Source organism: Aulonocara sp. 'chitande type north' Nkhata Bay, linkage group LG20 (genome assembly GCF_057382095.1).
Source record: "Aulonocara sp. 'chitande type north' Nkhata Bay isolate Kocher_YH1m ecotype deep benthic linkage group LG20, A_spYH_male_GT1.1, whole genome shotgun sequence".
NCBI lineage: Eukaryota > Metazoa > Chordata > Actinopteri > Cichliformes > Cichlidae > Aulonocara > Aulonocara sp. 'chitande type north' Nkhata Bay.
The window spans coordinates 15,680,115-15,745,000 of NC_141363.1; the positions used below are offsets into that span (position 1 = coordinate 15,680,115).

General features: G+C 39.5%; 3 protein-coding genes and 1 long non-coding RNA gene across 4 annotated transcripts in view; all 4 read right to left on the minus strand.

Annotated features, from left to right (window-relative positions):
- Window positions 1–3,397, minus strand: part of LOC147305343 (scavenger receptor cysteine-rich type 1 protein M130-like) — an 11,937-nt gene extending 8,540 nt beyond the window's left edge. Inside the window, exons 1-7 of the mRNA XM_086278391.1 lie at window positions 3,067–3,397; window positions 2,768–2,866; window positions 2,352–2,570; window positions 2,070–2,261; window positions 1,798–1,958; window positions 1,461–1,608; window positions 912–1,214 (exon numbers count right to left, since the gene is read on the minus strand). Of these exons, the coding sequence (XP_086134517.1) occupies window positions 912–1,214; window positions 1,461–1,608; window positions 1,798–1,958; window positions 2,070–2,261; window positions 2,352–2,570; window positions 2,768–2,866; window positions 3,067–3,397 (1,453 nt within the window). The remainder of the gene's footprint in view (window positions 1–911; window positions 1,215–1,460; window positions 1,609–1,797; window positions 1,959–2,069; window positions 2,262–2,351; window positions 2,571–2,767; window positions 2,867–3,066) is intronic.
- Window positions 3,398–16,981: 13,584 nt separating this feature from the next.
- LOC147305344 (uncharacterized) lies at window positions 16,982–20,421 on the minus strand. The gene is made up of 3 exons (XR_015126728.1): window positions 20,321–20,421; window positions 20,004–20,103; window positions 16,982–18,265 (listed from the first exon to the last, which is right to left on the minus strand). It is a non-coding gene; the product is annotated as an uncharacterized LOC147305344 (long non-coding RNA).
- Window positions 20,422–26,937: 6,516 nt separating this feature from the next.
- Window positions 26,938–27,552, minus strand: LOC147305345 (uncharacterized). Its single transcript, XM_086278414.1, has one exon. The coding sequence runs from the start codon at window positions 27,550–27,552 to the stop codon at window positions 26,938–26,940; it is 615 nt and encodes a 204-aa protein (XP_086134540.1).
- Window positions 27,553–35,090: 7,538 nt separating this feature from the next.
- Window positions 35,091–51,572, minus strand: LOC147305346 (scavenger receptor cysteine-rich type 1 protein M130-like). The gene is made up of 18 exons (XM_086278424.1): window positions 51,242–51,572; window positions 50,899–50,997; window positions 50,536–50,757; window positions 50,264–50,443; window positions 50,012–50,166; window positions 49,679–49,823; window positions 49,124–49,432; window positions 46,348–46,653; window positions 45,766–46,062; window positions 45,037–45,345; window positions 44,143–44,439; window positions 43,580–43,852; window positions 42,953–43,113; window positions 42,433–42,541; window positions 42,096–42,254; window positions 41,585–41,680; window positions 35,824–35,976; window positions 35,091–35,681 (listed from the first exon to the last, which is right to left on the minus strand). Exons 1-18 carry the CDS (start codon window positions 51,570–51,572, stop codon window positions 35,497–35,499), a joined length of 3,786 nt encoding a protein of 1,261 aa, XP_086134550.1. The 3' UTR covers window positions 35,091–35,496.
- Between the last annotated feature and the right edge of the window lie 13,314 nt (window positions 51,573–64,886).

The following is a 64,886-nucleotide window of genomic DNA, read 5'->3' on the forward strand; positions in this document are numbered from 1 at the left end:
AGACGCCCACGCCTTGGAGAAACCCGATCCACGGACCAGACCCGGGACGTAGTTTCTTTCAGTGTCTGTCTACCAAATCCAAACTGGGAGGTGATTCCACAGAAAACGAGCCTGAAATCTGAGTGCTCTGCCTTCTATTCCACTTTTAGGAACCACAAGCCTGTAGTCTGAGAGGGAAGTGCTCAACTGCCAATGTAGTTCTTTAAGATGATTATTGAAGACCTTGTATGTGAAGAGATGGATTTAAATTTGATCTAGGGTTCCAATCAAGAGAAGCCAAGATACGACAAATCTACTCTCTCTTGTACTCTCGCTGCAGCATTCTGGATCAAGTAAAGATTTAACTGGAGGCCAATTTAATATTTATAAGATTAAAATATACTCAGTTTTATCTGTCTTTATAAGCAAAAAATGGGCATTGGCTTTAAGACTTTCTTTACGAAGCATGTGACTTTCCAAAAATAATTTTGTAAATTACATTTGAGTAAAAAGTCAAGGCAGCATGTTAAAGAAAAAATGGTAATATGGCATGATCAATGAAAGTTGTAGTGTCTTATTTCACTTTTCTGATCAAAACAGATTAACAAAAATCCGTTTCTTAGTTTGCAAGTATTAAACTGTAGGTATAGAAGGACTCTTGAGCCTGAATGAGGTCAAGAATAAGCTGAGGGGAAAAAACACATTTTCTTTTCTTCTGCCTCACATCGATGAATGAAAATGGCTTTTTCCTGGTTCTAAGATTTTGTCGTATATTAGTAATTTAGTATTTCCCGTTTTGATCAAACTTCACCAATATAATCAGTGTTAAGCAATTAAAAAGCCAAAGATACAAAAATTCTTCCTTTAAGAAAGGAAACCGTTTTTCCGGCTGATGTCACTGAAGGGCAGAGAAATTATAACATTACACTCACCCTCACAGGTGATTCCAGCTGCTTCCCAATCCGAAAATTGGTTGTTTGAGTTTTCTGTTAAACACTCAGATATCTTTGATATCTTCTTATTTCTCGGACACGTTATTGACAGGAAGCTACCAGAACCCTGACTGAATTTTTCAGTTTTGCCTTTTTCCCCACATTGCAGTTGTTTGCAGACAGCTGCTGATTGAGCCTCTGTCCATTCTTTTGCAGGAACTTTCTTCCACTGGCCCTCATGCTTTATCTCCAATCTCCCAGCACACCTTCCAGGACCATCTGCCAGGTTCACCTCCACACTGTCTGTACCACGACAATAAGAGATTTATCAGCCACGAAACACAAAAAGAATAAATACATTAAATTAAACTCTTACTGAACACATTTTGGAAAAATAAAATCAGAATTTAACAATGTCACAATTTCACTGAATGAAGTAACTCATTTTCTCTCTCGACAGAGAATTTATTGCAGGATTTAAAATCCCATTATAAAAGTAGACAAAGGCCATCAGCAGCCACTCTGTACATTTCCACTGCTGTATCTCACCTGAACACACCACATAAGGTTGTTTTGAACACTGGATGTTCTTGCCATGCTGAGACTGACAGTGCCACAGTGAGGACTCATTGCCTTTGCAGCTCACACGGTCCATTATCCCTCTTGAATTTTGACGTTCGACTTTAGTATAAATCAGCTAGAACAGAGCATTTATGAGTTTATGTTATTTCATTGATAATCATTATTAATTAAGTATTAATGGTGCACGTTAGTACACTTATCACAATAAAGTCCATAGCACTGCTGTATGGACAGTTTCTGATACACTCAGTATCCATGTATCAGAACACCAGGTAACTTATGGTGACTAAACTTGAAAACTCACTTCCCCACATCCAAGCTCCTTGCAGACCAATTCAGCTTCCTTTTTAGTCCAGGTGGAGGCACACACAGGATTAACTGAACCTTTCACTTCAATATTAACTGTACCATAGCACTTGCTCTCTTGCTCTTTACCAGAGTCCTTCAGAACTACTTTAACTTTATCTGAGGGAGAGAGAGAGAGAGAGAGAGAGAGAGAGAGAGAGAGAGCAGTTTCACAGTGTGAAGTGTTTGCTTGGAAGTTGTTTGTGTTGGAATATAGATGTGTTGAATTACCTGTGCATGTCACATTAAGGTTTTTGTTTGTGCGGTTGTTTGGGCTGAGAGAGTTACCGCAGTGCATTTGCTGGCACACATCAAAATCAAAGTTGTCCTGTTGAACAGGTACCCAGTTGTTATTTTCTTCTTTTTCCAGCTGCCCAGAACACACATTTGACTGGTTTCCTTTGAGCTGCAGTCTCGTATAACCTGTTCATAAAAACACTTTCACCATATGTGTGTGTGTGTGTGTGTGTGTGTGTGTGTGTGTGTGTGTGTGTGTGTGTGTGTGTGTGTTACCTTCACATATGACAGAGAAAGTTTTGCATGATGCTGAATCATCATTGCCATTCGCACACTGCCACAGATGATCTGGGTCTCCGTTTTTAAAAGCCGAACAATCAAGCTTCATCTTTGATGCTTTTTTGAATCTTTCCCTATCCCCCCTCTCTGAGGGAGGAATTTCTCTGAGTCCACCACACCCGAGATTTTTACACAGAAGCCTGGCTTCTTTTTCACCTTTTTAAGAGAGGAATAATTTATTGTTTGTTCATCAAAAACATCGCAAAACATAAAAAAATGATAGAACGTATTGCAAATCAAATTGAGAGAGAGCAATATTGAAAATATTTAAACAGCCCTGCCCTTTGAAATATATATATATATATATATATATATATATATATATAAATAATTAACAAAAAGAGAAGACATACCAATGTTGTTGTTACAAAAGTAACCCTGAGTTATGCCATCAACAGAGTACTGGACAGCTCCAGCACATTTGGGTCCATCCAGGCTTAATGTGATATTACCTTGAAGAGCACACTCAATTATCAGCCAAATATAAACACAGATAAAAAAAAAACACAAAAAAACCCCACACAAAACAACCAAACAAACACCACAATTGATTTCCCTTAACAACTTTTAGCTAAGAGTCATTGTCACTGAGCTCACCAAAAATAAATAAATAAATAAATAACAAAAACAGAGAAAAATTTGAAAAACTTACTTGAACACTTAAGTTTTTTCACTGTGACCTTTGAGTAATCGCTGTAGTTCCAACCAGGATGTTTACATTTCCACAGAGCGCTCTCGTGTCCTTTGCACTCCAGTTCATTGAGCCAGATCGGTCTGTCTTCAGAAGGCTTGGGAATATCTATTACTGAGTTCTCCACAGGTTCCCCACAGTGAGTGCTCTTACAAACCACTTTTTCAGTGTTGTTGCTCCAGAGTCTATCCCCAACATAACCCCATATGTTGTTATGGTAGACTTCAAGGTAGCCTTCACATGGGTAGCCTCCTTTGTTTTTTAGAATCAGTTTGTCCTCAGCTAGGAACATACAAGGTTTATACAGCAAATTATTATTATTGTTATTGTTATTATGATTTGTTTCATGGCTGACTTACTTTTGGGAACTGCAAAGGATAAAATGTTAAAATTTTGTAAAGAATTTGAGCTCCTGCCATAACAAAACATTTTGTTTTTGTTTTGTATGCTTTTATGTTTTACTTTATTATTTTAATATATCTAGCAAGATATTTCTAAACATTGTTTTTGTTCATTATTATTATTATTATTATTATTATTATTATTATTATTATTATTATCATCATTATTATTTTGAATCCACTAAGTCTTAATCCAAACAGGTCTGCTTATAAAACTTCTGGGAAGTCGGAATTAAGCCGTCATAGGGAAAGAGGCAGATAACACCCTGGACAGGTCACCAATCTGTTGTAGAGCTAACACATGGAGACACTCGTGTTTACACCCACAGCTGATTTAGATTTACCAATTAACCTACTGCACGGATATCTTTGGACTGTGAGAGGAAGTCAGAGTACCCAGAGATAACCCATGCAGACACAAGCCGGCTGTGCCAGCTCCACGAAGAAAAGGCCCATCATTGATTCGAACCTAGCACTCTGTAAGGTGACAATGCTCATCACTGGACCTCATGCTGCTCTTTAAGTAGTCATTTTTCTCTAAATAAAAAAATAGATCTCCACATACATTTGAAAAGTTAAAGCTTTTTGTTGACTGTGAATTTTTGAAATTCCGAATTTCCCGCAACACCTCATCTTTGCAAAAAAAAAAAAAGCTATAGAAATATAACCATTTCACATAACTTTTTGAATAGAGAGGGGGATTCCCATTGTAAAACATTGTTAGGATTTCAAAAATATTTTAAAGATTCCTTCCTGTAATGGTGACTGATAATGAAACAAGTCCTCTGCAAGGAACAAGTGGCTCTTTAATGATCGCAGCACATAAACCTACATAGTTGGATGTAGTAGGGTGTTACAAGCGCATTCATCAGCTCTCTCAGATGTTTTTCATCTATTTTCTCCACAGCACGTTTTCACAATACTACTCTCTAGTGGTGCAATTTGGTATATCACATTAGAGGACACAACACTTCCTACTTCGACACAAACTTACTTCAATATATTTTGCAAGAAAATAGCATATTTATTTTATTACTTTGGCTTTAAATTGAGTATTAAATCTCAAATCAGTTCAGATCCACACACACACACACACACACACACACACACACACACACACACTGAGCTTTTTTTAAAACAGTATTTCAAAGATGTTAAATACTTCACAGACATTTTTAAGATACTTTCTTAAATCTAACAAATAACAATAATTAATCGTATTCAGAATGAAATAAATTAAATTAACTTGCCTGAGATCATCAGCCCAATGTGAGCAAGGTGGAGAAGCAGGAGGAGGAACCACATCATCACCACAGCTCATGACTTGAGAGTGAGACAGACAAATGATGTTCTCAGCTTTATATTGCCGTGGCTTCGCCCACCAAAAATGGAAATGAGCAACATACGCGCCAAATTTAGACTGCCGAATATTGTCTTAATTTAAAAGAAAACTAACACACAAGTGCACTTATTTCTTATGCAGCACCTTTTTATGCTTTTCTCTTCGTTGAACTCAAACTCACTATGACGCTTTTACACACACTAGAGATTTTATAAAAATTGTGAATTGATCAACTATTGATTCAATGATTAATAACTGACTGTTAATTAATTAATTCCAAAAATGTTGACGCAGGCTCATCTAGAAACAGAGTTCTAACTATTTACACATTACAGATTTATGACATAGACTACTGATTACAGTATAGACTTCACAATCATCATATAATATCTGCCTCAAACAGGGTCATGTTGGGTATTCCACTTCAAATCAGCCAATTTTTTAAGATTTTCTACCCAACCATCTCCCGTTTTGGTCTAAATCTTGAAGATATTACAAGCATAACGAGTACTGTGAAATTTTATTGTTAAAAAATAAAAAAAAAAGCTTGGAGTCTAGCTCTCCTGCAAAAATCAGTATGTAAGCACATACTAATGAAAAAATTAATATTGCAAAAGACAGCGACAATTTCTGAATGAGGTATTTACAGACTGAAGACTGAAGCTAAATTCAGCAAATAATAATTGTTCCAATCAAAATAGAAGAAATTCAAGTCTATAATGGAATCCAAATAGAGCGAAATTCAGGAGTTTCTCAATGATACCTTAATTATAACTAAGACAACAATTACGTTAAACACGTGCATTTCCCCCCAAGATCTAAGCAGCTCTGATCCAAAGTGTGATGATCATTACTGTGAAATTTTTGCTTTATATTTTTTGCATTTTGAAAACTTTGGAAATATGTGAGCATAAATATCACAAAAACTATTTTTAAATGTACTACTCTATTACTATATTACTATTACTGTTTTAACTAGTCATTCTTACCATAAAACTGAATCAGGATAACATATGGTGACAATTTCTAAATAGTTCATTTTGAATGCAAAATAAAGCCTGTTGTATGCTTTTTTTCAACAAGAAATTCTTCATCAGAAGTGACAAAAATCGTGCTGATTGCAAATATGACAAGTTGTATCACAAAATCAAAATACATGAGCAGACTGTCTGAAAACAATACAATTCTGGAGTTCTTAGATTATTCTAACTAAAATTTAAAAATAATAATTTTGTTAAACATCAGCAAAGCATTTCCGAACATTTTCTGTTAAACCCTCTCCAATTTACTTAAACAGTTTTTATTTTTTTAGGTCAGTCAACCGACTTTTAGGCCACTATGGTATTTATCGACTATGGTATTTATCACAGAAGGCCTCAAAATGGTAGGTAGGTAGAATGGTTCTATGTGTATTTGTTTAACAAATGTATTTTCTCAATCATAATTCGAGTGCCATCTTGAAATTCAGGATCTTGAATAGCCAAGAAATTTCTATTTTTTAAATATCAGTCCCAGAGAACACATCCTGACTCATGCTGACTGTAAGAAAGGACGATAGGAGATATTCATGCCCAAATAAAATCAACAGCAATCCATATATAAAATATATATTCACCCTTTGTACTATAACATCTTTATGCAAAAAAGATATACCAGAGCAGAAAATATTGAAATTCGAGTGGTCTTGAATGGAAAAATGTGTACATATTTAACAAAATAATTTTCTGGGTAATGATTATTGATATCTGATATTTTTGTTTTTGTGGCATATGTTGCCATAATTTTTCAATCTACTTTGAAAATTGAATGACAATGACATTTTTTAGTTTTTGCAAGAATTAAAATTGAAAATCTAAAATTCAGAAGTATGAATCAAAAATTTGGGGGAATATTTATGTTGATGTCATGTTTCGGCTGTGTGCAGGCAGGAGAAGGAAACGCAAAACTCACCACACAGGAATTAAACTCATGAAGTTGCTTTATTGCAGATTGTCACAAAAAATATAACAAAACTAAACTGGGACATAGATAACTAACACACAGGGAAACACAGCCATGAGGGAGACTACGACACTGACTTAGGCTACGTTCACACTGCAGGTCTTAATGCTCAATTCCGATTTTTTGATCAAATCCAATTTTTTGGTCTGCTTGTTCACACTACAAATAAAATGCGACAGCAAACGCGCTCTAGTGTGAACCCTCAAAGCGGCCCGCATGCGCAAAAGAAGACGTCACACACAACGCGCTCTGTTTAGACCCAGAGCAAACAATATTGTTTGACTGATGGCCCTTAATATAAAGACTTCGGACTTTACGTTTCCCAATTTTTGCTTTAAGTTATTTTGTTATTTACGTAACAATGTAAATAACATAATAATGATCCTTATTGCTGTTTAAGAGAGGAGCGGTGATTCAAAGGATAGTTGCAGATTTCTGTCAGAATCTGCAGATTATACAGTACAAATAAAATGTTCACGTTTCTCCAACATTATCTTCCCAACAGTTTCACTAACATATACGATGGACGCCCAGGAGTTCGCGATGTCTTCTCGGGCGCTTGCCGTCTGTCTTGTGTCAGTGACGTAAAAGACGGATTTAATGCGACTTGACCGTTCAAACAGCAGTCGCTTTCTAAAACATCGGATATGTATCAGATTCAGTACCACATACGAAAGTGACCCAGATCGGATTTGTGCCGTTCATACTGTCATACCATGATCGGATATGGGTCGCATAGGGTCAAAAAAATCGGATTTGATGCGCTTTCGCCTGCAGTGTGAACGTAGAGAAACACAGGGCTTAAATATACTGAGGGATAACGAGGGAATGAGACACAGAAGCAGATCACAGCTGGGAGTAATCAGGCTGGACGAGACAAGGGAAGCAAAACTAGAAACACTGACATGAGACACTGACTGAACTCTATACATGTAAACTTAACAGCAACTGGGGAGACAGAACATAGGAACCTGAAACGTGGTACAGAAAGGCACAGTAGGCACAACATAGAACACAGAGAAGCCATATTATAAAACCTAAGAAATAAACCTATGATAACCATAACTGAAACCTAGGGAAATAACAAACACAGTACAACAAAGGACTCAAAACATAAACCATAATATAAAAACACATGAACTCAAAAAGCTGAGTCAGAAAGACCCAGAACCGTGACAGATGAAATGTTGGGTCATAACATTTTTATGGAAATCAGGGACAGTTGAGCAGACGGCCCATGTTGATTTCAGACTAAATGACCATGATCCTTTCTGAATACAAGCAAAGACAGATTGCCAAGTTCTGATACTAAAATAATAAAATTAATAGGTAGAAAATATCAAAAAAATATTTTAAAGTTTTAATTTGAACAAATTACCATAAAAATTGTTGCTGTATCATCAGCAACAAAAATTTTTCTTGAATAAAATTCTACCAAATATCAACCTCTTGATCTTTTATATGTCTGAGAACATTATATACTAGAAAACTAATACTGGAAGCAGCACATATAGCAATCATTAGCAGAGCAAACATCAGCTCATATCAGCAAAAAAATAATAATTCTTAGAATGGAAAGATTTAAGTGAGAAGACAGGAAAACAACAAACCAGGTATATTTTATCACACAGCATCTAGAAGTTGAAAAAAAAAAGCATCCTTAAAATAGAGAGAATGGCATTTGCGTAAAAATTACAATGACATGAAGGGGAATTATAAAGGCTGTGCAATAAATGTAAATAAGAATATTTTGCATATATAGCAAGTAAACATTCATTTGGAGTGAATGTTGCAGAGTGTAGAAAGATTATATACAAGATATAATATATAAAATATGCATAAAAACAGAAGAAATTTGCTTTAAAAACACATCCAAGCCACTCTAATGAAATTATCCATCTATTTTACAGTCAGATTTTACATGTGAATGTTGCCTGAACTGTGGTCACAGGTATAAAATGAGTATATGAGAGAAAATGAGTGTATGGCTCTGTGGCTTTGTGGCTGGAGACTTTTCAGAGCTGTGAGTAACTGGAAAAAAATATTCTCAAGTGCCCTTTGGTTAGCTGCGGAAATACATTTACGCCCAACCGCACATTAGGTGAAAGCAAAATAGGTCACTAAAAGACTTCCAAGAGATATCTCATTTTCTAAGAGATACACTCTGTTCAAGGGGTCTCAGCAGGTTGAAAGAAAACACTTTTTTTCATCCTACGTTGATGCACATTAATCAAATCACTTTTAATGCAGTTCAGTTTGATTTTATTAATATAGTAAAGTAAGATTGTTTATATAACACAGACATAACAGTCACAATGCAATATCAATAGAGAACTATGTTAGAAAATAATTAAAAATAACATAGATTAAAAAAAATGTCAGCACAAGTCCTGAATAAACAGAAACGTTTTTAACTGTTTTATAAGAGACTACGAGGAGCCACCTAAACAAAGCCGGGGAGATGAGGTGTTTCAAAGCCTTGGTGCCGCAGACTGAAAAGCTCTGTCACCTACAGTATTCAGTCTTAGATTTTGAGCTTGCGAGGGAAGACAGCAAGCAGCAGTGTTTGTACCAAGAAGTTCAGATAAGTAGTCACGAACTTGTCCGTTTAGTGCTCTGCATGCAAGCGTGAGAATCCAAAATCAACTGGAAGCCAATGTAAAGAAACTAAAATAGGGGTCATGTGAGTTGGAAGCTGTAATTGATGTGGCATTAGTAACCGTAATCATAGAACGAGGGCCGCTGTTCTGACGCTGTTAGTTCAACATGGATATAATCACCTTTACTGCACCACATGCAGTTAGTCTAGTTTCCTTTTTTATGCTTGAATGATTTACAGGTCAGTGTTAACAAAGCAAATAATGAATGCCAAGGTTCACATAAGTTACATATTATAACTCCTAAATCAGTTTTTGTGTTTGTCTGGTTCACTAAGAGACACTAACATAAAGTGAATTAAATAAAATTGTAAAAATAAATTAACTAGTTTTAAAGTAACAAAATGTTTTTCAATTCCTTTTTTTATTGAAAATCTGTTTGATTTCTTCTTGATCTCACTTTGAAGCGTATGACTCACACAGTGGTGTCGTGACCACATTTATCAGTGGACCGATCAGAGTTAAGGCATAACTGACTCAACCATCAGCTCAAGTTAGGAGCAAGTTTAACAGAAATGAAGCCACAAACCTCTGGGTTGTATTTTTGAAACCAGATAGTCTATCTAAACAGGAAACTGTACTCGTACATATGCTTCTGCTTCAGACATATTCTCAGGAAACATAAAAATATCCATTCCGAACTGGGTTTTAAAGTGTTTAAGGGGGAAAAAAGATGATTTTGGAGCTTTCACTTGTTTTGAATATTTACTTAAACAACAGATTCATGAATTTCAGTGCTTTACATCTGTATCAAACTGAATGCAAAATTAAAGGGCATGCTAACCAGCAAACAAGACTGTCTGGATGCACAAACCAACCCTGTTGTCCTCCAACACACGCTGTAGAGACACACACTATTCAATAATGTATCACATATGCCATAACTAACTTTTACACATGAATAGTTTATGCATAAAACACTGGCTTTCTTTCAACATTGTATTTATTACCACAAAATTAAAACAGTCTATCATGACTGGTATATCTCTATCTAAATCTTCTCTCAGTTTATTTGCATAAAGCTGTCAGTAACTAATATAATGCTTGGCTTTACATATTTGAATATTAAGAAAAGATTAAGAAATCACATGAAATGACAATAGTCCTTAAAAAGTGCACTGATGTGTGCAAACCTTAATATAGTCACTTGAGGAAATACATAGACCTCCATTATTTCAACACTTTATTTTCTATTAGATTTAAATTAAAATAAATAAAATTGCAACTATTTACAAATAAACTTACGCACCAAAACATAATCATCTTTTGAAAATAAATTTTCCATTTCACTAGCTGCATCAGGGCTGATTACCGCCAGACCTAATTACTGTAGACTAAGTCGACCCCTGAGCTTAAATAAATTACATTAAATTCAATTAAAAAAAAAACATTTTTGCAGTTGTCTATTTAAATTCCAAACTTAAATTTGATTGAGATACTTTGGCCTGATCTTAAACAAGTTTTTCATACTGAAGCCATGACTGAATAAGTCTGCAAACAAGAATGGAGAAAAATCCTTCGCAGTGATGTGACAGACTCGTCCCAGTTATCATCCAGGGAAGGAAATCCCAGATGAACAGAATCAACGTTTCGGGATTTTTGCTGAAAAGTGTGGAACAACCAGTTATTAGTGTTAGAGGTCAATTCCTTTTTCACAGCGGGTAGGGTAGGTTTGTATAAAAAAAATATTTATCCTTAAGAAATTAAAATCTTTTCAAAACTGAATTTTTTAAATGTAATTAACAGATTAACATGCCCTGTAGCCAAGACAGCAAACAACGGAGTAACACACACACACACACACACACACACACACACACAGCTTTATTTTATTTTATTTATTTAATAATGTTCACACGTGCGATGTGAGCTGATTGAGTTAAACACCACTACAGCTCTGACAGTCTTTAGCCATAAAAAGAAAAAACAATGTTAATATCTTAGCAGACAGCAGATGCCAAAACCAAAATTAAAATATCTTATGTATTTAAGTAAATTCAAATACACAGCTCACATTCATCAACAAATGTAATGTTTTTTTAAGAGATAAAGTTTGCAACAGGTATCTCTCGTAAATGAGACCCTGAGTCTCAGTGGGACTAACTGTGTTACACCCCTCTACAGCCCCTAATCTCTTCAGTGTGTTCAGATATTGCTAATTGCCACACCTAGTCAGGTGTGGATAAAAGCATACCTGAGGCAGGCTTTCAGGGAGGCTCACTAGTCTTTGGCGTTGCTGCTGGCCCTTCAACATTTCCATGTCTACCTAGGGTCCAGTTCGTTACCTATTGAGGTGTTTACTGATCATAACCCTCTTGTACTCTTGGCACACATGTTCAATCACAACTAGCACCTTACGTGCTGGGCCCTCATGCTGCAGGAATACAGTTTAGACATAAAAGACAAGAAAGGGTCTGAAAATGTACTGGCCGATGAGTTAGTTTGACTGTAATCTACTATGCCTTGTATGAGAAATGCGTTTACTATGTTGTTTGTTTTGCCTCTGTATTTATATTATTTTGTTAGCAAAAATGTTCTAATGCCACTGAATATAAATATGCTGCATTAACAGGATGAGCCAGGATGAGTTATTGATAATAACTAATGGTTAAACACAGAGTGGTCTATAAACACATACCTCTACTGCAGCGTAACTAAAAGAGGATTAAGGGTCACCGGATCCAACTTTAACTGTAAGATTTACCAAAACATTGTTTGTATTGATAAATGAGTTAATCTGGCTGGGTTGGTTGTGAGTTTACACCTGATGAAAACGTCGGTTTTTGGCGCTCAAATCATCTTAACATGCTTTGCATTCAAACAAATGCATATGAAAACATTTACTCAGAACCCACATCCAACCCAAAGACAAACCACAAAGACCCCCACCCACCCAGACTTGCATGCAGACAGAGTAACCAATGAGAACCTTGAGAAATGTTTTTAGTTTACATTTGCATGCAGATGTGGCAGATCTCAGGTCACGTAAGTAGTTTGTTCCACAAGATAAGAAAAAAAGAAAAAAAAAACATGATCAATTCGGAGATTGCCGCTGGTGATTTGAGAGACTTGAATCTATGTGCAGACCTAAAAATTTCTGTAACACAAACTCGTAACTACTTTTCTCTGTATTCACAAAACATCACATTTGTCATGAATCGCTGTGCGGCAGGCAGGAGTTGGACCCAAAATGCAGGACTCAGACTCGGGGAGGTAAACTCAAAACACAGCTTTATTTGCTGGCAGGGAAAAAACAGCCAAACTAAACTGGGAACAACAAACTAAGCACTCACAGAGAGATACAGGGAGATCCACACAGCATGAGGGACGACGCGACACCGACTCAGAGAAACACAGGGTTTAAATACACTGGGAAGAAACGGGGTTAATGAGACACAGGAGGAGGGCACAGCTGGGAGAAATCAGGACTGACGAGACAAGCGAAGCAGGACACATTCACATAAGACACGGACCATCAAAGTAAAACAGGAAGTATCATACAGAGACGCAAACTTGACAGTGGAGACAGCAACTAAGAAACACAGAGACATAAACCATAAGGCAGAGGACTCTAAGAACCGAGAGACACAGAGGGGAACTCAAACATGCAGACACAGACTACACAGAACAGAGGGGACACAGAGAAACATGAAGGGCAAGGGATCGAAACTAGAAACCATAGAATAACTCACACAAGTACAATATTACAAACATCACAAGGAACTAAAAACGTTGGGTCAGGGGACCCAGGACCATGACAGTACCCCCCCTTAAGGGCTGGCTCCAGACAGCCCAAACACAGAAAAACAAAACCAAACAGAAAACAACCCAGGGTGGGCAGCGGGGGCCCAGGACGGAGGGCTCGGGACAGAAAACAAAAGAAGAGCACAGCAAACACCGGAGCCCAAGAAAACAGCCCAAACACAGTGCAGTTCAGGGGGCCGACCATGCGGACGGCAACGGCGGCGACGTGGAAACAGTTCAGGGGGCGGACATGAGGCCAACTGGCACCGCACCAAGCACTGACTCTGCCCAGGCAATGCTAACATGGTGCAGTTCTTAGGGGGCTGTTTAAACTGCAGGGGTCCAGAATCAGCTGGGGACTGAGACCCAGCCTCTGGGGAAGCCCTGGAGTGGCAAACTGTGCCAACGGCGGCTAAACCATGAAAAGTGCCCTGAGTAGAAATTAAGGTACCTCCCTGCGTGGAGTGAATGAGCAAAACTGGCGACACAGGAGACTGAGCAGAGAGTGGCTGCTGGCCAGCTAACTGAGCAGAGAGTGGGAGCTGAGCTACTGGAGACACGGGTGAGAGTGGGAGCTGAGCTACTGGAGACACGGGTGAGAGTGGGAGCTGAGCTACTGGAGACACGGGTGAGAGTGGGAGCTGAGCTACTGGAGACACGGGTGAGAGTGGGAGCTGAGCTACTGGAGACACGGGTGAGAGTGGGAGCTGAGCTACTGGAGACACGGGTGAGAGTGGGAGCTGAGCTACTGGAGACACGGGTGAGAGTGGGAGCTGAGCTACTGGAGACACGGGTGAGAGTGGGAGCTGAGCTACTGGAGACACGGGTGAGAGTGGGAGCTGAGCTACTGGAGACACGGGTGAGAGTGGGAGCTGAGCTACTGGAGACACGTGTGAGAGTGGGAGCTGAGCTACTGGAGACACGTGTGAGAGTGGGAGCTGAGCTACTGGAGACACGTGTGAGAGTGGGAGCTGAGCTACTGGAGACACGGGGACCTGAGCTACTAATGGTGAAGTAGATAACTGCACGGGAGACTGAACTGAGGGCGTCTGCACTGGCACAGGGGACTGCACTGATGTCTGTTGTAACGGTGGTGGTGAGAGTGGAGTAGGCGGTGGAGTTGCTGACTTCACAGGAGAATGAACCAGAGGTGAGTGCACAGGAGACTGAGCTAGAGGTAGTAATGATAGTTGGGGGAAAGTGGAACTGGTGATTGAGTGGATGACTGTGCTAAGGGAGGCTGCACTGGGGACACTGGAGACTGCACTGGGGACACTGGAGACTGCACTGGGGACACTGGAGACTGCACTGGGGACACTGGAGACTGCACTGGGGAAAGCAGAGCTGCAGGAGGCTGCACTGGGGACACTGGAGACTGCACTGGGGAAAGCTGAGCTGCAGGGGACTGCACTAGAGACTGCAGTGACGGTTGTGGTGAGAGTGGAGTTGGTGGTTGAGTAGACGACTGAGCTAAAGTCAACTGAGGAGGTAACTGAGTGGCAGACTGAACTGAGGGAGACTGAAGTGATGGTAGGGGTGAAAACGGAGCTTGTGGTGGAGTTAACGACTGTGCTAGCGGGGACACAGGAGACGGAGCTAGCGCTTCTGGCTGGGCAGCTAAGTGAAAAAACACAGCCCCGGAATAAACAGTCCCACAGTCAGGAAACTCCTGATTGTCCCTTCCACTCACCACAGCTAGCAACTCAGAAGTCTCGGGGTCCGGCTGTGGCGGTGGGTGTCGGCGGTGGGAACGCCGTTTCTTTTTTGATGATGGCTCTGACGGGCCGAGCAGCTCCACGTCCGGCCCTTCAGGCAGGTGGGCAGTAGGAGCTGGGGGATGAAGGTGGAGCTCATTTAGGATTAAATCCTGTTCGAGTGGGTGGAGCGCACTGAATAGCCAAGGAAGACCAGAGATTAAACGCTGTAGTCTGGTTTCCACAGCACGGCGAAATTCCTTCCCCTCATGTTCGAGCCACAGATGCAGGAGTCTTTCCACGGAGTAGATTATGTCCAGACGCAGTTCTTCTGGTGGGTTGAGTGCTGCTGGGTCCATGTCTGGTCGCGCCGTACTGTCATGAATCGCTGTGCGGCAGGCAGGAGTTGGACCCAAAATGCAGGACTCACAGACTCGGGGAGGTAAACTCAAAACACAGCTTTATTTGCTGGCAGGGAAAAAACAGCCAAACTAAACTGGGAACAACAAACTAAGCACTCACAGAGAGACACAGGGAGATCCACACAGCATGAGGGACGACGCGACACCGACTCAGAGAAACACAGAGTTTAAATACACTGGGAAGTAACGAGGGGAATGAGACACAGGAGGAGGGCACAGCTGGGAGAAATCAGGACTGACGAGACAAGCGAAGCAGGACACATTCACATAAGACACAGACCATCAAAGTAAAACAGGAAGTATCATACAGAGACGCACACTTGACACAGTGGAGACAGCAACTAAGAAACACAGAGACATAAACCATAAGGCAGAGGACTCTAAGAACCGAGAGACACAGAGGGGAACTCAAACATGCAGACACAGACTACACAGAACAGAGGGGACACAGAGAAACATGAAGGGCAAGGGATCGAAACTAGAAACCATAGAATAACTCACACAAGTACAATATTACAAACATCACAAGGAACTAAAAACGTTGGGTCAGGGGACCCAGGACCATGACAACATTAGAACAAGAAAAAAAAGCACTGTCAAAGAATATCTATATACATGAAATATTACAGTCCTGACGGGAAACATCTGCACCTGGTTTGGGAACAGCACCAAGCAGGACAAACAAGATCTGCAAAGAGTGGTGCGCTCGGCCGAACACATCATTCAATCAGAGCTTCCTGACCTGCTGTCCGTTTACACTAAGCGGTGCAAGACTAACGCCAGGGAGATTATGATGGACCTCTCCCATCCCAACAATGGACTCTTCTCACTGTTGAGGTCTGGGAAGCGCTTCCACTCCCTTAAGCCCAAAATAGAGAGAATGAGGAGGAGCTTCTTCCCCCAAGCTATTCGGGCCCTAAACCAGGTGTAGGACTGAACTCGCCCACACACATCACATCACTGTAGGACTGGACGCTTTCACACGCATCTCCACACGCACTCTAGTTTTTCCTTTTGCACACTTGTTATGATTTATAATTAATTTTTATTAATAATTTCTTATGCAAACTGTTATTTGCACATCTTACTGTAAATTTCTGAGTTAAATCTGTAAATATTACTGTCAGTTCTGGTCGGGCATTGCACAGCAATAAGCATTTCACCTCATGTTATTCTGTGTTTGGTTGTGTGTGTGACAAATAAAATTTGAATTTGTGTAAACTGTGGCTCTACTGTTTACACATTTGTCTAACAAACAAGTTGCCACATTATTAACACTTTCTGTTGTAGCTAGTTATTAATATTATATAACCATTATCACTGTTTATAACTTGCACACTACCTCAATATTAATTAAGCAGTAATAAATTGCTTTTAACATATTATCCCCATATGTTCATTCTTTGTGTTAATTAGTTCACACTCTAGCATCTTTTCACATTTATTTAAGATTTCACAAAACAAGTATTTCAGATTATTTTTTTTTTTTAAATAAATAACTTTCATCATCAAAAATACACAAGGATATAACAAATACAAAAAAAATGACACATACAAATAATATAATTGTTACAGAAGAAGAACGTTATGGAAGTAAAAAATGAATTTTGGGTAACATGAAGCATTTTTTTTGTAGGCTCTATTTTTAAACTGACCTCACTCTGGCCAGAAAAATGAAGAAACACATTTTAGATAATACTAGATGTTTAAATTCTTACTCATATAAAGTAAGAATTTAAACATCGTGTTTTAGGTTCCAACAGCTCATTTCATCCAAATGACAGATGAAAATTTCCTTTTCACCAAAGATTCTGCCACTGTGGTTCTGAAGTATGAGAGTAAATAATCTGTCAGTTTAAACTATACTCATAAGCACCTTGTGCACATGAGTACAGTTTTATTAACCCTCATCCTATACAGAACGTTTGATATCATTGCAGCCAGGATATATTGTTCCAGACAGTATTCTTCCTGTTTTTAGTTCTATGAACAAATGATCTTTAAAAAGAAGTTTATGTTTATTTTTAGTCTTTTTGTCAGCTGCCTTTTTGATTTCCTTTGTCTTCAGGATTGAAAGGATCTAGTTCAGGAGAGGGAGTCAGTGAGAAGCCCACTGCAGCTGACCTGGTTTGTCCTTATGAATGAGGTGCTAGGAGAGAGCTCTTCAACTAGGCCTCCTGTCCTAATTGTTTCTATCCCCAAGGACACTGCACGGCCAAAAGGTCAGCCGGTTCTCCTTTTGTCTTTTGCCTGGCTACAAATATCATAGCTGAGCCAGTTTTTTTTAATATTTTTAATCTTTCTATACAACAGAACACTTTAGCAGGGATGTGGAGGTGCACCTTTGTACTCCCCCTATGGAAAGGTGGTGGTTCTTCCATGACTAATAACTACTGGCCAATTTCCAAACTTTGTGTCGTACCTAAGGTTCTTGAAAGGCTGGTAAATAATCAACTTAAAAATTATCTGTATTAAAATAGTATTTTATCTCCTTTCCAATCTGGTTTTAGAAAACTGCACAGTACTGTAACTGCCTCCCTAAAAGTTCTCAGTGAAGCCCTGGACGCAAAGATCTACTCTGCAGCTCTTTTTATATGATCCATCAAAAGCGTTTGACACTGTTGACCATGGCACTTTATGCCAACGATTACTGGAAATAGGCCTTTCAAACCAGGCAGTTGGCTGTTTCTCTAATTATCTGTCAGGTTTCTGAAAGTGTGCTTATTTACAGTAATTCAAGATAAACGGTGCAAATTAATCACAGTGAGTGATCTCTCCTTGTGATGATTCCCAGCTCCCGTGCAGTGACTTCTCACCATGGTCCGTGGTGACAAAACAACTTACAGCTATGTCTATGTAAAATGGTGCGCAGCTCCTTCCACACGTTTCTGTAATTCACCTGGAAACAATAAGACACTGCAGTAAGTACTCTTATCACAACGACTTTCACCTGACGAGCTGGAGTACTGACTGTGTACAACAACGATCCAGCATCGTCTGTAGCTCAGCTACTCTGTTTGATAGTGATCCCTTGCCAAGGCTAAACAGCATCAGGCGAGTGTGATTACTACACGGGTGTGGCTGGCTCCAAGGCAAGAAAACTATCCAGGCCTAGTGTTGCACCAAAACGTGAACATCGCCATACACACACAAACTTGCACAGAGGAAAGTAGACAACACAAATCCAAATACATGGCAGCTCGACTGGCAAGGACTGGCGGACCACGACATTATCTTTCGTACTGTAAGCAGTGCGTACAGCTCAGTGGTCTCTCTTCCAGTTTTTAAATGTCTCTAATGGAGTGCCACAGGGTTCTCTCCTGGGGCCTACTTTATTTACTATTTATGTCAATGGGGGAAATCAAGATGCATCTGTCCATTTTTATGCAGATGATACAATTATTTATTTTCGAGTTGGTTTTTAAACAAGAGCAAGCTTTTGACAGTATTCAGTCTCAATCTCAGTCAGCTTAGACTGGTTTTAAATGCAGAAAAATACAAACTCATGATGTTCTCAAAAGAAAAAGGGTGCCAGCAGTATTTCCTTCTCTAGTATCTGCTGCAGGCATTTCCATTGAAACTGTAGCCTCCTACAAATACCTAGGTGTTGTAATTGATGTCAATCTTTTCTTAAAGCCACAGATTGACTATCTGTGAAAGAAACTGAGGCTGAAGTTCGGGTTCATTTTCAGAAACAGATCATGTTTCTCACCACAAGTAAAAAAAATTTTTTTTACCCCTCCAGAATTACAGTGACATAATTTACATGAATACCTCTGCTCACTCTCTTTATCTGTTGGATTCTGTCATGGAGCATTAATATTTATAACTGGCTGTAGACCTTTAACACACTACTGTACTGTATATGCTCTGGTTGACTGGGCCTCTGGGCAGGATGTTTCATTGGTATCACTTTATCTATAAATCTATTTCTGGTTTACCTCCCTCATATTTATCAGAGTACATGTTACGCAAACATTTCTGTCATAGATTGCAGCCTCAGGACATCATTACATTCAGAGCTTGAGAAGAAGCCATTCTCCTTTTCTGTCCCGTCTTCATGAAATACATTGCAGAAGGATTTGAAGCTCGCTCAAATGATTTCACTTGCAGATTTCAAAAGACGTACAAATGATTTTGTGAAATCATCACTGGGAACTTGTTTTTGTCTGTGTACACAAGACAAATTGAGCTATTTTATTGTATCTGTTATTTTTGTAGTTTTAATATGTTTGTCTGGAAAAAATCTCTCTTTTAAAGAAGACACTGAGCTGCAATGGGACTGCTTGTATAAATAAAGGTTTAAAAAAAAAACAGCAGGGAAAGCATGGATAGATTATTTTCAACACAGATTAAGCTGTGTTCTTATAAACTAATTTAAAATTAAATTAAATTAAAAGTTCAAGAAGTTATTTTAACTTCTAACTGATGTTTAATGAATAAACAGATTTACACAAATGGTATTTTGCATCAGTGTGTTTATTTACAGTATTTGTTTATTGCTTATTATTTGCTAAGTAATCTGTTAGCTAACTAGAAACATTTTTAATGGCTGATTGCTGAATGAGAAGGAAATGGAATTCTAACAAAAAAAATCCCAAGAATAAAAAGCTTTGAATTTTAATAGAATAGCAAACCTGATATTTGCCCTAACAGGAAGTCTGGTTTTGGTAAGCACAGGGTGGTCACACAGGGTGGGCTGCAGAGAGTGTTTGGGATGCTTCTTTCCATTGTCCACTGCCACATCACATAGATGGATTCAGAGAAGTGCAAAGATAAAAGATGGTGGATACAAAATATTACTACTATAATATAAAACAAGGAACTCTTCAACAAAAACAACAAAAAAAAGGTTAACAAAGCACTGTGAAAAAACAGGAATCCTAGATTTATATATTTTTTGCTTACCTGCCTGTTAATAGTAGTGACGGTGTGGTGGTTGGTCATTACTTACATCAGATACCAAGGTGTGGTGCATCTGTTTGCAGGAAGATGGCCTCGAACCTGGTCTTCATCATTCCAAAAGCATGCTGGATTCTAGAGTGTGTCCTGGAACGATGGCTGTTGAAGTGATGGGCTCCACTGCAGAGGTGTGGCCTGGTTAAGTTGAAGGTGGAGAACAACATAAACATTTTTTATTATTATGGTATGAGGTGGGTTATTTTAAAAAATCAACACATTTGAGACCTAAGAGGGTTAACCCCCCACCCCCCCAAAAATAAAAATAAATAAAAATTAAAAAGAAACAGAAAAATTAACAGAAAACAAGCAAACTTTCGGGCTACATTTTTACAGTTTTTTCCACTTCTCTGTACTTTGCAATTTCAGGGTTGCCAGTCGACAGAGGCTATTCTGATGTAAGGGCAGTGACTGGTGGTGACAGAGCTGAAGGCTAGACAGCCTGCTGCTGTGGGTCATTTCATTTCATTTTTTATTTTGTTTCACACATGATACAGCAGTAGTTCATTTCCTACACACAACCTTCCTTTCAATTAAAGTAACACTGTTTCCATGCATGAAAAGGAGCAGGAAGAAGAATAAATTTATAGCTCGAGAGTATGAAGGAAAGTTCCTGAATGATTGAGTAAATTGATACCACTGACTGGCCCCCACGCGCGGCTGACCAAAATCCAATTGAACTCTTAATGAAACTTGAATTAAAAAGGAAATGGATATATTTTTAGTTTGTTACAGTGTCAGAAACGAGATGACTCTATGTTAGGGGGGTCCTATTCCTCTGCGGGGCAACCTGCATATGGCCAATAAAGCATTCATTCAATTCAATTCAATTCAACCTCCTATGAACTCTTTCATGGCATGCATTTTTAATTTCGCTTTGATATTTGGGCTGATTGGGACCCGATGAATGTAAAAACTAAGACACTTTACCAGATTCTTGTTTCTTTTTCTTTTTTTTTTTTGCCTGTCCCGTTTGGCTCTTTTGCCATCAGAATTATTGTCTAAAGGCAAAGAAAGATACCCAACGGATTTACTTTACCAAATTGACCATCCCAGCCTTGCCATAATGGTCCATTTGATTCACCTTTTATTGTTTATTTTATTTTCACTTGCTGAATACGGGACAGACTTGACTGGAGGAAAGAAGGGGAGAAAGAAAGAGGGAAAGAGAAACAGCTGAGAAGAGGGATGGGGGAGAAGGGCAAAAAGCAAAAACCAACAGAATAAGCAGGGGGGAAAAAAATGCATATATCGATCACCTGGATCACCTGTTGAAAAAGAAAAAAGAAAACAAGCAGAAGAGAGCAAGAGTAATAGAATAAACAACATCACAATGATATATGGGAATATGACAGTAAATACTAAATATTAAACATTATTGTGCAGCACGTAAGATCGACAGCACACAGTGTGCTTTGAGGTAGGAGCCAAAAAGGGTGTAGTTTGTGGGTGTGATCACCCGTGTGTACACCTGTGAGCATGGACGAGCTTGTTTTTTTAAAAGGTTCCTTCATGTAATGATCTGCTAGAGGGTATGGGGGGGCCACTGCCCCGTCCTCCAGGGCATGAAGCAGGTATGGAGGAGATCAAAACTCCAGACATCCAGAGGCCCCCAGAACACAAGAGACCAAGGAAGACCAACAGAGGGGCAGCCGCGCCACTGTCCCAGAAAGAGCTGAGGAGAGTCCCAGATGAGGGCTCACTCAGCAGCCGCGGAGCAGAAGCCAGGGGGAGTTGCAGTGACGCGCCCGTGAGCTCCACCGGCAGCCAGCTGTGCCTGAGTGACCGAGCCCCAGGCCGAGAGGCTGGGGGCACCCCACCTCCGAAGTGGCCCGAGCGAGCCCCAGGCTCCAGGCCCCGATAAGCGGCCGCCAAGGAGTGAGCCGGTGTGTACCTGGACGCCCATCCCCAGACACAAAGAACCACCAACGCACCGATGTCTGAGGGAGTCCGCCACTGGCAGGGGAAGTGGTGGTGGGGGGAGATAGACCTCCAAACCTTGGAGGGCCTGAGATGTCCCCAGAGAGGTGGCGTCTGATACCCAACCTGACATATAGACAAAGACATACAGGCATACACAGATACAAACATCCATTCCCACCCTCATGCTCTCATATGCACTTACTCCACACTCAACCAACGTGGAGACAGACATAAAGAGACGCTGTACGCACGATCACACTCCCCAAGCGTACTCTACGAACTGGGTCTAGGTACCCTTGCCCCTGGAGGGGGGAACTGCAGCCAGACCCAGGTAGTGTTACCCTTTTCCCTGCGGTGGGGGGAGGCAGACCGCCCCGACTCCGCAGCAGCAGGGAGGCCCCACACTCCAGACCGCAGTCGGACGGCCAACTCCTCCTCCTAGCCCCCCCGCTCCAGCAGGCCGCAGAGAATGGGGGTGAGAGAAGACTCCAAACCTCCCTCCACCCGCTCATTGTAGTGTTGATGCATGTGTGTTCTAAGGTGCATTTAAAACCCAGGAGGGCATGGAGCTACCTGCCAGAGAGCAGCAGGTAGGCGCATAGCCCCTCCTGCTAGCCCTCAATGTCTATGTGTATTTAAAATTGAGAGGTGGGCAACGACGCCAAGGGTGAGGTGTACACACTGATGGTCTTTTGGAGTCCGTGTAGCGTGCCCACCCCCAAGATCCTATATGTATGTGTAATGAGAGTGTGAGTAATGTGAATGTCTAAGTTGTGGGATAAAATTGAGGCAGAGGCAGCCAGAAGGGGACAGAGGGGGAGGGGGGGTAGCCTCCTCTGCACCCTGGTGACATACCCCTACTCCAAGGCCCTGCATGTGTGGGTGGTTGTGGTGGAGCGGGAAGAGGGAGGCAGCTGAAGATGGGGAGGGAAGGAAGGGAGGGGCAAGTGACCCCTCCCTGGGGCCAGCTCCCCAGTTGAAGAGTCCCCCAGGTGGCTCGACGCACCGGCGGCACCCTGCTCCAGGGCTGAGCCCTCATGCACCCACCCGCCCACAACACCCGGCAACACACCAACCAGGACCCAAGCCCCCGAGGCCCGGCCAGGGCCCCAGCCCAGAGACGGAGCGCCCCCAGAACCTCACGCCCATCCCGGACCCACCCAGGGGCAGCCAGGCTACCAGGTCAGTAACCCACGTCCGTCAGCACAGACCCTCCCCTAGCCCCGCTGCACGCAGCCGCGAGGAAACAGTCACCTGAGAGCCAACAGAACCCCTAATCGGACATGACCGCTACCCCGGGTTGAGCCCCCCAAGGAAGATGCCTCCAGGGAACCCCCAGACGCCCTAAGCCTATCCCTACCCCCACACCAATCACAACAGTGAAGGCAGGACCAAACTAAGAACCCCCCACCCCCACTAGGTGATGGAGCTGATCAAAGGAGCCCAGAGCAATTGATCTGATGTGGTGGCAGAGGCTGTATCAAGATTAATGTGATCTAATGGATAATTTCTATATTGGTTAGAATTAAGATTATTTTTATTTTTCCAGTTCATGAGGACTGTTTTCTTGGCTATGCATAGGGCAGTGAAAACCATATGGGCTATATTATTTTCTGAAGTGACAATATCTAAGCTGCCCAACAAACACACTAAGGGGGAAGTTGGAATGTTACATTTCAGACACTTTGATAAGTCTTCACATATCTCGCGCCAAAACTTCTGAACTGGTGGACAGAACCAAAGAGCGTGGATATAATTGTCCGGTGAATTGGTTTGGCAGTGGGAGCAGGTGTTGGTAGACGTAAAGCCCATCTTGAACATCCGATGACCTGTATAGTGCACTCTATGTAATATTTTGTATTGAATTAATTGAAGACTGGGATTTCTAATTAGATGAAAGGTTTTTAAGCAAATCTGAGACCAGAAGTTTAGGTCTAAGTTAACTGATAAATCCGCTTCCCATTTTGCAATAGGAAGTGATATTGATTCATCTGTTTTAGAAAGCATTCTGTATATTTTGGATAGTAATTTGGGGGTTTTAAGAGTAAGAAATTGAACCACACTTGGTGGTGTTTGTAGTTCAACTTGACCCGGTCTAAATTTCTTTTTTACTATGGATTTAATTTGTTGATTCTTGTTTCTAAGAAAAATGAGAGCCATATATGAGGATATTTGTTTTAACATTTGATAAAACAGAAACAGTACAATGCCCTCATAAGTGGATAGCAGGCCCTTGTAGAGTAAAATACTGTATTTTGGTCTAGACCAGCGGTCCGCATCCCCCGGGCCTCCGAGTTGTTTGGTACCGGGCCGTGAGAGTTGAGGCTCAGGTGTGAAATGTATGGTTTTCAGGGTTTTTATCGGTTTTCAGCGTTATTCTGTTATCGTTTATATCGTTTTCTCGGTTTTCCTTGGTCTTTTCACGTGTGTTATGAATAAATTTTCTTTTTTTCGGTACCAGTACTAGTTTTATTTTGTTGTATTTATCCGCGACACCTTAAAGGCCGGTCCATGAAAATATTGTCGGGCATAAACCGGTCCGTGGCCCAAAAAAGGTTGGGGACCGCTGGTCTAGACAACCAAAAATGTGATGTACACATATGTGGTCGGCAGGTCCTAGGAGGTTAAAGACATGAACAGCGTTGTATTTAAAAAGTTCTGCATTTCTTCTTTACCGAAAGATAGATCAGGTGAGTGACTTGTGTCTGTGCAGCTGACAGACTAGCTCATAGTAGCTCATGTAATATTATCAGTATCAAATAAAACGATGTTAAAGATTTTGCTATTTCTTGTTCTACATAAATACTTCTTGTTTATAATGATTATAACAACCTTAGTGAAGTACAGTATTTAAATGACACAAACTTTCAAAAATGAGGATCAGTAATAAAAAACAGATTAAAAAACAAACAAACAGATTAATGAATTTCATATTTGTTGTATTTCTGTTCAGCTCCACAGTGAAAACTGAGGTGAAATAGAAATGATGCACCTTGAATTGATCAGGAGCAATAGCACTTTTTATGGTTGGAGCCTCTGTGCTTACTTGATACAGTTGTAGTAGTAGGTACAGCAGTAGTTAAGTAGAAACAACTTATGGAAGCAGAAAATTGGAATATCAATATATCGATAATATTATCGATGTAAAATATTAAAATGTAATATAATACCATTCCTAATCCAAATGAATGACCTTATTGATGTACAGGATATAAATCACACTAAGCTAAAGACTTTAAGCAGAATCAGTAGTGTTTAGAAATACATTTTTAAAAAGTTAAAATAAATAAATAAATGACTCACTGCTATGACTGAGGTCACCTCATTTTCTTTGTTCATGACATCCTCATATTCCTTACTTTCAAACTCCAGTTCTGTCCCTGGAAGCATTCTTGCTGAAAGGTTACAGTGTTACATATTTACTCTTACAGTACATAACGTGTTCAGTCAACAGCAAGTGATGGCATTATTTGAAATGGCCATGTACTGAAGGGCACAGAGACGTCACAATTCAGTCCGTATGTTGAAGGAGCGCCCTCTCATGGCCAGAAGCTTCCAAAAACCCTTTTCTCTTTCTCTCTAACTGTAGTGGAAATGGCATCACAGTCTGAAATCAAATACAGCCACATTTTAGTTTTCTGGATTCATTCATAGTGAGAGCTGTACTTTATTTAAGTTCATGGATGTACAGTCCCTTTCTATGCAAAACAAGTGAATGAATATTTTAAAAACCAGTATGGCATACTGAGAAAGGATTAATAGTTTTGGCACTTTAGGAAACACGTTTATCCACTTTGAGTCTGAAAGACATACAAATATGAAACTGCAGATGGTCAGCTTAGCAAAAACACCAAGATAAGATAAGATAAGATAAGATAAGATAAGATAAGATAAGATAAGATAAGATAAGATAAGATAAGATAAGATAAGATAAGATAAGATAAGATAAGATAGGATACTTTTATTAGTCCCACAAGGGGAAATTTCATGTTAAGGCTGCCGACCTATTGCACGCAATGGCGGCGCCATCTTACCCTCCGATCATACATACATTATACAAAAAGATCACATGGGGAAGACAGGTCAGAGAGGTATAACAATGGAAAAAGCACCACATGAGGAAAGATAAGGAGAAAAAAAAAACTCCCCCCAGACTGAGCTCCAACATGGAGATCAGTTTGAGAACAGAAAAAAAACACCTGCACATAGCACATGAAAAAACTCTTAATACACCAAAGAAACACATGACAAGCAACAGGGATGGGTAAAGGGTGAGAGACAGCCAGTGTAGACAGTACATCCGGGCCTGCAGCCAATGCGATGGTCTCCTTGATCCACCGTCAGTATTGGAAGGGAATAAGCGTCGAAGGCGTTTGGAGGGGGAGGGGGGATGAGTGTACATCTGCATGTGTATATATGTCTGTGTGTGTGTGTGTGTGTGTGTGTGTGTGTGTGTGTGTGTATGTCCAGAGTTCAGCTGAGACAGTGTCCTTCGCCCTGCCAGGCTAAGTAAACAGTCTTCCAGCCAACCCGGGTGGCCTTGCATTGAATGGGAAGAACAGTCTAAACACAGTCCGTATCAGGGTGTTGTTGTTCAGCTCCAGCCTTGAGACCGCAGCTGGCGCCGAAGGGGAAATGATGGTGGTTTTTACTTTAGTGCGAACAACTCATAAGAATTTCAAAGTTGTTCTAACAGTCTGACACTGGTCTGTCAATCTCCCGTTGGAGAGCCGTGAGCTTCTCCATGATGTTATCAACCTTGCGCTCCGTGATGTTGTCATTCTTGTGCTCAAAGAGCCGATTCTGAGAACTCACGACCACAGTGAGCTTCTCCAAAATGTGATCCAATTTTTGCTCAGAGGTGTTATTCTGAGCGAGCCCCTCCAAAATGTAATCCAGTTTGCGCTCAGAGGTCTTATTCTGAGTATTCACGGCAGCCGTAAGCATCTCCAACATCTTATCCGTGCTGCACTCAATGGCCCATTTTGAGCCCATCGTTTCAATCCCAGCGTTCAGCCTTGTGGGGGTTTGAACAGCCGGTTCCGCTTTCTTAATTCTTCGATAAGCCGGGGCCAAGCCAGCTCCGATCAGCAAGAACCCTGTTATCATGGTTCCGAATAGGTAGATATCTTCAGCGTCTTTGATCGACAGTCCCACCAGGCACACGATCCTCCAATTCTGCCACCCGTCCATTGTGTATCCGGCAGGGAAAGTACCTCCAGGACACTCAGGCTCACCTGAGCCCAGACTTCTCGTTGAGAAAAGGGTGTCAATTGCATTCAGGGACCAGTTGATCAAATCCATAATTCCTCTTTTAGGTTTTAGAAAACAGACTGTGAGAGAGTGTTCCAGGGAAAAGTAATACAAAAAACACGAGACTAGACAAGGACACAAGAGGCTAAGCAGGGAAGCTAAGGGAGAGGAGGAGGAGGACCGCCTTCGTCAAGAGCAAGAGCAGAAGGGCCGAGGAAACAGCTGGCTTCCCTCTGTCCAAAGGTATGAAAGCCAAAGTGTAAAAAATGTTGCTGTTTAAAAACTCAAAGAAACATTTTTCACACTTGTGAGCTGAGGTCACTTGCTTCACCAGGCTCCAGCCTAAGCTAAGTTAGACACAATGTGCCTTGGCTCTAGCTAATGTATGAGTTACATCAATCTTAAAATCCTAATTCTGTGCTAGAAATACTAAGGAAAAATCACATCACGAAATATTATCACTACTGCATATACAGATTATTTTAGATCTTTCCCACAAAGACCCTGAAAATGTTATTTTTCTCAAATATTTGTTTCATTTATATGAAAAAAAAGTTTTTAAAATAAATGGACTAAGAAAACTAAGCAAAAATGAAAGTGGTTTAGCAGAGGAAACACATATGTATGTAGTGATGTATGAATCAAGGTAGAGATGTATGCATGGGAAGACAGGTGTATGGACATATACAGACTACTACAAGAAATTTACATCACTCTTTCCTTTAGTTTTCCAGCACTCGCCAAAGTAGTAGTGATGCTCATCACAGCTGACATGACAACCATGACAAACTCAGTTTGAATAGCTTTTGTCTCCGCGACTATCACACACTAAAAGGACCTGTGAGGGTGAGATATGTAGCAACGAGTGAACTGGTACCTTCAGTTTTGGGGAATGTATGGGATTTCTGTTAGAGGAGAGAAAATATTAATGCAGATTCCAGGATGGTAGAGACATAGCAAAATAATTTTTGAGCTTCATGATTGTCTAAATTTCTACTTGAGTCTGAGTGATGGGGAGAGGCAGCAATGGGGAAGTGGTTTGCACAAAGTTACCTACAAGGGATAATGACAGTACGCGGCATGAAGGCTGATTGACCTGAAGAAGGCAGGCAGAAAGATGATTTAACGAGACCAGTGATGTCACAATCAGCTTGATAGCCTGGGAAAGTGGAATTGATGTAAAGCTTAGATTAGCCACAAACACCTGGGAAAAAGAGATGTATTAGAATTTAGCAGGTGGATTTCCAGAGGCTGTAAGGTTGTACAGGTGAAGAGCGGCCATGAACTTGAACGTGGAGTGGGGAAGAAACAAACTGAGTGAGTAGGTGAATAACTATGAGATAAGGAAATATCCATTGGATCCTAACTGTCACCATAACGGCAACTCCCCCCGATCAGAGTACAGAAATCCTGTACTTAAGTAGAAGAATAGAAACCTGTCATAAATAATACTGTGGTAAAAGCTAAAGTACTGATTAATTTCTTTATTCAAGTAAAGGAGAAAAAGTAAGATAAGATAAGATAAGATAAGATAAGATAAGATAGAACTTTATTAATCCCTCGGGTGGGTTCCTCTGGGAAATTCGATTTCCAAAAAAGCACAGCACCGACAGAAGTTACAGAGTTACAGAATATTATATATATATATACACACACACACACACATACACACACATATATAAATACAGAGACAAATATAAATAAAATATACAAAGGGGATAAATAGAATAAATAGGAATAAAAATAAAAATACAAGTGAATTGCACATTTCAAGTATTGAGGTCTATTGCACTGTTGACTATTTACAAAAGTATTGCACAAAGGTATTGTACAGTGAGGTGAAGAGGCACTACAGCTTAGTTGTTCCCCCCGCCTTTGTCCTCCTGTTTCCCCTCCCTCTCCCCTCCAGAGAGGAGTTAAACAGTTTGATGGCGTGTGGGACAAAGGAGTTTTTAAGTCTGGGGCGCTGGAGCCTATCCCAGCTGTCATAGGGCGAGAGGCAGGGTACACCCTGGACAGGTCGCCAGTCTGTCGCAGGGCCAACACACAGGGACAGACAACCATTCGCACTCTCATTCACACCTAGTGGCAATTTGGATTATCCAATTAACCTATCCCCACAAGCTGCATGTCTTTGGACGGTGGGAGGAAGCCGGAGTACCCGGAGGGAACCCACGCAAACACGGGGAGAACATGCAAACTCCACACAGAAAGACCCCGGCCTGATGGTGGAATTGAACTCAGGACCTTCTTGCTGTGCGGCAACAGTGCTAACCACCGTACCACTGTGCTGCCCGTGCTGTTTTACTGCATAATACTGCTAATTGGTGATGCTTAGTTACCTTAATTTCAGTATTGAGAACAGGTACATTTGTCCACTTTAATTTTAACCAGCCAAGAGAGTGATTTGCCTTAAATACATATTGCTGTAAGATGCACTGTAGATGTATTAAAGCTTTCAATCCCTAATGAAGTACATGTAAAGAGATGGAACATTGAAGTGTGAATGCATTTATTTTTCTGCTTATGACTTAAAAGATGAACATATGCAACGTGTAAGATCACTGAGACTGAAAGCGAGTGATACACATGGATATTGTTACTGTTAATGAAACTTGAATAACAGATGCAGTTTGGAAGGTAAACCGAGTGCACTGTGCCTTTATTGTTCCTGAATTTCACTTGTATTTACATTAATTTCATCTTTGTTATAGTGACACCACTCCTGGGGCCTGTAACAAATACACCAAATATAATACTATCATATAGATATAATACAAAGCTTAACGTGTATGAATGCAGGAATAAACCCTTTCCAAGCTAGCATGAATGTAAAAAGTGTTTGCATAAAGTTAGTGGAATATTAACATGGTGATTAAATGACTAAAATATCTTAGAATAGCTTGTCCCATTTCACACACATTTACATGAGGCCTGATGATAGTTTTCCCACAAAATAACAGTTTATATGCTTTATTTTACTGCTGACATCAGAACAAACAAATCAGAAAAATTATAAAATGCTAAATATGTACTTATCCAGAGATGGTAATGCTAAATTAATGGAGTTCTAAATCAGCTAAATATAATCAGCAGGTAGCTAAAACCATCATTTACATGACTCTGACATGAGTTAAGAACTTCGTCTCAGCTCATGTTCTCTGTTCGTGGTGTGCCCCGCCGCTGGTTCCAACACCCCACAACACTGATAAAGATAAGTGGAAGAGGATGGATGTATGTGAAAGAAAACCACATGGCTGCTGTGGAGATGTTGTGTTGCATTTTTGTTGTATATCAAGGTTCAAGGTTCAAGGTTCTTTATTTGTCACATGCATAGTTATACAAGTATAACACACAGTGAAATGTAGCCTGACACGCTCCTCGACATGTGTGCAAAAATTGGGGGGGGGTGTAGAGGAAGAACATTATATATATATATATACACATATAGTATATACACTGGGTGAATGTGCAGTAGTAGCAGCAAGCAGGTGAATTCTGTACATTAATATGAATAGACATCTGACTATTTTACAGGATAGACAATATAAACATATTTAAAATTAAAGGAATTGAAATGTACATTGTGCCTTGGTTTAGAGTGTCTCTCCACAGCGCCTGTATAGAAAATCCTGAGGATCTTTGGAGAGACCCTGAACTTCCTCAGTTGTCGTAGGTGATACAGGCGCTGCCTAGCCTTTTTGGTCTGGACCTGAATGTGGGCAGCCCATGTCAGGTCTGAGGAGATGTGGACACCAAGATACTTGAAGGACTGCACCCTCTCCACTGGAGCTCCATTGATGATAATGGGCTTATAGTCTCTGTGCTGACCCCTTCTGAAGTCCACCACCAGCTCCTTGGTCTTGCTGACGTTCAGCTGGAGGTGGTTGTCCTGGCACCACGATGCCAGATTCTTCACTTCATCCATGTAGGCCGCTTCATCGTTGTTGGAGATGGCACCCAACACCACTGTGTCGTCAGCAAACTTCACAATGGTGTTGGAGCCATGGGTGGCCACACAGTCTGAAGTGTAGAGGGAGTAGAGCAGTGGCGAGAGGACACATCCCTGAGGTGCTCCTGTGTTGATGGTGATGCTGTTGGAGAAGCACCTGCCCACCCTCACCACCTGAGTTCTGCCAGTGAGGAAGTCCAACACCCATGCACACAGACGGCTGTTAAGTCCCAGATCCCTCAGCTTTGTGAACAGTCTGCAGGGCACTATTGTGTTAAACGCTGAACTGTAATCAACAAACAGCATTCGCACATAGTTACCCTGTTTCTTGTCCACGTGGCTGAGAGTGGTGTGTAGGACGTGGGCGATGGCATCCTCTGTGGATCTGTTGGATCTTGTCTGAGGTTCGCTTTGTTAAAGTCTCCTGCTACAATGAGGGCTGCGCCCGGGTCCTTGTTTTGAAGCGAGCTCAGCACATCATGTAATTCGGACAAAGCCATACCTGTGTCCGCTTGGGGTGGGATGTAGACCGCCGTGGCGATGACTGAGGTGAACTCACGGGGCAGATAGAAAGGGCGGCACTTAATGCTCAGGAACTCCAGATGTGACGAGCAGCCACTGGAGAGAGTAGAAATGCTCCTGGCATCACACCACTTTCTGTTTATCATGAAACACACTCCCCCACCTTTGGTTTTGTTCGACTCTGCCGTTCTGTCCGCGCGGAGCACAAAGAATGAATCCGACGGAGTTACGGCCTGGTGGGGGGTCAGCCATGTCTCCGTGAAGCACAGAATGTTGCAGTCCCTCATGTCACGTTGGAAGGTGACCCTTGCTCTTAGGTCATCGAGCTTGTTCTCCATGGATTGTACATTGGCCAGTAGGATACTGGACAGTGGTGCGCGATGCGCCTGCTGTCTCAGTCTGTTCCTAATACCAGCGCGTTTTCCCCGGCGCTTCTTTGTTCTGTCCCTCGGATGAGCGGCCCGTCCTTTGTTGTTCTCCGCGCCGCGTAGAATCTCTGGCGGCCAGGAAGGGTCAGGTTTAAAAGTGTCCAAGATTAGATGTGCAACCTTGGCACCGATAAATAAGTAAAAAACAAGAAAAGTGGATAGTCGGAGCGGAGCGGTCAGGAAGGCGTGTGGACGTGGCCGCGCCATCTTGGTTATATAGCAGTGATTCCCATAGTGTACCCAGGTGGGCCACAATAGTAACAGAATTTCTGGTTGAAATTACTCACAAGCGTGTACAAAGTGAATTAAATAGGACAATATTACTGATTACCCTGACCTAAATTTACTACTCTTGAATTGAAGTTTCCCAGTGGCAGTTTACAGCCAACGGTCTTTATTGTTGATCTTTTTGAATACAACTTTCAAAATAAATAAGATTGGGTTAAATTTTGCTGGGCCCCAGAGATATCAAAAGCACAAACATGCTTTAAGTGGAAGAACAAAGACCTGTGTTAAAAACAGTGCAGTAAGTTGCAGTATTGTATCAACTACTTTACTTAATTGAAAGTGAAAAAATGCAGGCTTCTATCATATATTTTATGCAAAGGTATCTACACCTTGTGCCATCCTAACATAATAATGAAGAGTTCGTCCTGCACTAAACTACCGTGTTGGAATAACACAAAGCTAGTATATATTTATTTTACAGGATGTTTTCGCAATATAAAATACATTTAATGTATTTATTAATTTATCAAAACAAATCATATATGGATCCAATATATGAAAAAAATGATGATGATACATGTAAGCTTCACATTTGCACTTTATCAAGTGTTGCTTACCTTTGAAACTTACATCTCTATCCTTCCTTCTTACATCGTTCTCCATCCCTGTATAAAATTAGCTCTAATCCTGCTCCAACTGGAAAATACAGCAGCAAGACATTTAGCTAGCAGAAACACTGTGTGTGAAACTACACACAAAAATGTGTGTGTACTGATGTTTGTTGAGCTAATAGAAACATGTTACACTCTCCATCCTCACTCCTTTCCCGTAACACTAGATGCTGAATTACTGTGACTACAGCTTACAGGCATGTGCACTCACTCTGGCTCACTTTAACCCCGAGTGTAACACTATAAATTATTCCACTGATACCACCTAAAGTAATGAGCCTGAGTTGAAAGTACAGATATCTGTGTAAAAATGTAGGGAGTAAAAGTTAAAGGTTGTCAGACAAATAAATAATCAAGCAAAGTATAGATGCCTGAAAATTCTACTCAAGTACAGTAACAGTAACATGTATTGTTTTTTTGTTTGTTTGTTGTTTTTGTACCTACCACAAACTGACAGGTCGTCACATAGTCATCACATGTGAATTTTCCCAAGACAATAATAAAGACACCGCAAGGATTTATTACATATCAGCTAAAAGTCATAAACAGGACAGAAACTAATGGAAGTTATAAACAGTTATAAACAATGTAAGCGGTTTGACAACTATTGGAATAGATGATCAGTGCAGATAGCTATAGTAACTGCTAAAAACAAAACAAATTTCCCACGTGTGGGACTAATAAAGGTTATCTTATCTTATCTTATCTTAAAATTTAAATGGCTGTTATAGTTTTAAGAATTCAGCTGAAAATGATTAATTATAATAGAGAACATTAAAGTGCATGATCATGAAAATGTATTCAAATTCTTTTGAACCCAAACATTAGTGAAAGAGTCAACAACCTGAAAGAATTGCATGTAATATTTTCAGGTTCAGAGCTTCGGGTGACTCTACAAGCGACGTCTTATTGATAAAATGGCTTATTGTGCTGTGTATCAAACTATAAATAGCATACATAACATACAGTTTGATACTCAACATCTAAGCCATTTCCAAAATCCCCGAGTGTCTGAGGCATCACTAGATGTGCATAAAGGATCAAACCTAAAAATGTTGTTCATTGTCAGTAAAGCAATGTTATTCATCCCTATGAACAGAATGTAATCTCAACTGGGAGTAGGGTAGAGCTTGGGAGTTAGCAGCTAATCGTAGTGCTGGCCAGTTAGTTCTGTTAGCAAAGTACATCCGTAATTCACAGTGACTCGAAATCACATGTTAATGTTGACTAGTGCTGAAACAAAATGTACCAGCGAAGCTAAACACGATGAAAGATCACACACGTGTCACTCAGATATGTTCCTGTGAAGTTGAGCATCTTTAACATGAGGACTAAAGGACCAGTTTCAAAATACCAACAGCACTGGTATTTCAGGTTGGACCATTAACTGATGTGTTAATTGAAACAAAATCACTCAGAAAGACAAAAGATGGCAACCAAAACTTATTGAATTCTTTATGTTTTAAAGAGTATACTATATTTAGAACAGTAGCTTAATATTATGAGGCATACACTTGTTTGTTTCTACAGAGTTTGATGAAAATATCGATATTACACTCACATTTATAGCTGAATATAAATGTAACAAGACAGTTAGCTTAGCTAAGCCTGAAAACAAGAAGCAGGAAGAGGAGGCTAGCTCCCCACCTTTAAGAAACTGTAAGCTAAGCAAACCTTTTTAATATCTATCTATCTATCTATCTATCTATCTATCTATCTATCTATCTATCTATCTATCTATCTATCTATCTATCTATCTATCTATCTATCTATCTATTAGCTAGCTCATGTGTTGCATCAACGTCACGCATTTAAACAAAGAAAACTGAATGAAAAATGTAATACCACACAGTACAGACATGTTTGATAAAAGCTTTACATTCAACTACTATTAAACACAATATCATGGAATGATTTATTGATAACACTAGTATCTGTCTTTTTTGTTACATTTTAAGTTTTTTGCTATACAGGATCAAGGGATGGATTTAAATTCTTTTAAAATTAAGTTCTTGCATTAAATGTCGTTTTCTTCAAGGAATTTCAGTAAATGTATGTTGCATGAATATATTTTAATTATTTTTGACCTCTTATTTTTAATTAGAGAAAAAGAACAGTTAATTTTGTCGTGTTTGTCATGAGCCACTTTGTGAGACTTTTTTTTTTTTAAGTAGTTTCTAAAGCTGCATTTGGCTCACTTGTCTTGATCTGGCTCTAGGTAGTCCTCATCCCTCTTCACCAATCCTGGGGCTGCTGTGTTTAAGTCATGTGGTGTTTCAGGGCTGTCGTGGATCTCTGCTGTAGTCTGTGCAGTTTCAGGGATTGTATCAATGTCATCATAACTCTCCTGTGGATCTTCCACTTCGTAGGTTACCCCGTCTGTCACAAAGAAAAATGTTTGGCACAGTTAAACACTGATTAGATTGATGCCATTTTCAAATTTGAAATTTATTGGTACTGAAATGTGAAAACACTGTGTTCAAACTGGTTCAGAACTTTCTAGTGTTTTCATTATGGACACCTTCATGAACGTTGATGTCTTGGGCAGCAGGAGCAGTAGTGGCCGGAAAGGTCAGGGGTCGAGCCTCATCTGCTTCATCAATATCATCATAAGGTAAAGAGGAAACACTCCGCCCATCATTTTCTGAGACAAATTCAGTCTCAGATCTGAATCCTGAATGAAAAAAAGCTAATATTGTATTAAAAAATAAACTTTCACATCCCAGATCTGTGCCTGGACTTTATATCTACCAATATAAAGTCCATATATATATATATATATATATTAGGGGTGCAACGATATTCGTATCGATATTGAACCGTTCGATACAGTGCTTTCGGTTCGGTACGCATATGTATCGAACAATACAGCATTTGTAATTAATTTTATCAATTTTCCTTCTGACGATGCTGTCTGTGTTGAGCGCTCAGTGAATCTGCATTCGACTACTCCGCCTAGGCTCGACAGTGCAGCCTAGGCGGAGTAGTCGAATGCAGATTCACTGAGCGCTCAACACAGACAGCATAGTCAGAAGGAAGAGCGCAGGGCAAGCTAGCGAGACAGAAGTTAAGCTCTCCTTGTAACAGGCAAATTGAACCTCATTCAGATCTGGCGTTTGGAATTATTTTGGTTTTCATGTGACGTATGACCCTGAAGGTAAGCGAGTCATGGACTAAAGTAAAACAGTATGTTGGATGTGCCATGCAATGCTCAATTACATTGGTGTGAACTAGTGTGTTAGCGCAGTTAGCTCGTTAACGTGTTGGCCGTCTAGCCCCATGCACGGAGCGATCGGCGGTAGCTCGTTAACGGAGATTTGCCGTGTTGTGGCGTTAAGGTCATTTCAACGAGATTAACCTGAAAGCACTAGTGGGAACACAACGAATATGACTGCACATTTACGCCGACATCATCCTAGTGCAAAGACAAAAACAACAAGCATGCTACTAACTTTAGCCGAGTCATTTAGACAGCTGTTAGCACATGATTCTCCTTATGCTGCTGAGAATATAGCCCAGAAGAAGCGGATAGTATAGCTTTTATTTATTTTATTTCAATCAGATACAGGGCTCGCAATATCGCTAGCCCGACGTCCCGGAGCTAGCGATTTTTTCAGTCGGGCTACCAAAATCTATCTCTTCCCTGCCTGTCGGGCTATTGTAGGAAAAATATATGTCAATGCTTTTGCATTCTTTCAGAAATGTAGCTGGGTAATTATGTCATTGGCATCGGTGAGCCACTGTCAATATGTGACATATTGAAATCGCGTTTGAATTTGCGCTTGTTTTTTTGCTTTCACTTTGCAATCGCGCGAACTGTGTATAGAGAGCGACAGCACTGATCTGTGAGTGATGATAATTTGTGCACCAATTCCTCTGACATCGTCTTATTAATCGTTAGCTTACTATGCAAACATGACAAGTGAAATCTCCCGCAGCAAGCTTAAACATGTGAGAGGTTGATCGCGCAGAGAATCGCTGAGCTTATGTGAGTGCATGTGTAAAAGCATTTCAGTTCTGCTGAGCCAAATAAGACAGGTCAGGGTGAAGAAGTGACAGCCAAAGAAAAGCTTACCACAAAACGGAGAAGTTATGACAAATCAGACTATAAGGCAAAAAGAAAGTGCAGCTTTATGGTTTCATGGACAAAAGAATTTCTGTGGCTGCAATATGATGAGCTAAATAACCAGGGCTGCACATAAGTGGTCCGCAGGTGCGCATTCGCTGTCAAAATAAAAAACACGCACAAGGGTTAGGGTTAAATTTAAAAACTGTACTTTTGAGTTAAAATATATATTTATAATTTTAATAAATGACAAATAAAAAATGCATGAACATTTTTTTTGTATCGAAAAAATATCGAACCGTGAATTTTGTGTATCGTTGCACCCCTAATATATATATATATAGCAGCTGGATAGCGTAGTGGTTAGACTACATGCCTTTGGAACAGAGGATCGCAAGTTCGATTCCTGCCTGGGGCGTCTGTATCCAGTAAGGGTCCTAAGGCTAGACCCCCTATGCTAAGCAAGACATGACATGAGCGAGACAGATAAATATGAAGGCATGCCGGCTCGGACGTCGCCCGGATCAACAAGGTCCGCGTCAGGTGTTGAGGAACCAGGGCACCCTGACGAAAAGTGGGCTACTGGAACAAGAAGGCATCGGTGGGCAAGGGACGAAAACAGGGCGTTGTTGGAATGCTACTACGCAAGTAACCCCGGCGGAAGGGGCTACATGAATAGGATGAGGGACCTATGGATTCTTCGATACCCAACATCCACAATGACGGCGAAACAACTAGTAGCTCAGTGTTCCAACATTCGAAAGAAGGGACTGCTCTCACAGCTAGAGATTGACGAGGTACAACACAAATGCTACGGCAAGGAGGAGTCAGGACGCCAGGTCAGGGGGGGAGATATCATCACCCCCACCCGAGATTGGGTACATAGCCCCAAGTGCGATAGGAGAAGGATCGTTGAGTGCGAGAGGAACTGACCTGAAAAATAGGATCATGGCCAAGCTTGAAACCTGGATCCCCCGTAGCCGGTTACCAAGATTACGTGAAGTACCCTCAGAAGATCTGCTAGATGATGTTAATGCAGCACTACGGGCAATACCTACAACCACGATTACCGACACTAACAAGCTGATCTACAATACAATAGGAGGCTAGAGGGCAAGATCAAAGTAGCACGGAGGGAGGTTAGCCAACTAACGGAGTTGCAGAAAGGTGCGACATATACGGTGCCTAAGAAATACAGCAAGCTGTCCATACCTGAGGCCTTGGAAACTGCCAAGCAAAGACTCACAGCCTTGGCCAGCCGCTTGAGGAGGTACACCAGAGAGATAGAAGGCAGGAGAATAAACCAGCTGTTCTCCACAGAACCAGCAAAGGTGTACTCTCAGTGGCAAGGGAACAATAAGAGAACAGCACCACCAAGGCTGGAGACGGAGCAATACTGGAAGAGCATATGGGAGAAGGACGCAACCCATAACGGCAATGCTCAGTGGCTAGAGGATTTGAGGGCAGACCACAGCGACCTCCCTGAACAGGGAAGCTCCTGTCAGGCATCATATCGGCTAAGATGAACAGGCACATGGGTCAATACATGAGTGGGGCACAGAACGGGATTGGCAAGAATACCAGAGGCGCAAAACACCAGCTACTGGTAGACAGAACAGTCAGCCGAGACTGCAAGACCAGACTGACCAACCTGTGCACTGCCTGGATTGATTACAAGAAGGCCTATGACTCAATGCCCCACAGCTGGATACTGGAATGCCTAGAATTGTACAAGATCAATGGGACCCTAAGAGCCTTCATCAGGAACTCAATGGGGATGTGGCGTACAACACTAGAGGCCAACTCCAAGCCCATAGCACAAGTCACCATCAAGTGCGGGATCTACCAAGGAGATACTCTGTCCCCACTGCTGTTCTGCATAGGCCTGAACCCCCTCAGTGAGATCATTAACAAGACTGGCTACGGATACCGACTACGGAACGGAGCAGTTGTCAGCCACCTCCTGTACATGGATGACATCAAGCTGTATGCCAAGAGTGAACGAGACATCGATTCACTGATCCACACTACCAGGCTATACAGCAATGACATTTGAATGTCGTTCGGACTGGAGAAGTGTAGTCGGATGGTAACAAAGAGAGGGAAGGTAGTCAGAACTGAGGGGATTGAACTACCAGAAGGCAACATTGCAGACATAGAGGACAGTTACAAGTACCTGGGGATCCCGCAGGCAAATGGGAACCATGAAGAGGCCGCTAGAAAGGCTGCAACCACCAAGTACCTGCAGAGGGTCAGGCAAGTCCTGAGGAGTCAGCTGAATGGTAAGAACAAGATCCGGGCCATCAACACGTACGCCCTGCCCGTGATCAGGTACCCTGCTTATGTAATAGGCTGGCCAAAGGAGGCGATAGAAGCCACTGACATAAAGACAAGAAAGCTCCTTACCATGCATGGAGGGTTTCACCCCAAGTCCAGCACCCTGAGGCTGTACGCTAAGCGGAAGGAAGGGGGCCGGGGACTGGTGAGTGTCAGCACCACAGTCCAGGATGAGACAACGAACATCCAAGAATACATTGGGAAGATGGCCCCAACTGACCGAGTGCTCAGTGAATACCTCAAGAAAGAGGAGGGAGACGAGGAACCATCATGGAAGGACAGGCCCCTGCACGGTATGTACCACCGGCGGATAGAGGAGGTGGCTGATATCCAGAAATCCTACCAGTGGCTGGACAAAGCTGGACTGAAAGACAGCACAGAGGCACTAATCATGGCAGCACAAGAACAAGCTCTGAGTACAAGATCCATAGAGGCTGGGGTCTATCACACCAGGCAAGACCCCAGGTGCAGGCTGTGTAAAGATGCTCCAGAGACAATCCAGCACATAACAGCAGGGTGCAAGATGCTAGCAGGCAAGGCATACATGGAACGCCATAACCAAGTGGCCGGCATAGTGTACAGGAACATCTGTGCCGAGTATAACCTGGAAGTCCCAAGGTCAAAATGGGAGATGCCCCCAAGGGTGGTGGAGAATGACCGAGCTAAGATCCTGTGGGACTTCCAGATACAGACGGACAAAATGGTGGTGGCTAACCAACCGGACATAGTGGTGGTAGACAAACAGAAGAAGACGGCCGTAGTGATCGATGTAGCGGTTCCGAATGACAGCAATATCAGGAAGAAGGAACACGAGAAGCTGGAGAAATACCAAGGGCTCAGAGAAGAGCTCGAGAGGATGTGGAGGGTGAAGGTAATGGTGGTCCCCGTGGTAATCGGAGCACTAGGTGCGGTGACTCCCAAGCTAGGCGAGTGGCTCCAGCAGATCCCGGGAATAACATCGGAGATCTCTGTCCAGAAGAGCGCAGTCCTGGGAACAGCTAAGATACTGCGCAGGACCCTCAAGCTCCCAGGCCTCTGGTAGAGGACCCGAGCTTGAAGGATAAACCGCCCGCAGGGGCGTGCTGGGTGTTTTTATATATATATATATATATATATATATATATACACTGATTTTTACCTTTTTATCTTCTTTTTCATATTTAAATATGTATTACATAAAATATGTATTTATTTTATTGTTATTTATATTTATTTCTTTGTATGCTGAATGTATGGTTTTTAACTGCTATCTCTGTTTTATTATTGGAAAGCACTTTGGTCAACTTTGTTGTTTTTAAAGTGCTATATAACTAAAGTTGGATTGGATTGGATAATGTGTATATAACTGGTTCCACTCTGATACAATCTGACACAGAAGCTAAAGCTGGGTGGGGGTCTGGATTTATATGTGAACAAAAGATGGTGTAATCCTGTCAAAGAGAAGATGCGTTGTCCTGATATTACTTTTTTGAAAGATAATTTTACTTTTTATACCTGTTTTATGTCTATCTTTTTGAAATTTAGGTGAAATTTAAATTTGTGCACCTTCAACTCGACAGCAGGAAGGATGACGTTGAAGAGGATAAAAAACATATACATGTTTTTATATAAAACATATAAAAACAGGTAACAATTTATATGGGCAGAGCCACTGACGTTCTTGATATAGTACAGTTATTTAAAAATAAGTTATGAAGACAGAAAACTGTAGTACTAACATGCAGTAGTTAGTGTAGGTGGTGCAGCTTCTCATATTATCGTGTCCAAATTAAAATAACGATAGTAGTGGTGTAGAGTATATCAAAGGCCATTAAGCTATGGACTTTAAACACTGTTTAGAAAGAAAAACAGATAAGATAACACTGAATGAATGACTCACTGCCACGACTGAAGTCTTCCATCTCATTGTCTTTGTCCATGATGTCCTCATAATCTCCACTTTCAAACTCCATGTCTTTCCCTGGCAGCATTCTTGCTGAAAGGTTACAGTGTTATAAATTTACTCATACAGCAACAGCTGTCTCACCAATGCACTGTGCTAATGTACCAGTGAAGTAACTGTACAAGGAGCACAGGAGCATGAAAAGCACACCACAAGCACAGGCGTTCTTAATTTTCCCTGTTCTGTATTTACATTTGGTCGAGTTTGGTGGAGCTGATGTGCTCCTTGTTCAATCAGCAGCAGTGACGGCATTATTTGAGTCAGAATTCAGTCAGTATGCTGAAAGACTGCCCTCTAAAAGTTTCCAACACCCTTTTCCTTTAAGCATGAAAGCTCTGGATTGATCTCATGTTCAGTCAGGATTTTTATGCCTTTTAAGGTAATTCATTAGAGCAAAAACAAACAAATAAAAAAACATGTGTGTAAGTCATGTAATAAATATACTCACCTAAAGCTCTGGACTCCCTGACTCTCCTGACATACATTCGTATAAATGAAGAAATCAAGATCACTACAACAAGAAGAAATATCACACCCACGATAATAGGTCCTGTGGGTATAGGCGGACGTGGTGGGGTTGGTGTTGCGGTAGTCAGTGTTTCATAGTCTGAAATCACACACAGCCAGTTTATTATGTTTTTTTCCGGATTCAGTTACAGTGAGTTTGAATTCCACTTTATCTGTATCACGTTGATCAAAGTAAGTCAGCTCAGATTTACAGAATACAAAAAGTGTCTTTCTGTCAAAAACAACTAATTGATTGATGGATTCATGGTTTCTCTTACCGGGACAATATATTTTAACTTGATTAGTGCTTTCACAGGAACTTCTTTTGACAGAGCGCCTGACATCCATGGTAACATCAGTGAACTCCAGTGTTGTTTCTAAGTTGACCTTGAATCAAATTTAAACTTTTTCACATTTAGAGATACAGCCAAAATCAAAAACACTGAAATTTTCTCTGGCAGTAAAAAACAGGCCGGACTGAAGCAACACACAGCAAAAGAAGTCACTAGAAGTCCAGACCAAAAGTATTGGGACATTCAATTTCTTTTATATTTCTGCAAACTTTGTGTCAGCAAAGTGTCCAGAAAGTTTCAAACATTTGGTCAATTTGTGTTTATTCAGATACAAGTCTCATGCATTTCTTTCCATTTTATAAACCTAAATATTTAAAATGTGAGATTCCAGTCTTCATTATTAGATTAAGCTGAGACACAGAGCCAGGAAACTGTCCATGATTTTGGTTTGTAGAATATGAGACAAATCAGTGACCGATTCAAGACGTAAAATGTAAAGATTTACCTGTTTGATTTCCGTAGAGGTGCTAGGGGTCTCTTTATCAATCTCTTCACAGAGCTTTAAGTTTTGGGAATGATTAAATGGACATACTCTTTCCCACTTATCTCGATAATTGACATAAAGGACACCTCCATGTTTTTCAGTCGTGCGGAACTTTACACTTTCTGTAAAAGCAAAGAAACTGTGTTTAAAGAAGGAAACAAGCTCATCCACTTCTGTCTGGCAAATATGATGTTAGAGATGGTCACCTTAGCTTTAGCAAAATCACTAGGAGCAAAGCAAGCACCTGTCATCACTCTGCATTTATTAAAGTTGGAGTGTAAAACATGTGTTCCACATATTTATTTTTAGAAATTTTCAACAAATAACTCAGATTTCTGGACAGAACCTGCCAGACTATAAGTGTCATGGTTTGCAATGAAAATTATTTGTAGCTTCACTATCTTATAATGAGCTTGACAATGTCATTTTTATTTTAAAGAAATAATCTTCTGTTTTATAAAATAAATACCTAAAAATTATCCCAAGATAATGAATTAAAATATTACCAGAATTAAGAGAGGACATACATGTATGTACTGTATATAGGGATGAGTTTATGGAAAGAGAGGTGTATGGACTCACACTTACCACTACAAGTAATGAACACCACATTTTTGTCACACTTTCCTTTAGTCCTCCTGCACTGGCCAATGATGGAATGGTACTTTTCACAGCTGACATGGTAAATGTTACCTGAACCCTTTGATGGAGCTTTGGATTCAATGAAGACAGCATTGCCACAAAGGTTTTCTTGGCAAACTTTGTGTGCATAGGATAGATCCCAGTTACTAGCACACACTGGAACGTCATCTATCCTCACTTCCCCACGACAGCCCTGTGAAAGGCTGACACTGGGCTCCTCTGGGAAGGAAAGCAATAAACACTGCAGTCAAGTATTGATAAAGACATAAAGCGCTGAGGTAGAAATGATCAGTTAATCTTCTCTGCACTGCAAAGTCAAAATATGAAGCACAAGTCCATAATCAAATAGTTCATTTAACACTTTTAGCTTTGGTTTGTTACTTTATCCAGTGTATCTGGAATAATTCTCCTTCACACTCCGAGTGTCTTGTTTCACTCTTCAGTGTTTCCAGTGCAAATGTAAAAAGTCTGTGATCATTTAAGATCAGTCCTGCTGATATAAATCTTACTTTTGCATTCAATAAAGACAGGCTCCTTCCTTGAGGGTGTGGATTTATTTTCACATTCCCAAATGCTTCCTGGATTTTCACCACAGCTGAAGCTTTTGTTCCAAAAAGAATCTATTTCAATTGTTTGGGGGTGGATTTTATTTGTTGATTGGTATCCACCACAGTCCATATCCTGGCAAAGCTTTTCCTTCTCAGTTTCATTGAAGTTTTCTCTGGAAACAGCACTGAGTCCCTGTCTCCAGTGAACCAACACTGTTCCACTACAGGCCTTTTTGTCAGGTACCATCGTCCTCCATTCTGAGACAGACAAGAGAAATAAAAAGTTCACAAAACATGATGTAACCAACAGGATCTGAATGATATAAATAACACACTCTGCACACAGAAATGACATTATGATCCTGCATCAACTTAAAGTTTTACACTTTTGAAGTTTAGCTACCCTTCTGACTGCTGTGTAAATAAAATGATTTTATAGAGTGATAACAAAGAGATGACAACTGATGACAGCGATATTTCTATAACCATCAGACTGCACAGGCCAGCTGTTTCCAGCTGATTCCAGACATTAAGTGAGTCAGACTGTGTGGCAGAGCCATACTGGTGACATGGACAACAAGCAGAAAAGAAAAGAGTAAAACTGAGTAGAACAAATATCATTAATGGAGGTGAGGATGTTAATATTCTACCCTTTATTTCACTAAAAGTAACCTTTGAAGGCGAGCATGTCAAAGTTTGAACGCAGCATTATTTTTATCTCAACATTTTTCTGAAATACAAACTAGTCTCAGTTTGTTTCAATTTCAATTCAGTTTCAAAGCCTTTATTTTAAAATTAGGCTGAAGGAGCAAAGAATAATTCAGAAACTGCTGATACAAAGATCATTATACACACCAGAGCATCGGAGGCCACTGTGTTTGCAGGCAGCTGTAGAAGCAGTAATACTGCTGCATGCAGATAATGGACTGTTAGCATTTGCAATGCAGTTTAGGTTTGAAATGGCTAATTTATCTGCTGGTGCAGGTCCAAAGTAGGGAAGAGTCTCGACAGCATCACCACATTTAAGCTCCTGACAGATGGTGTTTCCATTGTTAGTGTCTTTGAGAGCATCCTCGCACACAGGGATCCACTTCCCCTCATACTCCACCTCTACGTTTCCAAAGCATTTGTAACTGGGAATGCTAAATCTGGGCTTGACACTACCTGCAAGAAAACAAAACAAAAATAATAATACCATATATTTATAATAGTCTTATTTTATTTTTAATTAGAATTTTAAGCAACAAGAACTATCATCATCTTAGTGTAAAGAATTTCAGTCTGATAGCTTCAGAAAGATTTATATTTGCTTCTTTAACACAAATGAGCTTAATTATAAAAACAGTATTTAAAAAGATATTTTTAAAACATTTGAAGGAACATTTAAAAACAGACTTATGTCTTTTTGTTTGTTTTTTACATTCTGTTATCCTGTAACTTAGTGACTGAAGAATCAACAAACCAATAAAACTGGCACTTTTTTCCAAAGGGTCCAAATCAGTTGAAAATGAAACTTTTTAAAAAGCAAGTTATGACATTTATTATATTTTTGTAATATAAAATTACTTTTAAAAAAACAATTACCTGAGCAAACAACATAGGCTGGTTTTTGTTTACAGGACTTATCATTGTCCTGGTTTTTGACAAAGATGCTCTGTGTCAGGTCAGTAGTCTGATTTGTCGGGTGTAAACTCTTAAAGAGGATATCACCATCTTTGGGACTGTTGTGGGCTTTTATGGGCGTCCCACAGTTCAGCTTTTCACACAGCTTCACAGACTTGTCTTCTGTCCAGGTGTCTCCACACATATCTCCTTCCTTCTCTTCTACACGAATCCTGACTTTTCCCCAGCAGCTGTTCGTCAACCTCATCTCAATATTTCCTGTTGTGACATGAAAAAGTTAAATTTAAGAGGAAACTAGTATCAGCAGATATTTCACAACTTCTTAGACCAAGCTAGGTTTCAGAAAAAATAGAAAATAGTAGAAATTTGATTGAGAGAAAACAAGGAGGTGAATGTACATCTATGGACATTAAAAGGTAAAGTCTGTTATAAATAAATTGTCTCTTCTGAGTGGATCACATTACAACTAGTGACACAATAAATCAATTCCATATTGACGTCAGTCTTAGTTTTATACTTTAACTCCTTCATATTTCACATTACCTGAACATTTCACATAGGCAGTAGAATTATGGTGGTCAGGAGGCAGAGGTGTAGTTTGGTTACACTCAAAAAGAGAGTTTTCTCTGGATGAGCAGCTAAAAGAGTTTTTCCAAACTTTATTAATCATATCAGCCCTAAAATTGAAAGAAAAGTTTGCAGCGTTCCCACAATGCATCTGCTGACACACTGTGTCTGCAGACTCTTGGTTCCATGTCTCTTTAGACCCAGAGAGCCAGTAGATTTCTCTGCCATGCTCTATCCCCACATGACCAGAACAGGTTCCACTTAAAAACACCACCTTGTGACCTGATGGACACAAAGAGAGAAACATGATATACAGTAAGTGGCTGTGCAGGTCGTCTACCTGTTGAAAGGTCATTCGTTCATGTGTGAATGTTAGACAAAGCCCTTAGACACAGGATTAAAGCACTGCATGAATGTGTGCTTGTGACTGGGTTAATTGGGCTTGTAGTAAAAAGCGCTTTGACTTTAAAATGCTGAATGTGTTTGCTGATAGCTGAGCAGAATAATGATTCTCTACTACTTTCAGCAAAACACACTCTGGGTGCTCTAAAGGAGTAGAAAAGCATTATATATATGTATGAGCACCAGCTAGTTTTTGTTTGCAGTGTAGGTGCTGCATTCTGGACCAGCTAAACACGAGCTAAAGAGGACCGAGAGGTGCATGTGACAAGTGAGTCACAGTACTCAAGACAACAGAAAATTAAAGCGTGCAATAAAAGTTCCACAAAGCTAAGTGTCAGTAAGGGTCTGAAATTTGTGATGTTTCCTAATTAAATGAGAGAAATAGACTGGGTGAGCGTTGAGATGTGAGATTCAAATTTCAAATCAGTACCAAAAATGATACGAAGGCTCTTAAATGATGATTCGGTTTTACTGTAACAACTGACAACCTCAGATTTTTTAGAATTAAGGTGAAGGAAATTTAAAGACATTAAAAGCAATGAAGAATGCTTGTTATTTATTCCTGTTGTCTTACTATTTATATTTTATTTCTGCACACTTGACGAGGAGCCCCCACAATTTTGTGGTAAATTTACAATGACAATAAAAGACTATTCTATTCTATTCTATTGGCCAAGGTGTGAGTGGCTGGTAAACACTCCACTATTGGGAAAACATTGTTTTGTCTGTAATTAGTCTGCTAATCTACTGACAAAGACATTTGGCACCCAAAAAAGCCTAATGACTTTTTCACAAAAGACCAGTGATGGGAATAAAGGCGTTACAAGTAACGGCGTTACTAACGGCATTACTTTTTTCAGTAACGAGTAATCTAACTAATTACTATTCCAATCGTTACAACGCCGTTACAGTTACTAAGAAGAAAACGCGGTCCATTACTATTTTTCAACAAACAGACGGTTGAAGCTGTCTTCAGCTTACCGCATCTTATATCAGTTGCATGGAAGTAGCTGTAAGTAATCTGGACGCTACAGCTTTAAGCAGCTGCGCGCGCTCCCGCAGACGGTAATCACGATCGCTGTCTAGCACAACACCTGGAGCTAAGGGGGCAAAACAATCACATGAGTGCTGCTGTTTGACTGAGGAAGAATAAAGTAGTCGTGGTAAGCCAATCACATGACCACTTAAAGACAAAGCAACAAGGTGATATATACCAGTTTTTAAATTGTGTTGATAGGCCACGTAAAACCAGAGTCATGATAAACAATATATACGTGGCGTTTTTTCCTGAATAGTTTTGTCACGTTTACTGTCTAAGGACAGCGTTAGCAAGCACTCTCTGCTTATGAGCAAAAACAAAAACAAAAAAACAAAAACAGAGGTTTTAGGAGTGACGGCGAGAGAGAGAGATTTGTGACATTTAGTGTGTTTGGAGTGTGTAGTTAATGTGTTGTCTTGTGTAGTTAGTGTGTAGTGTTGTGGATAGTTTTGTGTTGTGTGTCAGAACAATGAGGCGACTGCTGTCTCCAGGTAGAAACAGGAGTGATACACCTGCTGCTGTCAGACCTGCAGGTATCAGGCTGTGATGTTCTCCTTTATAGTGGACAGAAATATTTGGAGTGGCACAAATAATTTGTGTGGCATCTTATTGAAGGCAGAACAGCTGATTGTTATGTAAATAGTTTGAAATTGTTATTTAAAAAGTCAAGGTAAATGGATGCAAATAACTTTGTTGTTTGCAAAACTTGTGCATAGAATTTTAAAATTGACAATTTATATTTGCATTTAAAGTTATGAAATATGATTCATTAAACATGTTTGTGGTTGTTACAGTAAAAAATATAACTTTTTCTACTCTGAATTTATGTTTTTTTGTCTGATTTTAGATCAATTGTGTTAATACAGCATGTCAAAATGAAAACATAACTGTAAATTCAGACACGTGAGGCTGTGCTGAAAACAATGATACCAAACAAGGCAAAGTAAATAGTTTTTAAGGTGAAATGTAGAGGAAACATCAAAAGTAGTCAAAAATGGCCAATTATACCGTGGACCAACACTGCAAAAAGACAAATTGTTTATTTGGGTTTCTAGTTGGATTTTCACAGGTAAGTGTATTTAGACCTTAGACTTGATGATTTAATAAATAGAAGCATGTAACTAAGCAGAGGGAAAAAACACTTTTTTCTTCTGACTGACATCGATGAATGAAAATGTCTTTTTCCTGGTTCTAGCATTTTATTATATTTCAGTATGTTTACTTTGGGAAAGCACTATCATTTGTGACACATGTGTAATTACTTATAACAGTTATACACAGCAACAAGGTCAAAGGGCACGTGACACTCACCCTCACAGGTGATTCCAGCTGCTTCCGCTTCCCGATCCGAAAATTGGTTGTTTGAGTTTTCTGTTAAACACTCAGATATCTTTGATATCTTCTTATTTCTCGGACACGTTATTGACAGGAAGCTACCAGAACCCTGACTGAATTTTTCAGTTTTGCCTTTTTCCCCACATTGCAGTTGTTTGCAGACAGCTGCTGATTGAGCGTCTGTCCATCCTTTTACAGGAACTTTCTTCCACTGGCCCTCATGCTTTATCTCCAATCTTCCAGCACATCTTCCAGGACCATCTGCCAGTTTCACCTCCACACTGTCTGTACCACGACAATAAGAGATTTATCAGCCACGAAACACAAAAAGAATAAATACATTAAATTAAACTCTTACTGAACACATTTTGGGAAAATTTAATCAGAATTTAACAATGTCACAATTTCACTGAATGAAGTAACTCATTTTCTCTCTCGACATAGAATTTATTGCAGGATTTAAAATCCCATTATAAAAGCAGACAAAGGCCATCAGCAGCCACTCTGTACATTTCCACTGCTGTATCTCACCTGAACACACCACATAAGGTTGTTTTGAACACTGGATGTTCTTGCCATGCTGAGCCTGACAGTGCCACAGTGAGGACTCACTGCCTTTGCAGCTCACATGGTCCATTATCCCTCCTGAATTCTGATGTTCTTCAGTATAAATCAGCTAGAACAAAGCATTTATGAGTTTATGTTATTTCATTGATAATCATCCAGTATTAATGGTGCACGTTAGTACACTTATCACAATAAAGTCCATAGCACTGCTGTATGGACAGTTTCTGATACATGAACGCTCAGTATCCATGTATCAGAACAACAGGTAACTTATGGTGACTAAACTTGAAAACTCACTTCCCCACATCCAAGCTCCTTGCAGACCAATTCAGCTTCAGTTTTAGTCCAGGTGGAGGCACACACAGGATTAACTGAATCATTCACTTGAATATTAACTGTACCATAGCACTTGCTGTCTTTGACAGAGTGCTTCAGAAATACTTTAACTACATCTGAGAGAGAGAGAGAGAGAGAGAGAGAGAGCAGTTTCACAGTGTGAAGTGTTTGCTTGGAAGTTGTTTGTGTTGGAATATAGATGTGTTGAATTACCTGTGCATGTCACATTAAGGTTTTTGTTTGGGCTGAGAGAGTTACCGCAGTGCATTTGCTGGCACACATCAAAATCAAAGTTGTCCTGTTGAACAGGTACCCAGTTGTTATTTTCTTCTTTTTCCAGCTGCCCAGAACACACATTTGACGGATTTCCTTTGAGCTGCAGTCTCGTATAACCTGTTCATAAAAACACTTTCACCATATGTGTGTGTGTGTGTGTGTGTGTGTGTGTGTGTGTGTGTGTGTGTGTGTGTGTGTGTGTGTGTTACCTTCACATATGACAGAAACAGGTTTGCATGATGCTGAATTGTCCTGTTCGCCATTCACACACTGCCACAGATGATCTGGATCTGCATTTTTAAAGGCTGAACAATCGATCTTCATCTTTGATGAGTCCCTGAAATTATCACTAACCATACTCTCTGAGGGATGAATTTCTCTGAGTCCACCACACCCGAGATTTTTACACAGAAGCCTGGCTTCTTTTTCACCTTTTTAAGAGAGGAATTAAAACAGTCCAAAACATTTCGAAAAGCAATAAAATATTATTATAGCATCAAATTGAGAGAGAAATGTTGACAATATTTGAACAGCTCTGCCACATAGAAGATTAGCAAAAAGAAAATACATACCAATGCTGTTGTTACAAAAGTAACCCGGAGGTTTGCCATCAATGGAGTACTTGACAGCTCCAGCACATTTGTGTCTATCCAGGCTCAATGTGATATTACCTTGAGGAACGCACTCAATTACCAGCCAAATATAAATACAGATAAAAAACAACAAACACCACAATCGATCCTATCAAGTAATTTCCAATACAGTTCATTTTCTTAATTTTCTTAACAACTTTTAGCGAAGAGTTTAAGCTTTTAAAGTTGCAGTTTTTGTCAGTACTTTCAATACCCCCCACCCCCACCCCACCTCCCCCCCACCCCCAGAAAAAAAAGAGAAAGAAAGATCTAACAAACTTACTTGAACACTTAAGTTTTTTCACTGTGAGCTTTGAGTAATAGCTGGACTTCCAACCAGGATGTTTACATTTCCACAGAGCGCTCTCGTGTCCTTCACACTTCAGTTCATTGAGCCAGATCGGTCTGTCTTCAGAAGGCTTAACAGTATCTATTACTGAGTTCTCCACAGGTTCCCCACAGTGAGTGCTCTTACAAACCACTTTTTCAGTGTTCTTGTCCCAGTGTGTATCCCCAACATAACCCCATATGTTGTTATGGTAGACTTCAAGGTAGCCTTCACATGGGTAGCCTCCTTTGTTTTTTAGAATCAGTTTGTCCTCAGCTAGGAACATACAAGGTTTATACAGCAAATTATTATTATTGTTATGATTTTTTCATGGCTGACTTACTTTTGGGAACTGCAAAGTAAATATTTAAAGTTGTAAGTTTAAAATGTCTTTTGTTTATTTGTTTTTTATCTGAATATCGGTAAAAACACTTTTTTTACAAATCTTTTTAATCCCTTCATGTCTTTCTTTAGGATAATATCATCATTCCTCAGCAGATTTATACAAAAACAACAATGAAAAACCACAGTGGTTTATATTTTTTTAACATATGGGGTGTCTATTGTAAATGGCATAGATTAAGAGGAAGGGTATTGTACACCCATGACAGGTTACCAGTCTGTCACAGGGCTAACACATGGAGACAGAACACCGCTGATGCTCACACTCACCATCATCATTAAGAATTACCAATTAAACTAAGCCCTTAGTACCCATGCAGATACGAGGAGAACAGACAAACTACACACAGGAAGGCCCCAGGCTGGATTTGAATCACTTTCGCACTGTGAAGTGACAGTACTAACCACTGGACCACTGTGATTTCCAGCGAGGGCTAAATTTGCTAATGGGCCAAAATAGCATGCGAGTACAATTCGGAGGCATGCTGATGGGTGTGGTTAGTTTTATGGATAATTTACAAATATTGCACTGTTTTAAACACAGGTGCAGTCAGTTCATTTCAGGACAAAATCAGCCTGTGTTCTTAATTTCAATATTGTCCTGACTATATTTTGCACCTGCATCTGCAGAATCCGTCACAAAAATCTCGGACTTCCCTCCTCTAACACGTGCCTCTTGTCACTGAGCTCTTTGTAAATACTGTACTTTTCTTGACTTTTTTTTTGACAGAAAAACCCAGTTTGCACTTGAAAAGTCTTGATTTAAAAAAAATCACAACAGAAATCTGGACATACACTTGAATTGAACTGTTACATTTCTTCCACACCTTGAAAAGGCTGCTATAAATAAAACAATTTTACATATAGTTTTTAAATAAAATGAGAGAAGGAGAGTCATAGGTGCCCTGTGTGATTGTGAGTGCGAATGGTTCTCTGTCTCTATATGTTTGCCCTGTGACAGACTGGTGGCAACCTGCACAGGGGGTACCCTGCCTCTCGCCCTAAAACAGCTGGGATAGGCTCCTGCGACCCTGACCCGAGAGAATGGGTGTATTTTAAAATATAAATAATATTTCAAAGGTATTTCAAGGATTTCTTCCTAAGTTGAATTTTACACAAAAGTACTGCATTGATTGTTTTGGGGGGGTTTTTGGTTCAAATTCAGGATCACATCTGGACTCAGTTCTAACGCATTCACACACACGGTCATATAGAGAAATTCAAACTAGTACCAACAATTAACAATATTACTACTGTTCAGAATGAAATAAACTGAATTAACTTGCCTTGTGAGATCACCAGCTCAATGTGAGCAAGGTGGAGAAGCAGGAGGAGGAACCACATCGTCACCACAGCTCATGACTTGAGAGTGAGACAGACAAATGATGCGCTCAGCTTTATATTGCCATGGCTTCGCCCACCAAAAATGGAAATGAGCAGCATACGCGCCAAAGCTAGACTCACAAATATTAACTTAGATTGAAAGACACACAACTAACTAACACACAAGTGTCCTTACTTCATATACAGCACCTTTTTATGCTTTTCTCTTCATTAAACTAAAATTCCCCTTGATGCTGTGACACTGGCACACAACATACTGTATTAGAATGTACAATTGATCAACTGTTGATAAATTATAAATGTTAAGTTTAATAACTGATGCACATGGCTGTTTTGATGTTTTTAATTTGCTATTATTATTTTCATTTGAGATATTTCAATAAACTGATCTAGAAATGATTTTTTTACTCAGCACTCTCTATGACATAATTTTGACGCCATTAAATAATATCTGCCTCAACAGAGTCATAATATTGCTTCATGCAAACAAACTTAACATAGTTTACCAAGTTCTTTAATACTGATAAATTCAGTTAATCCATAACCACAGAAAAAAAGATGTGATGTTAACAAACTCTAATGTTATAAATGCAATTAATTTTTCTTGTGTTGCTTATGATGAATACCTTTATGCAAATGAGCACAGACAGATTATCATGTTCTTTAATACTAATAAATTTACATCACAAAATCAAAATAAGGATAGGTAACAAACATAAACACAATTTTTTAATTTAAAAAAATCATCATGAACATTTTTTAGCAACATTGTAATAATAGTAACACCAAAAATATTCCACATAGTTTTCTACAACTAACAGATAAAATAAGTTTTTGTCTTTGATTGTTTTCAATGATTCAACAGCAGCATGCATTTGCTGTGTATGAATGAGTATTAGGGCCAGGAGTATTAAACCCTCTACAAATACCTTGTGTAGACGAGTCAGTAGAATTGGTTTTAGTTGGTTTATTACCTTTTCAGTACAGAAACACAGTGGGACGATAAGTATTAATCACACTGAAAAGATGGTGCGGAGAGCTGCATCTGGTCAGAAGGAAAAACACACAAACTTGGAATAGATAGCCAGATTTGTGCAAAATGAAATAGCTGTGAATAGAAAGATGCAAGAATATTGATGCAGTAAAGAGTTTGTATTTTGTATCCCAAGATGGCTGATCAACTTATCTACACAAAGAGTTTTTAGAGAGTGTAGCAGCCGTGCCAGTTTGTCTTGAAACGGCAACTGTAACCTCCACATTTGACTTTTTTATCAAAGTATCACTTCAACTTTAATCTCAAAATATCTACTTTAATCCTGAAATAAACACTATTTATTTCTTCTTAACATGGTCCTAATACTCTGTCATAGCTGTGCCTGTTTTCAAAGAGCTCTATAAATAAATATAGTATGGTAAATCAATTTTAAAGAGCAACATTTTGTTTGATTTAAAATTAGTTTTTTAATCAGTGTCCTTAGCCGCAGCAGACAACTGTATAATTCCACTAGTATTGTGAAGAAGAAGGTTTCAAAGCATTTGTCTTTAATGAAGTTACATTAAATGTCAACTTCTATCGGTAACCCTGATATCTGAGATCATTATGTCCTTAAACAAAAACACAAAGCCTTAGGGAGCAGCACACACAGCAAAACATCAGCTCACATCAGAGAAATGTCAAACTATTAATATTCTTAGAAAGGAAATATTATTCAGTGAGAAAGAAAGACTTAAAAACAACAACCTCCTGCTGCATTTTATCAGACCGCATCTACAAGCTGTAAAATCTGTGAAAAAAGAAAAAAAAAAGAAATACACACATATATATATATATATATATATATATATATATATATATATATATATATATATATATATATATATATATATATATATATATATATATATATATATATATATATATATATATATATATATCATCCTGAAAGTAGAGAGCATGATATTTGAGTAAGGCTTTAAATAACATGAGGAATAATCAAAAATACTACACACAATATCCAAGTATTGTATTTCACAATGGCCAGGAGACATACACTCAAGTATGCATTGCCCAGTATATGCAGCATGTATACAGAATGTGATATATAAAATATGTATATAAACATTAACAACTAATGCATGGTAAAAACGCATCACTCTAATGGAATTATCCATCCTGACATTTTACATGTGAATGTTCCTGGATTGTGGTCACAGGTGTAAAATGAGTGTACGACAGAGCTGTGCGGCTCTGTGGCTGTCTGGCGGGAGACTTTTTGGAGCTGTGACTAACTGGAAACAACGTATTCCCCGCTGCCCTTTTGATTCTTAGTGAAATTCATTTACCCAAAAAGCCCATTTTGGCAACAAAACAAACCAAGTTGCTAAAAGGCCTGCAAGAGTTTTCTAGACATAAAGACATAAATTCTGGTTAAAGTGTCTCAGAGTCTCAAACTATCGAGGGAAGACACTTCAGGGTGCATTTGTTTTATTGTTACATACTTTATACGTCTTTATACTGTAGATATCATGAATGAATTATTAGCAGAATGTGCTTATATTATAAAAATGACAGCCAGGCCTGAGTTCTCCTGTAGACCCCCCAAATTTAAAAAAAATAATAATAATAAAAACAAAATCTACACATAAATCATAGCAATGAAAGTGTGATAATAAGGCCTTTCCTCGCCGACTGATTTATCGCTATCACTTTGTGACAGAGGTAGTGATGATGCTATAATAACATTAAGATTATTTTTGCCTTTTTTCCAGTCCCGTTATTTCTCCCCTCCTTGATGTGCAGAGAGTACAGAACACAGAGAGGCACACTTTACACACACTCTCATCAGGGTCTCTCCCTATTGTTATAAGAGACATAGATATAAATGTTTATATATATAATATAACCTATAAAAATATATATTTATAAACTACTGTCCAAAAGTCTTAAACCGCCTTTCATTTCTCTATATTTTTTCTAGTAGCTACATTAACTAGACTGAAACATGCACACATGCTTGAATTATTCATAGTGTGAAGTATTTTAACAAACGTACATATAATATGTATAATATATAGAAATTAACACACAGTATAATATTTAAATAAGATTTAAAATAAAAAATATTTTAAAAAATTGTAATATGTTTAATATATTAATAAAATATAGACTTATTTAAGAGAAATTTAGTGTGTACTTAACAACATTTTTAAATCAGGTGTTGAGACAACTTTAAAAAATGTTTTTCAACATTTTCTCTCATTTATGAATAAATTTCTTTCTTAATTTCACTCCTTTTTAAAAGTATATAAAATAAAATAATTATTATATATTTGTATATTTACATAATAAAAACTGTAAACCTATATTTGTATGTTTATTTTGTGTAAAAATATTTTTTGCTTGACATGTTTTTGTGTGTGTCTCAAAGCAAAGAATCAATGTCAAGGTTCAAAGTTGCGTATCATAACTCATTGTAAATTATTCACTTCTATCAGGCTCACTAAAATACAACCACACTGGAAAAACATCAAATTAATCTAATGAAACTCTCAAAATAAATACAATAATGTTTAACTATCACATGACATCAGTTGGCATTTTTTTCAAATATGCATAACACTGAAAAAAAAGAATTGTTTTTTTAATAGTTGTTGTGGAAATCTGTTTGATTTCCTCTCGAGTTCTATGGCACAACATTCTGAGTATTTGATGTCACATCGAGGCGTATGACTCACGCAGGGGTGTCTTGACCACATTTATCAGTAGGCTGATCAGAAATGAGGCATAACTGACACAACCATCAGCTCAGGGTAGGAGCTAGCTTAGCAGAAATAAAGCCACAAACATCTGGGTTGTATTTTTGAAACCAGATCGTCTATCTAGGCAGGAAACTGTGATCGTTCACATGCTTCTGCTTCAGACATATTCTCAGGAAACATGAAAGTATCAGCTCCTAACTGAGTTTTAAGTGTTTATTTGATGAAAAAATAGACGCACGTAGGGCTTATATTTGTTTTAAATATTTAAACAGCAAAGTCATGGTATTTTTCCCATTTGAATCAAACTGAACACTAAATTAAAGGGCACACCAAACAGCAAACAATACTCTCAGGGTGCACAACCACTCCTTGTTGCCCCCATAAGACAGTGTGAAAATACACATGAAACAATAACAAAATACAAGAAACTAATAAAATCAGTGCTTTCTTAACATAAATTAAGAAATCATGTGCAAGAACAACATACATGAAACAATGTTTTGAAAATATATTTTAAATTTCGGTAGCCACATCCAGGTCTGATTAAAGTGAGCACTGTCGAAAAAAAAAAAAAAAAAAAAAAAAAGGGGCAGGGATAGCTCAGTAGGTAGAGTGGTAGCCCCATGATCGGAAGGTCGGGGGTTCGACTCCACTGAACGGCTACCCTGAGGTACCTCCGAGCAAGGTACCGTCCCTACACACTGCTCCCCGGGCGCTGCACTGGCGGCTGCCCACTGCTTCACTGGGTGAATGGGTTAAATGCAGAGGAACTATTTTCCTATGGGGACTAACACGCACACTTTTTTCAGGGGATCACTTAAATAAAACCTGTTTGACAATGTGAAGTAAGATCTCAAAAAGCAACAGTCATGCCACAATTTCACTGACAGCTATCTGTCTTGTTAGAGCCATTTCTAAGGCTCTATCACTCACCAAACCAGGGTGATACCCATCAACCATTATGAGGTAAACTTAAAACAGAGGTAAGCCTTTACAGGAGTGGCTGGCCCACCAAAATGACTCCAAGAGCACATTGATGACTCGTCCAGGTCACAAAAGAACCCAGTGCAACATCAAATGCACTGGCTCATGCAGCAGGGCAATGATCCAAAACAGCAAGTCAAAAGATAAATAAATAAATACTGTAAAGGTTTTGAAGCAGCCTGATCAAAGTCCAGACTCACATCAGACTGATTTGCTTTGGCGTGACCAAACAGGTCGTTTGCGTGATGAAAAACCATTCAGTGTGGTTGACTTCAACAGTTCTGAAATGATCATTTCAAAATGGTATTTTGTATTTACTCTGGTTATTTTTGTCTCATTTCTAACATGTGTTTAATGATCTGAAACATGTAATTGTGACAAATGTGTAAAAACCATTTAATTCTGAGTACATTCATTTACTGACACAAATTTTCTCAGTAGTATCTATCAACATCTAATAACAATTATTAGGGACAGACAACTGATTAATAAAGTTTTTTGTTTGCTTCTATGAGGGAGTTACTAACAACTCTGATGGTAGGTGATCTTTCAAAAACAGCAATACAGCACTGATAGCCTTTAGCTACATGGAAAAAAACAGTGCCAATATATTAAAGCAGATGCAAAGACAAGAAAATTTCCTATGTGTGTATCACAAAAGATGAAATGATAATAACTAGGAAGTGGTTTAGGAAAAAAATACATGAATAAAACATGTATGTATGTGACTCTTTTTAAACGATACATCTGTGTGCCACAGAGAGAGACGGACATCTTAAAGTTCTGTCTTGTCTTTAACGTCTGAAAGGAAAAGGAAAAAGTATGACTTGTCACATAAAAAAAATTGGTACCGAACAAATCACAAACACAAAAATCACAAATAATTAAGTCAAACAATTCAGCAGATCCAGTACCTAACACAAAATACTGAAGCTAAAAAAATAAAGATTTTGAATGATGCTAAACCCAGAGGCATTGCATAGTTTGAAAAGTATAATAATTGCAGGTGTTGTATGACTAAAGCTTTATACTCACCCTGCCTGGCCTTTGAGTGAAGTGCTTTGAGGGAGAGTCAGTGATAGCAACACAATTGTGCTACATGTAAACTCTCAAAACATGATCATTAAAGAATGATCCTGAAGCCTTGCAAAATGCCTCATCATAGCAAATCTCCTTGTGCCTAAAACGAGTGGAGCGCGTTTGACCTTCTCTGCAGTACCAACACATGGGGCTTTTTTTCTAAAAATAAAGAAAAATGATTAAACCTTACTGTACAGCAACGATCACTGTAAATCATGACCAAATCATAACTATTCCCTGGAAAACAACATATTTGTTTATTTATTTTTTGGACATTTATAAACGTGTATATTTATTTATATTGAGTTGTGTATTATATTTAGTATTCATGTATAAAATGTCTACAAAAATATCAAGTTTTTCAAGAACAGAATTGTGAGACAACAGTAATTAAAAAGGACAAAAATGCATTTGTTTGTTTGTTATTAGACCTGTGTTTGTTAGTTATTAATGTTTCCAGCTGCCCTTTTTTGCCAAAGGCGCTCTGCCATCTGTAAAGGATTTTGCTAGCTTATAGGAAATGACATTTACATGACATGTTCCTGTCTGTTATTCATTTGATGTGTTCTCTGTAACAGAAGGAGATGAAATCACCCAATAACTGTCATTAAAAAGCTCATTGCACATCTATTTGGTTATCACACATTATAATATATTCTGTTTTCATTGTCACTGAGTAGATATAGGCTGTATTAGCAGAAATATTTGGGTTTTTTAAGAAGAACACAGTTGTACGTGTTGAGTACCATCATCAGAGACAGTCAGTAAATCAGGAAACCACATTTTACTCATAATTAGATTATAAATACTATATTATGATGAAAATTCAGATTAGTGTAGTTATGATGTTTTCAGAATCAGATACCAAGGAAATCCTGTAAAACCAGGAAAAAGTTTTACTTTTTTATTTATTCACACCGATATTTATTTTTGTTATTGATTTTATATTATTTTTAGCAGCCTTTTTTGTTGCTTTTAGTGCGAACAGTGCAGATAATAAATGCTTGCAATTTATTGTTTGGGTTTTATTTAGCTCTTGCTATTGTCCATGTTCACTCACTATCACACTACCATATTGTTATCAATAATGTCGGTCATTTCTGCTTTTCTTCAATGAAGAGCCAAAGGTTGTTAAAAGAACACCATCTTGAATGTGACTTTGGTTCAAATCAACCAAAAAATGTTTGATTTATAGACTCCAACTGTTTTTGGGCAGATTTTTTTTCAGTATTTATTTTTTTAAGTAACTTGACTGATTCTTTTATAGTGGTTTCTCTACTCCTTAAGCGCTTTCGCTCTGATTAACACATTGCAGAGCAACTTAAGATTTAGTATCTAAATCCTGCATAACTACTCCACCATATATTAGCATAATAGCTTGGCAAAACTGTTCAAACCCTGCCCCAGAGAGAAAAAAACAAAAAAGTGCAGACTCCTTGAATCTAAATAAAAAAGGCATATGTTTACCACTGTGAAAACTAATGATTTAAAATATTAGCAAGAAGTTCACTTTAATTAGATTTAATTTATATAGGGCCAAACACAAAAGCAGTTGGCTCAAGGCACTTTATATGCAAGGTAAAGACTAAACTATAATACAAGTAAGAGACAAAATTTTGAAATATTTCACTTCTCTACCTCTAGGAGGATGTGTGAATGGTATGCATTTCAACTTAATGGAACTAATATAAATACTACATGGATGCTGCCAGTACTGACATTTCATGCACAGTTTGACAATGATGGTTAAATAATGCTGAGATCTGGTTCAGATTATCAGGTGGTATTGATGAAGGTGGGTTTACACCTGATGAAAAACATTTGGGAACCACTGCTTTAAACAACAAGTTAATTCAAACGTACTTATGTAGCACTTTTAATCTCAAGACATTTTGCCGTGCATTGCACTCAAATAAATGCATCTGAAAACATTTACCCAGAACCCACATCCACCTCACACATGTAAACCAGAAACAAACAGCTAGAGTACCCCACACTTGTGCGTGCCCACACACACACACACACACACACACACACACACACACACACACACACACACACACACACACACACACACACACACACAGAGTAACAAGTAAGAACCCTGAGAAATGCTTTCAGTTTAGCATTAACACTAGCATCCCCAGGCTTCTACCTTTCTACCTATAAAACCCGAGAGCAGTCAAATGGTGGAAGTGGAAGCTAAATTGGCTAGTCATTCATATGTATATTAGGTCGTTACCTAGGAATTCTGGAGGGAGGGGAGTGGGGGTGAGTGATTGAGGGGGTGGGGGAGTGGAGTGTTTCAGTTTGCCATCTTAGGGAGAAATCAACACATGTCCTTTGTATGTCCTTTGTTGCTGACATTTATTGATGAAAACAGTACAAAAAACCAACCATTTGTACACATATTTACAAATAATGATAAAAAGTGAGTGAGTACATTTCAACATTTTCAGCAATCACTCACAATCCTGGCACTGCCACGGTATCTGTCGTCTGCATTTACCACATGTGTACCTGTAGCAGTGAACACATCGCACAGTGGCCTGATTTTTTTTGCATCTGTGTACTTGGATTTTAGGTCGCAAGCCACCCAAAACTTGCTCCATGCACCACTCAGCAGGCCATTTGTAAATATGTGTACAAATGGTTGGTTTTTTGTACTGTTTTTATCAATAAATGTCAGCAACAAAGGACATACACCCATGTGTGTTGATTTCTCCCTAAGATGGCAAACTGAAACACTCCAAGTTGGTGACTTTTGGAGATTTGTTTCCCTGGATGATTGAGAATGCATCAAGATGAAACACAAAAGGAAGCTCACCGCTTTTAGCAGCTCCCCCACCCCCTCAATCACTCAGTGAGTGATTGAGGGGGTGGGGGAGTGGAGTGTTTCAGTGTTTCAGTTTGCCATCTTAGGGAGAAATCAACACATGTCCTTTGTATGTCCTTTGTTGCTGACATTTATTGATAAAAACAGTACAAAAAACCAACCATTTGTACACATATTTACAAATGGCCTGCTGAGTGGTGCATGGAGCATGTTCATTGGTTCATGGACCTCCCTGAACTAATGGCATTTACTGAAAATGTTGAAATGTACTCACTCACTTTTTATCATTATTTGTAAATATGTGTACAAATGGTTGGTTTTTTGTACTGTTTTCATCAATAAATGTCAGCAACAAAGGACATACACCCATGTGTGTTGATTTCTCCCTAAGATGGCAAACTGAAACACTCCAAGTTGGTGACTTTTGGAGATTTGTTTCCCTGGATGATTGAGAATGCATCAAGATGAAACACAAAAGGAAGCTCACCGCTTTTGTTGCTGCCATAAATGCCATTAGTTCAGGGAGGTCCATGAACCAATGAACATGCTCCATGCACCACTCAGCAGGCCATTTGTAAATATGTGTACAAATGGTTGGTTTTTTGTACTGTTTTCATCAATAAATGTCAGCAACAAAGGACATACAAAGGACATGTGTTGATTTCTCCATAAGATGGCAAACTGAAACACTCCACTCCCCCACCCCCTCAATCACTCACCCCCACTCCCCTCCCTCCAGAATTCCTAGGTAACGACCTAATATACATATGAACGACTCCAGCATTTGACTGACTGCTCTCCGGCTTTTAAAGGTAGAAACGCAAAATGATGACTCCGCGGTCAATTTAGCCAATTTAGCTTCCACTTCCACCATTTGACTGCTCTCGGGTTTTATAGGTAGAAAGGTAGAAGCCTGGGGATGCTAGTGTTAAATGTGGATGCAGATGTCGAAGATCTCAAGTCACATCGACAGTTTGTTCCACTGAAAAGGATTAAACTAATCCAAAGCATCATCAATCTGGGGCTCACCACTTGAGAGGAAGACTTTTCAGTCCTGCTCCTAGACCTAAGTGACTGTCAGGGTTCCTGGGTCATTGACCCAGTGTTTTTTAAAGTTTTGGACTTTGTCACTTTTTATTTTCCACGTGTTTTTTGTTTTATTATCTTAGTCATCTGTCTGTGTTCTGTTCTACTTCCTATGTATCATTAGTTAGATTATTAGTTGATCCAAATCACAAATCTGTTTGGTGTTGTGTCAGGAAGGGTGTCTGTTAGAAACTGATTTGTTTCCACATTTTCACAGTTTCCCGGTTCTGACCCATTATTATGGAATTACATAGAATAAAAGGCTTTATTGGGATTGTATTGTATTATGAGGTCTTTAATATAAGATTATTCAAGACATTGTATGTGACGAAAATCATTTTAAATTTGATTCTGGATCTAACATGGAGCCAATGAAGAGAAGCCAATATAAATATAAGTAAACTAATGAAGAAGATCTGTAATTATTTATTTGTCTGCTTTCCTGCATGTTCAGCATGCTAGTCTATTTTTTGCATCACTTCCTCTTTGCCACATTGACAAACTCAGTATTTACATCATTACTCTTTAGTCCAGTAATTTTTTTTGCCTGCCTTCTGTAAGCCAATCAGCCTCAGCCTCTTATATGCTACCTATTTAATGAAATACTTCTTCTTTATTTTTTATTTTTTGGCACAAGCAGAGCAAAGTGAACTGGAATCACATTCCTTGTATAGACTTAGCCAAAACAAGGTCCTGTCCTAATTCCTATCACTGGCCGGATTCTATGTTCTTATGGTGAATCATCGGAATTTAACTGTCAAATAGCCTATTAACTTCTCCATCTCAATTAATCATGCTGAATTGTTCTCAGTAAAGAATTCTGGGTTTTTTTTTGTTATTATTTAAGTAGAATTGAAGTCAGATATGTTTTGGACGGTTGTAGATCTCTGCTTTAGTCTGTTTGGTTTGAGGGATGTCATCAATATCATCTTCAATTTCCTGTGAACCTTCCACTTTGTCACCCCATGGGCTAAGTTGAAAAAAAAATGGCAGACTAAACTGTGACAAGTCCAATTCCTGATGCTTATATAAATTTACTACATAGTGGTATTTAATGGGAAAATCCTGTGATGAAACTGGTTCAAAACTTTTCAGTGCTTTCATTGTGGATGCCTAATATATTATACTCCTGATATGTTATTTTTTTGTATAGTTACAATACTTTCATGTTTCAGATCCAGCTTTCCATCCATTTTCTTCTGCTTATCCGGGGCCGGGTCACAGGGGCAGCAGCCTAAGCAGAGAAGCCCAGATGTCCCACTCCCTGGCCACCTCTTCCAGCTTGTCTGAAGGAACACCAAGGCACTCCCAGGCCAGCCAAGAGATATAATCTCTTCAGCGGGTCCTGGATCTGCCCTGGGGCCTCCTCATGGTGGGATATGCCTGGAGCACCTCACCCAGCAGGCATCCAGGAGGCATCCTTGTCAGATGCCCAAACCACCTCAACTGAGCGCCCACACAGATGGCTGGACACCTCACCCTAAAGGAAAAACCAGCCACCCTTCGGAGAAAGCTCATTTCTGCTACTTTTATCCGGGATCTCCTTCTTTTGGTCACTAACCACAGTTCGTGACCATAGTAGAAGGTGGGGAAGTAGATTTACTGGTAAATTGAGAGCTTCTCTTTTACGCTTAGCTTTCTTCAGCCACAGCATCAATACATCTATTGATCTCCAACTCCCTTCTCTCCTCACTTGTGAACAAAATTTCGAGATACTTAAACTCCCCCACTTGGGGCAGAAACTCATCCCTGACTGAGAGTTGGCACTGCACCCTTTTCTGGCTGAGGATCATGGCGTCAGATTTGGAGGTGCTGATTCTCATTCCCGCCGCTTCACACTCAGTTGTGAACCACTCCAGTGCGAGCTGAAAGCCATAACCTGATGAAGCCAGCAGAACCACATCATCCTCAAAAAGCAAACATGAGATTCTGAGACCACTCAAGTGGTCTGAGACCATTCTGTCCATAAAAATTACGAGCAGAATCAGTGACAAACGGCAGCCCTGGCGGAATCCAACACCCACATGAAACAAGTCTGACTTGACTATGCTCTTGCGATGGTTGTATAAGGATCACCCTTGGATATCCTTGAGAGGGTATAGACAAAAA

Coding starts and splice junctions, on each gene's coding strand:
- LOC147305345 (XM_086278414.1), bottom strand. CDS start 27,552: ATGGATTTGATCAACTGGTCCCTGAATGCAATTGACACCCTTTTCTCA.
- LOC147305346 (XM_086278424.1), bottom strand. CDS start 51,572: ATGTTCCTAGCTGAGGACAAACTGATTCTAAAAAACAAAGGAGGCTAC. Junction 42,542..42,952: donor CCTCTACGGAAATCAAACAG/GTAAATCTTTAC, acceptor ATTTGATTCAAG/GTCAACTTAGAAACAACACT. Junction 41,681..42,095: donor CAGGGAGTCCAGAGCTTTAG/GTGAGTATATTT, acceptor GTAACCTTTCAG/CAAGAATGCTGCCAGGGAAA.